This window comes from Amblyomma americanum, chromosome 1 (genome assembly GCF_052857255.1).
Source record: "Amblyomma americanum isolate KBUSLIRL-KWMA chromosome 1, ASM5285725v1, whole genome shotgun sequence".
NCBI classification, from domain to species: domain Eukaryota; kingdom Metazoa; phylum Arthropoda; class Arachnida; order Ixodida; family Ixodidae; genus Amblyomma; species Amblyomma americanum.
In genome coordinates, this window is record NC_135497.1 from 318220920 (window position 1) to 318292600 (window position 71681).

Below are 71681 nucleotides of genomic sequence, written 5' to 3' on the forward strand. Positions count from 1 at the left end.
TAATATGTTTATCAAATGAGCCCCTCATTTCATTTACCTTGTCTGCTAATAGCTTAACGGGGGTCTCGGTTCTGGCAGTCTTGTAGCCATAGGTAGCATAAGAGGGCTCTCGCACAGTTTCCGTCTTCGCCGCTAGATGGCGTTCTACGTCACACTCGCGGTATTACAGGACGTGCTACGTCCACCGCTATGGTCAAGGGTGGCGCTGGTGAACACTCCCAAGGATTGCTTACACGCAGTAAACATAAATACCCAAGAAAGCAGCAGATTGGACAGCCGTCGCCGTAGCTCAGTTGGTAAGAGCACCGGACGCGATATTCGGAGGTCGTGGATTCGGATCCCACCGGCGGCATGGATGTTTTTTCTGCTGCTTATAAGTTATTTTTTAAACCGATTAATTGGCACTACAAAAAAAAAGATTAAAAACATTCCCCTATGCCCTTGATTTTTGTGACTGTTTGCTTTCGTAATATGTTTATCAAATGAGCCCCTCATTTCCTGTACCTTGTCTGCTAATAGCTTAACGGGGGTCTCGGTTCTGGCAGTCTTGTTGCCATAGGTAGCATAAGAGGGCTCTCGCACAGTCTCCGTCCTCGCCGTTAGATCGCGTTCTACGTCACACTCGCGGCCTTACAGGACGTGCTACGTCCACCGCTATTGTTGAGGGTGGCGCTGGTGAACACTCTCAAGGTTCGCTTACACGCAGTAAACATAAATACCCACGAAAGCAGCAGATTGGGCAGCCGTCGCCGTAGCTCCGTTGGTAAGAGCACCGGACGCGATATTCGGAGGTCGTGGGTTCGGATCCCACCGGCGGCATGGATGTTTTTATGCTGCTTTATAAGTAATTTTATTTAAACCGATTGATGGGCACTACAAAAAAAAAAGATTGAAAACATTTCCCTATGCCCCTTGGTTTCGGTGACTGTTTGCTTCCTTAATATGTTTATCAAATGAGCCCCTCATTTCCTTTACCTTGTCTGCTAATAGCTTAACGGGGGTCTCGGTTCTGGCAGTCTTGTTGCCATAGGTAGCATAAGAGGGCTTTCGCACAGTTTCCGTCCTCGCCGTAAGATGACGTTCTACGTCACACTCGCGGTATTACAGGACGTGCTACGTCCACCGCTATGGTCGAGGGTGGCGCTGGTGAACACTCTCAAGGTTCGCTTACAAGCAGTAAACATAAATACCCACGAAAGCAGCAGACTGGACAGCCGTCGCCGTAGCTCAGTTGGTAAGAGCACCGGACGCGATATTCGGAGGCCGTGGGTTCCGATCCCACCGGCGGCATGGATGTTTTTTCTGCTGCTTATGAGTAATTTTCTTTAAACCGATTGATTGGCACTACAAAAAAAAGATTAAAAACATTCCCCCATGCCCCTTGGTTTCGGTGACTGTTTGCGTCCTTAATATATTTATCAAATGAGCCCCTCATTTCCTTTACCTTGTCTGCTAATAGCTTAACGGGGGTCTCGGTTCTGGCAGTCTTGTAGCCATAGGTAGCATAAGAGGGCTCTCGCACAGTTTCCGTCTTCGCCGTTAGATGGCGTTCTACGTCACACTCGCGGTATTACAGGACGTGGTACGTCCACCGCTATGGTCAAGGGTGGCGCTGGTGAACACTCCCAAGGTTTGCTTACACGCAGTAAACATAAATACCCACGAAAGCAGCAGATTGGACAGCCGTCGCCGTAGCTCAGTTGGTAAGAGCACCGGACGCGATATTCGGAGGTCGTGGGTTCGGACCCCACCGGCGGCATGGATGCTTTTTCTGCTGCTTTATAAGTAATTTTCTTTAAACCGATTGATTGGCACTACAAAAAAAAAAGATTGAAAACATTCCCCTATTCCCCTTGATTTCGGTGACTGTTTGCTTCCGTAAAATGTTTATCAAATGAGCCCCTCATTTCCTTTACCTTGTCTGCTAATAGCTTAACGGGGGCCTCGGTTCCAGCAGTCTTGTTGCCATAGGTAGCATTAGAGGGCTCTCGCACAGTTTCCGTCCCCGCCGTTAGATGACGTTCTACATCACACTCGCGCTAATACAGGACGTGCTACGTCCCCCGCTATGGTTGAGGGTGGCGCTGGTGAACACTCTCAAGGTTCGCTTACACGCAGTAAACATAAATAAACAAGAAAGCATCAGATTGGACATCCGTCGCCGTAGCTCAGTTGGTAAGAGCACCGGACGCGATATTCGGAGGTCATGGGTTCGGATCCCACCAGCGGCATGGATGTTTTTCTGCTGCTTTATAAGTAATTTTCTTCAAAAACCGATTGATTTTCACTACAAAAAAAGATTAAAAACATTCCTCTATGCCGCTTGGTTTTTGTGACTGTTTGCTTCCTTAATATGTTTATCAAATGAGCCCCTCATTTCCATTACCTTGCCTGCTAATAGCTTAAAGGAGGTCTCGGTTCTGGCAGTCTTGTTGCCATAGGTAGCATAAGAGGGCTCTCGCACAGTTTCCATTCTCGCCGTTAGATGACGTTCTACGTCACACTCGCGGTATTACAGGACGTGCTACGTCCACCGTTATGGTCGAGGGTGGCACTGGTGAACACTCTCAAGGTTCGCTTACACGCAGTAAACATAAATACCCACGAAAGCAGCAGATTGGACAGCCGTCGCCGTAGGTCCGTTGGAAAGAGCACCGGACGCGATATTCGGAGGCCGTGGGTTCGGATCCCACCGGCGGCATGGATGTTTTTTCTGCTGCTTATGAGTAATTTTCTTTAAACCGATTGATTGGCACTACAAAAAAAAGATTAAAAACATTTCCCCATGCCCCTTGGTTTCGGTGACTGTTTGCGTCCTTAATATGTTTATCAAATGAGCCCCTCATTTCCTTTACCTTGTCTGCTAATAGCTTAACGGGGGTCTCGGTTCTGGCAGTCTTGTTGCCATAGGTAGCATAAGAGGGCTCTCGCACAGTCTCCGTCCTCGCCGTTAGATCGCGTTCTACGTCACACTCGCGGTATTACAGGACGTGCTACGTCCACCGCTATGGTCAAGGGTGGCGCTGGTGAACACTCCCAAGGTTTGCTTACACGCAGTAAACATAAATACCCACGAAAGCAGCAGATTGGACAGCCGTCGCCGTAGCTCAGTTGGTAAGAGCACCGGACGCGATATTCGGAGGTCGTGGATTCGGATCCCACCGGCGGCATGGATGTTTTTTCTGCTGCTTATAAGTTATTTTTTAAACCGATTAATTGGCACTACAAAAAAAAAAGATTAAAAACATTCCCCTATGCCCTTGATTTCTGTGACTGTTTGCTTTCGTAATATGTTTATCAAATGAGCCCCTCATTTCCTGTACCTTGTCTGCTAATAGCTTAACGGGGGTCTCGGTTCTGGCAGTCTTGTAGCCATAGGTAGCATAAGAGGGCTCTCGCACAGTCTCCGTCTTCGCCGCTAGATGGCGTTCTACGTCACACTCGCGGTATTACAGGACGTGCTACGTCCACCGCTATTGTTGAGGGTGGCACTGGTGAACACTCTCAAGGTTCGCTTACACGCAGTAAACATAAATACCCACGAAAGCAGCAGATTGGACAGCCGTCGCCGTAGGTCCGTTGGTAAGAGCACCGGACGCGATATTCGGAGGCCGTGGGTTCGGATCCCACCGGCGGCATGGATGTTTTTTCTGCTGCTTATGAGTAATTTTCTTTAAACCGATTGATTGGCACTACAAAAAAAAAGATTAAAAACATTCCCCCATGCCCCTTGGTTTCGGTGACTGTTTGCGTCCTTAATATGTTTATCAAATGAGCCCCTCATTTCCTTTACCTTGTCTGCTAATAGCTTAACGGGGGTCTCGGTTCTGGCAGTCTTGTAGCCATAGGTAGCATAAGAGGGCTCTCGCACAGTTTCCGTCTTCGCCGCTAGATGGCGTTCTACGTCACACTCGCGGTATTACAGGACGTGCTACGTCCACCGCTATGGTCCAGGGTGGCGCTGGTGAACACTCCCAAGGTTTGCTTACACGCAGTAAACATAAATACCCACGAAAGCAGCAGATTGGACAGCCGTCGCCGTAGCTCAGTTGGTAAGAGCACCGGACGCGATATTCGGAGGTCGTGGATTCGGATCCCACCGGCGGCATGGATGTTTTTTCTGCTGCTTATAAGTTATTTTTTAAACCGATTAATTGGCACTACAAAAAAAAAAGATTAAAAACATTCCCCTATGCCCTTGATTTCTGTGACTGTTTGCTTTCGTAATATGTTTATCAAATGAGCCCCTCATTTCCTGTACCTTGTCTGCTAATAGCTTAACGGGGGTCTCGGTTCTGGCAGTCTTGTTGCCATAGGTGGCATAAGAGGGCTCTCGCACAGTCTCCGTCCTCGCCGTTAGATCGCGTTCTACGTCACACTCGCGGCCTTACAGGACGTGCTACGTCCACCGCTATTGTTGAGGGTGGCGCTGGTGAACACTCTCAAGGTTCGCTTACACGCAGTAAACATAAATACCCACGAAAGCAGCAGATTGGGCAGCCGTCGCCGTAGCTCCGTTGGTAAGAGCACCGGACGCGATATTCGGAGGTCGTGGGTTCGGATCCCACCGGCGGCATGGATGTTTTTTATGCTGCTTTATAAGTAATTTTATTTAAACCGATTGATGGGCACTACAAAAAAAAAAGATTGAAAACATTTCCCTATGCCCCTTGGTTTCGGTGACTGTTTGCTTCCTTAATATGTTTATCAAATGAGCCCCTCATTTCCTTTACCTTGTCTGCTAATAGCTTAACGGGGGTCTCGGTTCTGGCAGTCTTGTTGCCATAGGTAGCATAAGAGGGCTCTCGCACAGTTTCCGTCCTCGCCGTAAGATGACGTTCTACGTCACACTCGCGGTATTACAGGACGTGCTACGTCCACCGCTATGGTCGAGGGTGGCGCTGGTGAACACTCTCAAGGTTCGCTTACAAGCAGTAAACATAAATACCCACGAAAGCAGCAGACTGGACAGCCGTCGCCGTAGCTCAGTTGGTAAGAGCACCGGACGCGATATTCGGAGGCCGTGGGTTCCGATCCCACCGGCGGCATGGATGTTTTTTCTGCTGCTTATGAGTAATTTTCTTTAAACCGATTGATTGGCACTACAAAAAAAAAGATTAAAAACATTCCCCCATGCCCCTTGGTTTCGGTGACTGTTTGCGTCCTTAATATGTTTATCAAATGAGCCCCTCATTTCCTTTACCTTGTCTGCTAATAGCTTAACGGGGGTCTCGGTTCTGGCAGTCTTGTAGCCATAGGTAGCATAAGAGGGCTCTCGCACAGTTTCCGTCTTCGCCGTTAGATGGCGTTCTACGTCACACTCGCGGTATTACAGGACGTGGTACGTCCACCGGTATGGTCAAGGGTGGCGCTGGTGAACACTCCCAAGGTTTGCTTACACGCAGTAAACATAAATACCCACGAAAGCAGCAGATTGGACAGCCGTCGCCGTAGCTCAGTTGGTAAGAGCACCGGACGCGATATTCGGAGGTCGTGGGTTCGGACCCCACCGGCGGCATGGATGTTTTTTCTGCTGCTTTATAAGTAATTTTCTTTAAACCGATTGATTGGCACTACAAAAAAAAGATTGAAAACATTCCCCTATTCCCCTTGATTTCGGTGACTGTTTGCTTCCGTAAAATGTTTATCATATGAGCCCCTCATTTCCTTTACCTTGTCTGCTAATAGCTTAACGGGGGCCTCGGTTCCAGCAGTCTTGTTGCCATAGGTAGCATTAGAGGGCTCTCGCACAGTTTCCGTCCTCGCCGTTAGATGACGTTCTATATCACACTCGCGGTAATACAGGACGTGATACCTCCCCCGCTATGGTCGAGGGTGGCGCTGGTGAACACTCTCAAGGTTCGCTTACACGCAGTAAACATAAATACCCACGAAAGCAGCAGACTGGACAGCCGTCGCCGTAGCTCAGTTGGTAAGAGCACCGGAAGCGATATTCGGAGGCTGTGGGTTCGGATCCCACCGGCGGCATGGATGTTTTTTCTGCTGCTTATGAGTAATTTTCTTTAAACCGATTGATTGGCACTACAAAAAAAAAGATTAAAAACATTCCCCCATGCCCCTTGGTTTCGGTGACTGTTTGCGTCCTTAATATGTTTATCAAATGAGCCCCTCATTTCCTTTACCTTGTCTGCTAATAGCTTAACGGGGGTCTCGGTTCTGGCAGTCTTGTAGCCATAGGTAGCATAAGAGGGCTCTCGCACAGTTTCCGTCTTCGCCGTTAGATGGCGTTCTACGTCACACTCGCGGTATTACAGGACGTGCTACGTCCACCGCTATGGTCAAGGGTGGCGCTGGTGAACACTCCCAAGGTTTGCTTACACGCAGTAAACATAAATACCCACGAAAGCAGCAGATTGGACAGCCGTCGCCGTAGCTCAGTTGGTAAGAGCACCGGACGCGATATTCGGAGGTCATGGGTTCGGATCCCACCAGCGGCATGGATGTTTTTCTGCTGCTTTATAAGTAATTTTCTTCAAAAACCGATTGATTTTCACTACAAAAAAAGATTAAAAACATTCCTCTATGCCGCTTGGTTTTTGTGACTGTTTGCTTCCTTAATATGTTTATCAAATGAGCCCCTCCTCATTTCCTTTACCTTGTCTGCTAATAGCTTAACGGAGGTCTCGGTTCTGGCAGTCTTGTTGCCATAGGTAGCATAAGAGGGCTCTCGCACAGTTTCCATTCTCGCCGTTAGATGACGTTCTACGTCACACTCGCGGTATTACAGGACGTGCTACGTCCACCGTTATGGTCGAGGGTGGCGCTGGTGAACACTCTCAAGGTTCGCTTACACGCAGTATACTTAAATACCCACGAAAGCAGCAGATTGGACAGCCGTCGCTGTAGCTCAGTTGGTAAGATCACAGGACGCGTTATTCGAAGGTCGTGGGTTTGGATACCGCTGGCGGCATTGATGTTTTTTCTGCTGCTTATAAGTTATTTTTTTTAAACCGATTAATTGGCACTACAAAAAAAAAGATTAAAAACATTCCCCTATGCCCTTGATTTCTGTGACTGTTTGCTTCCTTAATATGTTTATCAAATGAGCCCCTCATTTCCTTTACCTTGTCTGCTAATAGCTTAACGGGGGTCTCGGTTCTGGCAGTCTTGTAGCCATAGGTAGCATAAGAGGGCTCTCGCACAGTTTCCGTCTTCGCCGCTAGATGGCGTTCTACGTCACACTCGCGGTATTACAGGACGTGCTACGTCCACCGCTATGGTCAAGGGTGGCGCTGGTGAACACTCCCAAGGTTCGCTTACAAGCAGTAAACATAAATACCCACGAAAGCAGCAGACTGGACCGCCGTCGCCGTAGCTCAGTTGGTAAGAGCACCGACGCGATATTCGGAGGCCGTGGGTTCGGATCCCACCGGCGGCATGGATGCTTTTTCTGCTGCTTATGAGTAATTTTCTTTAAACCGATTGATTGGCACTACAAAAAAAAAGATTAAAAGCATTCCCCCATGGCCCTTGGTTTCGGTGACTGTTTGCGTCCTTAATATGTTTATCAAATGAGCCCCTCATTTCCTTTAACTTGTCTGCTAATAGCTTAACGGGGGACTCGGTTCTGGCAGTCTTGTAGCCATAGGTAGCATAAGAGGGCTCTCGCACAGTTTCCGTCCTCGCCGTTAGATGGCGTTCTACGTCACACTCGCGGTATTACAGGACGTGCTACGTCCACCGCTATGGTCAAGGGTGGCGCTAGTGAACACTCCCAAGGTTCGCTTACAAGCAGTAAACATAAATACCCACGAGAGCAGCAGACTGGACAGCCGTCGCCGTAGCTCAGTTGGTAAGAGCACCGACGCGATATTCGGAGGCCGTGGGTTCGGATCCCACCGGCGGCATGGATGCTTTTTCTGCTGCTTATGAGTAATTTTCTTTAAACCGATTGATTGGCACTACAAAAAAAAAAGATTAAAAACATTCCCCCATGCCCCTTGGTTTCGGTGACTGTTTGCGTCCTTAATATGTTTATCAAATGAGCCCCTCATTTCCTTTACCTTGTCTGCTAATAGCTTAACGGGGGTCTCGGTTCTGGCAGTCTTGTAGCCATAGGTAGCATAAGAGGGCTCTCGCACAGTTTCCGTCCTCGCCGTTAGATGGCGTTCTACATCACACTAGCGGTATTACAGGACGTGCTACGTCCACCGCTATGGTCAAGGGTGGCGCTGGTGAACACTCCCAAGGTTTGCTTACACGCAGTAAACATAAATACCCACGAAAGCAGCAGATTGGACAGCCGTCGCCGTAGCTCAGTTGGTAAGAGCACCGGACGCCATATTCGGAGGTCGTGGGTTCGGATCCCACCGGCGGCATGGATGTTTTTTCTGCTGCTTATGAGTAATTTTCTTTAAACCGATTGATTGGCACTACAAAAAAAAAAGATTAAAAACATTCCCCCACGCCCCTTGGTTTCGGTGACTGTTTGCGTCCTTAATATGTTTATCAAATGAGCCCCTCATTTCCTTTACCTTGTCTGCTAATAGCTTAACGGGGGTCTCGGTTCTGGCAGTCTTGTTGCCATAGGTAGCATAAGAGGGCTCTCGCACAGTTTCCGTCCTCGCCGTTAGATCGCGTTCTACGTCACACTCGCGGCCTTACAGGACGTGCTACGTCCACCGCTATTGTTGAGGGTGGCGCTGGTGAACACTCTCAAGGTTCGCTTACACGCAGTAAACATAAATACCCACGAAAGCAGCAGATTGGGCAGCCGTCGCCGTAGCTCCGTTGGTAAGAGCACCGGACGCGATATTCGGAGGTCGTGGGTTCGGATCCCACCGGCGGCATGGATGTTTTTTATGCTGCTTTATAAGTAATTTTATTTAAACCGATTGATGGGCACTACAAAAAAAAAAGATTAAAAACATTCCCCCATGCCCCTTGGTTTCGGTGACTGTTTGCGTCCTTAATATGTTTATCAAATGAGCCCCTCATTTCCTTTACCTTGTCTGCTAATAGCTTAACGGGGGTCTCGGTTCGGGCAGTCTTGTAGCCATAGGTAGCATAAGAGGGCTCTCGCACAGTTTCCGTCTTCGCCGCTAGATGGCGTTCTACGTCACACTCGCGGTATTACAGGACGTGCTACGTCCACCGCTATGGTCAAGGGTGGCGCTGGTGAACACTCTCAAGGTTCGCTTACACGCAGTAAACATAAATACCCACGAAAGCAGCAGATTGGGCAGCCGTCGCCGTAGCTCCGTTGGTAAGAGCACCGGACGCGATATTCGAAGGTCGTGGGTTCGGATCCCACCGGCGGCATGGATGTTTTTTATGCTGCTTTATAAGTAATTTTATTTAAACCGATTGATGGGCACTACAAAAAAAAAGATTGAAAACATTTCCCTATGCCCCTTGGTTTCGGTGACTGTTTGCTTCCTTAATATGTTTATCAAATGAGCCCCTCATTTCCTTTACCTTGTCTGCTAATAGCTTAACGGGGGTCTCGGTTCTGGCAGTCTTGTTGCCATAGGTAGCATAAGAGGGCTCTCGCACAGTTTCCGTCCTCGCCGTAAGATGACGTTCTACGTCACACTCGCGGTATTACAGGACGTGCTACGTCCACCGCTATGGTCGAGGGTGGCGCTGGTGAACACTCTCAAGGTTCGCTTACAAGCAGTAAACATAAATACCCACGAAAGCAGCAGACTGGACAGCCGTCGCCGTAGCTCAGTTGGTAAGAGCACCGGACGCGATATTCGGAGGCCGTGGGTTCCGATCCCACCGGCGGCATGGATGTTTTTTCTGCTGCTTATGAGTAATTTTCTTTAAACCGATTGATTGGCACTACAAAAAAAAAGATTAAAAACATTCCCCCATGCCCCTTGGTTTCGGTGACTGTTTGCGTCCTTAATATGTTTATCAAATGAGCCCCTCATTTCCTTTACCTTGTCTGCTAATAGCTTAACGGGGGTCTCGGTTCTGGCAGTCTTGTAGCCATAGGTAGCATAAGAGGGCTCTCGCACAGTTTCCGTCTTCGCCGCTAGATGGCGTTCTACGTCACACTCGCGGTATTACAGGACGTGCTACGTCCACCGCTATGGTCAAGGGTGGCGCTGGTGAACACTCCCAAGGTTTGCTTACACGCAGTAAACATAAATGCCCACGAAAGCAGCAGATTGGACAGCCGTCGCCGTAGCTCAGTTGGTAAGAGCACCGGACGCGATATTCGGAGGTCGTGGATTCGGATCCCACCGGCGGCATGGATGTTTTTTCTGCTGCTTATAAGTTATTTTTTAAACCGATTAATTGGCACTACAAAAAAAAAGATTAAAAACATTCCCCTATGCCCTTGATTTCTGTGACTGTTTGCTTTCGTAATATGTTTATCAAGTGAGCCCCTCATTTCCTGTACCTTGTCTGCTAATAGTTTAACGGGGGTCTCGGTTCTGGCAGTCTTGTTGCCATAGGTAGCATAAGAGGGCTCTCGCACAGTCTCCGTCCTCGCCGTTAGATCGCGTTCTACGTCACACTCGCGGCCTTACAGGACGTGCTACGTCCACCGCTATTGTTGAGGGTGGCGCTGGTGAACACTCTCAAGGTTCGCTTACACGCAGTAAACATAAATACCCACGAAAGCAGCAGATTGGGCAGCCGTCGCCGTAGCTCCGTTGGTAAGAGCACCGGACGCGATATTCGGAGGTCGTGGGTTCGGATCCCACCGGCGGCATGGATGTTTTTTATGCTGCTTTATAAGTAATTTTATTTAAACCGATTGATGGGCACTACAAAAAAAAAGATTAAAAACATTCCCCCATGCCCCTTGGTTTCGGTGACTGTTTGCGTCCTTAATATGTTTATCAAATGAGCCCCTCATTTCCTTTACCTTGTCTGCTAATAGCTTAACGGGGGTCTCGGTTCGGGCAGTCTTGTAGCCATAGGTAGCATAAGAGGGCTCTCGCACAGTTTCCGTCTTCGCCGCTAGATGGCGTTCTACGTCACACTCGCGGTATTACAGGACGTGCTACGTCCACCGCTATGGTCAAGGGTGGCGCTGGTGAACACTCCCAAGGTTTGCTTACACGCAGTAAACATAAATACCCACGAAAAGCAGCAGATTGGACAGCCGTCGCCGTAGCTCAGTTGGTAAGAGCACCGGACGCGATATTCGGAGGTCGTGGGTTCGGATCCCACCGGCGGCATGGAAGTTTTTTATGCTGCTTTATAAGTAATTTTATTTAAACCGATTGATGGGCACTACAAAAAAAAAAAGATTGAAAAACATTTCCCTATGCCCTTGATTTCTGTGACTGTTTGCTTTCGTAATATGTTTATCAAATGAGCCCTCATTTCCTGTACCTTGTCTGCTAATAGCTTAACGGGGGTCTCGGTTCTGGCAGTCTTGTAGCCATAGGTAGCATAAGAGGGCTCTCGCACAGTTTCCGTCCTCGCCGTTAGATCGCGTTCTACGTCACACTCGCGGCCTTACAGGACGTGCTACGTCCACCGCTATTGTTGAGGGGTGGCGCTGGTGAACACTCTCAAGGTTCGCTTACACGCAGTAAACATAAATAACCCACGAAAGCAGCAGATTGGGCAGCCGTCGCCGTAGCTCCGTTGGTAAGAGCACCGGACGCGATATTCGAAGGTCGTGGGTTCGGATCCCACCGGCGGCATGGATGTTTTTTATGCTGCTTTATAAGTAATTTTATTTAAACCGATTGATGGGCACTACAAAAAAAAAAGATTGAAAACATTTCCCTATGCCCCTTGGTTTCGGTGACTGTTTGCTTCCTTAATATGTTTATCAAATGAGCCCCTCATTTCCTTTACCTTGTCTGCTAATAGCTTAACGGGGGTGTCGGTTCTGGCAGTCTTGTTGCCATAGGTAGCATAAGAGGGCTCTCGCACAGTTTCCGTCCTCGCCGTAAGATGACGTTCTACGTCACACTCGCGGTATTACAGGACGTGCTACGTCCACCGCTATGGTCGAGGGTGGCGCTGGTGAACACTCTCAAGGTTCGCTTACAAGCAGTAAACATAAATACCCACGAAAGCAGCAGACTGGACAGCCGTCGCCGTAGCTCAGTTGGTAAGAGCACCGGACGCGATATTCGGAGGCCGTGGGTTCCGATCCCCACCGGCGGCATGGATGTTTTTTCTGCTGCTTATGAGTAATTTTCTTTAAACCGATTGATTGGCACTACAAAAAAAAAGATTAAAAACATTCCCCCATGCCCCTTGGTTTCGGTGACTGTTTGCGTCCTTAATATGTTTATCAAATGAGCCCCTCATTTCCTTTACCTTGTCTGCTAATAGCTTAACGGGGGGTCTCGGTTCTGGCAGTCTTGTAGCATAGGTAGCATAAGAGGGCTCTCGCACAGTTTCCGTCTTCGCCGCTAGATGGCGTTCTACGTCACACTCGCGGTATTACAGGACGTGCTACGTCCACCGCTATGGTCAAGGGTGGCGCTGGTGAACACTCCCAAGGTTGCTTACACGCAGTAAACATAAATGCCCACGAAAGCAGCAGATTGGACAGCCGTCGCCGTAGCTCAGTTGGTAAGAGCACCGGACGCGATATTCGGAGGTCGTGGATTCGGATCCCACCGGCGGCATGGATGTTTTTTCTGCTGCTTATAAGTTATTTTTTAAACCGATTAATTGGCACTACAAAAAAAAAGATTAAAAACATTCCCTATGCCCTTGATTTCTGTGACTGTTTGCTTTCGTAATATGTTTATCAAGTGAGCCCCTCATTTCCTGTACCTTGTCTGCTAATAGTTTAACGGGGGTCTCGGTTCTGGCAGTCTTGTTGCCATAGGTAGCATAAGAGGGCTCTCGCACAGTCTCCGTCCTCGCCGTTAGATCGCGTTCTACGTCACACTCGCGGCCTTACAGGACGTGCTACGTCCACCGCTATTGTTGAGGGTGGCGCTGGTGAACACTCTCAAGGTTCGCTTACACGCAGTAAACATAAAATACCCACGAAAGCAGCAGATTGGGCAGCCGTCGCCGTAGCTCCGTTGGTAAGAGCACCGGACGCGATATTCGGAGGTCGTGGGTTCGGATCCCACCGGCGGCATGGATGTTTTTTATGCTGCTTTATAAGTAATTTTATTTAAACCGATTGATGGGCACTACAAAAAAAAAGATTGAAAACATTTCCCTATGCCCCTTGGTTTCGGTGACTGTTTGCTTCCTTAATATGTTTATCAAATGAGCCCCTCATTTCCTTTACCTTGTCTGCTAATAGCTTAACGGGGGTCTCGGTTCTGGCAGTCTTGTTGCCATAGGTAGGATAAGAGGGCTCTCGCACAGTTTCCGTCCTCGCCGTAAGATGACGTTCTACGTCACACTCGCGGTATTACAGGACGTGCTACGTCCACCGCTATGGTCGAGGGTGGCGCTGGTGAACACTCTCAAGGTTCGCTTACAAGCAGTAAACATAAATACCCACGAAAGCAGCAGACTGGACAGCCGTCGCCGTAGCTCAGTTGGTAAGAGCACCGGACGCGATATTTGGAGGCCGTGGGTTCCGATCCCACCGGCGGCATGGATGTTTTTTCTGCTGCTATGAGTAATTTTCTTAAACCGATTGATTGGCACTACAAAAAAAAAGATTAAAAACATTCCCCCATGCCCCTTGGTTTCGGTGACTGTTTGCGTCCTTAATATGTTTATCAAATGAGCCCCTCATTTCCTTTACCTTGTCTGCTAATAGCTTAACGGGGGTCTCGGTTCTGGCAGTCTTGTAGCCATAGGTAGCATAAGAGGGCTCTCGCACAGTTTCCGTCTTCGCCGTTAGATGGCGTTCTACGTCACACTCGCGTTATTACAGGACGTGGTACGTCCACCGCTATGGTCAAGGGTGGCGCTGGTGAACACTCCAAGGTTTGCTTACACGCAGTAAACATAAATACCCACGAAAGCAGTAGATTGGACAGCCGTCGCCGTAGCTCAGTTGGTAAGAGCACCGGACGCGATATTCGGAGGTCGTGGGTTCGGACCCACCGGCGGCATGGATGTTTTTTCTGCTGCTTTATAAGTAATTTTCTTTAAACCGATTGATTGGCACTACAAAAAAAAAAGATTGAAAACATTCCCCTATTCCCCTTGATTTCGGTGACTGTTTGCTTCCGTAAAATGTTTATCAAATGAGCCCCTCATTTCCTTTACCTTGTCTGCTAATAGCTTAACGGGGGCCTCGGTTCCAGCAGTCTTGTTGCCATAGGTAGCATTAGAGGGCTCTCGCACAGTTTCCGTCCTCGCCGTTAGATGACGTTCTACATCACACTCGCGGTAATACAGGACGTGCTACGTCCCCCGCTATGGTTGAGGGTGGCGCTGGTGAACACTCTCAAGGTTCGCTTACACGCAGTAAACATAAATAAACAAGAAAGCATCAGATTGGACATCCGTCGCCGTAGCTCAGTTGGTAAGAGCACCGGACGCGATATTCGGAGGTCATGGGTTCGGATCCCACCAGCGGCATGGATGTTTTTCTGCTGCTTTATCAGTAATTTTCTTCAAAAACCGATTGATTTTCACTACAAAAAAAGAATTAAAAACATTCCTCTATGCCGCTTGGTTTTTGTGACTGTTTGCTTCCTTAATATGTTTATCAAATGAGCCCCTCATTTCCATTACCTTGCCTGCTAATAGCTTAAAGGAGGTCTCAGTTCTGGCAGTCTTGTTGCCATAGGTAGCATAAGAGGGCTCTCGCACAGTTTCCATTCTCGCCGTTAGATGACGTTCTACGTCACACTCGCGGTATTACAGGACGTGCTACGTCCACCGTTATGGTCGAGGGTGGCGCTGGTGAACACTCTCAAGGTTCGCTTACACGCAGTAAACATAAATACCCACGAAAGCAGCAGATTGGACAGCCGTCGCCGTAGGTCCGTTGGTAAGAGCACCGACGCGATATTCGGAGGCCGTGGGTTCGGATCCCACCGGCGGCATGGATGTTTTTTCTGCTGCTTATGAGTAATTTTCTTTAAACCGATTGATTGGCACTACAAAAAAAAAGATTAAAAACATTTCCCCATGCCCCTTGGTTTCGGTGACTGCGTCCCTTAATATGTTTATCAAATGAGCCCCTCTTTCCTTTACCTTGTCTGCTAATAGCTTAACGGGGGTCTCGGTTCTGGCAGTCTTGTTGCATAGGTAGCATAAGAGGGCTCTCGCACAGTCTCCGTCCTCGCCGTTAGATCGCGTTCTACGTCACACTCGCGGCATTACAGGACGTGCTACGTCCACCGTTATGGTCGAGGGTGGCGCTGGTGAACACTCTCAAGGTTCGCTTACACGCAGTAAACATAAATACCCACGAAAGCAGCAGATTGGACAGCCCGGGTCGCCGTAGGTCCGTTGGTAAGAGCACCGGACGCGATATTCGGAGGCCGTGGGTTCGGATCCCACCGGCGGCATGGATGTTTTTTCTGCTGCTTATGAGTAATTTTCTTTTAAACCGATTGATTGGCACTACAAAAAAAAAAGATTAAAAACATTCCCCCATGCCCCTTGGTTTCGGTGACTGTTTGCGTCCTTAATATGTTTATCAAATGAGCCCCTCATTTCCTTTACCTTGTCTGCTAATAGCTTAACGGGGGTCTCGGTTCTGGCAGTCTTGTAGCCATAGGTAGCATAAGAGGGCTCTCGCACAGTTTCCGTCTTCGCCGCTAGATGGCGTTCTACGTCACACTCGCGGTATTACAGGACGTCCTACCTCCACCGCTATGGTCGAGGGTGGCGCTGGTGAACACTCCCAAGGTTCGCTTACACGCAGTAAACATAAATACCCACGGAAGCAACAGATTGGACAGACGTCGCCGTAGCTCAGTTGGTAAGAGCACCGGACGCGATATTCGGAGGTCGTGGATTCGGATCCCACCGGCGGGCATGGATGTTTTTTCTGCTGCTTATAAGTTATTTTTTAAACCGATTAATTGGCACTACAAAAAAAAAAGATTAAAAACATTCCCCTATGCCCTTGATTTCTGTGACTGTTTGCTTTCGTAATATGTTTATCAAATGAGCCCCTCATTTCCTGTACCTTGTCTGCTAATAGCTTAACGGGGGTCTCGGTTCTGGCAGTCTTGTTGCCATAGGTAGCATAAGAGGGCTCTCGCACAGTCTCCGTCCTCGCCGTTAGATCGCGTTCTACGTCACACTCGCGGCTTACAGGACGTTGCTACGTCCACCGCTATTGTTGAGGGTGGCGCTGGTGAACACTCTCAAGGTTCGCTTACACGCAGTAAACATAAATACCCACGAAAGCAGCAGATTGGGCAGCCGTCGCCGTAGCTCCGTGGTAAGAGCACCGGACGCGATATTCGGAGGTCGTGGGTTCGGATCCCACCGGCGGCATGGATGTTTTTTATGCTGCTTTATAAGTAATTTTATTTAAACCGATTGATGGGCACTACAAAAAAAAAGATTGAAAACTTTTCCCTATGCCCCTTGGTTTCGGTGACTGTTTGCTTCCTTAATATGTTTATCAAATGAGCCCCTCATTTCCTTTACCTTGTCTGCTAATAGCTTAACGGGGGTCTCGGTTCTGGCAGTCTTGTTGCCATAGGTAGCATAAGAGGGCTCTCGCACAGTTTCCGTCCTCGCCGTAAGATGACGTTCTACGTCACACTCGCGGTATTACAGGACGTGCTACGTCCACCGCTATGGTCGAGGGTGGCGCTGGTGAACACTCTCAAGGTTCGCTTACAAGCAGTAAACATAAATACCCACGAAAGCAGCAGACTGGACAGCCGTCGCCGTAGCTCAGTTGGTAAGAGCACCGGACGCGATATTCGGAGGCCGTGGGTTCCGATCCCACCGGCGTCATGGATGTTTTTTCTGCTGCTTATGAGTAATTTTCTTTAAACCGATTGATTGGCACTAAAAAAAAAGATTAAAAACATTCCCCCATGCCCCTTGGTTTCGGTGACTGTTTGCGTCCTTAATATGTTTATCAAATGAGCCCCTCATTTCCTTTACCTTGTCTGCTAATAGCTTAACGGGGGTCTCGGTTCTGGCAGTCTTGTAGCCATAGGTAGCATAAGAGGGCTCTCGCACAGTTTCCGTCTTCGCCGTTAGATGGCGTTCTACGTCACACTCGCGGTATTACAGGACGTGGTACGTCCCCTGCTATGGTCAAGGGTGGCGCTGGTGAACACTCCCAAGGTTTGCTTACACGCAGTAAACATAAATACCCACGAAAGCAGCAGATTGGACAGCCGTCGCCGTAGCTCAGTTGGTAAGAGCACCGGACGCGATATTCGGAGGTCGTGGTTTCAGACCCCACCGGCGGCATGCATGTTTTTTCTGCTGCTTTATAAGTAATTTTCTTTAAACCGATTGATTGGCACTACAAAAAAAAGATTGAAAACATTCCTTTATTCCCCTTGATTTCGGTGACTGTTTGCTTCCGTAAAATGTTTATCAAATGAGCCCCTCATTTCCTTTACCTTGTCTGCTAATAGCTTAACGGGGGCCTCGGTTCCAGCAGTCTTGTTGCCATAGGTAGCATTAGAGGGCTCTCGCACAGTTTCCGTCCTCGCCGTTAGATGACGTTCTATATCACACTCGCGGTAATACAGGACGTGCTACGTCCCCCGCTATGGTTGAGGGTGGCGCTGGTGAACACTCTCAAGGTTCGCTTACACGCAGTAAACATAAATAAACAAGAAAGCATCAGATTGGACATCCGTCGCCGTAGCTCAGTTGGTAAGAGCACCGGACGCGATATTCGGAGGTCATGGGTTCGGATCCCACCAGCGGCATGGATGTTTTTCTGCTGCTTTATAAGTAATTTTCTTCAAAAACCGATTGATTTTCACTACAAAAAAAGATTAAAAACATTCCTCTATGCCGCTTGGTTTTTGTGACTGTTTGCTTCCTTAATATGTTTATCAAATGAGCCCCTCATTTCCATTACCTTGCCTGCTAATAGCTTAACGGAGGTCTCGGTTCTGGCAGTCTTGTTGACATAGGTAGCATAGGAGGGCTCTCGCACAGTTTCCATTCCCGCCGTTAGATGACGTTCTACGTCACACTCGCGGTATTACAGGACGTGCTACGTCCACCGTTATGGTGGAGGGTGGCGCTGGTGAACACTCTCAAGGTTCGCTTACACGCAGTAAACATAAATACCCACGAAAGCAGCAGATTGGACCGCCGTCGCCGTAGGTCCGTTGGTAAGAGCACCGGACGCGATATTCGGAGGCCGTGGGTTCGGATCCCACCGGCGGCATGGATGTTTTTTCTGCTGCTTATGAGTAATTTTCTTTAAACCGATTGATTGGCACTACAAAAAAAAAGATTAAAAACATTTCCCCATGCCCCTTGGTTTCGGTGACTGTTTGCGTCCTTAATATGTTTATCAAATGAGCCCCTCATTTCCTTTACCTTGTCTGCTAATAGCTTAACGGAGGTCTCGGTTCTGGCAGTCTTGTTGCCATAGGTAGCATAAGAGGGCTCTCGCACAGTCTCCGTCCTCGCCGTTAGATCGCGTTCTACGTCACACTCGCGGCATTACAGGACGTGCTACGTCCACCGCTATTGTTGAGGGTGGCGCTGGTGAACACTCTCAAGGTTCGCTTACACGCAGTAAACATAAATACCCACGAAAGCAGCAGATTGGACAGCCGTCGCCGTAGCTCCGTTGGTAAGAGCACCGGACGCGATATTGGGAGGTCGTGGGTTCGGATCCCACCGGCGGCATGGATGTTTTTTATGCTGCTCTATAAGTTATTTTTTTTAAACCGATTAATTGGCACTACAAAAAAAGATTAAAAACATTCCCCTATACCCTTGATTTCTGTGACTGTTTGCTTCCGTAATATGTTTATCAAATGAGCCCCTCATTTCCTTTACCTTGTCTGCTAATAGCTTAACGGGGGTCTCGGTTCTGGCAGCCTTGTTGCCATAGGTAGCATAAGAGGGCTCTCGCACAGTTTCCGTCCTCGCCGTAAGATGACGTTCTACGTCACACTCGCGGTATTACAGGACGTGCTACGTCCACCGTTATGGTGGAGGGTGGCGCTGGTGAACACTCTCAAGGTTCGCTTACACGCAGTAAACATAAATACCCACGAAAGCAGAAGATTGGACAGCCGTCGCCGTAGGTCCGTTGGTAAGAGCACCGGACGCGATATTCGGAGGCCGTGGGTTCGGATCCCACCGGCGGCATGGATGTTTTTTCTGCTGCTTATGAGTAATTTTCTTTAAACCGATTGATTGGCACTACAAAAAAAAAGATTAAAAACATTTCCCCATGCCCCTTGGTTTCGGTGACTGTTTGCGTCCTTAATATGTTTATCAAATGAGCCCCTCATTTCCTTTACCTTGTCTGCTAATAGCTTAACGGAGGTCTCGGTTCTGGCAGTCTTGTTGCCATAGGTAGCATAAGAGGGCTCTCGCACAGTCTCCGTCCTCGCCGTTAGATCGCGTTCTACGTCACACTCGCGGCATTACAGGACGTGCTACGTCCACCGCTATTGTTGAGGGTGGCGCTGGTGAACACTCTCAAGGTTCGCTTACACGCAGTAAACATAAATACCCACGAAAGCAGCAGATTGGACAGCCGTCGCCGTAGCTCCGTTGGTAAGAGCACCGGACGCGATATTGGGAGGTCGTGGGTTCGGATCCCACCGGCGGCATGGATGTTTTTTATGCTGCTCTATAAGTTATTTTTTTTAAACCGATTAATTGGCACTACAAAAAAAGATTAAAAACATTCCCCTATACCCTTGATTTCTGTGACTGTTTGCTTCCGTAATATGTTTATCAAATGAGCCCCTCATTTCCTTTACCTTGTCTTCTAATAGCTTAACGGGGGTCTCGGTTCTGGCAGCCTTGTTGCCATAGGTAGCATAAGAGGGCTCTCGCACAGTTTCCGTCCTCGCCGTAAGATGACGTTCTACGTCACACTCGCGGTATTACAGGACGTGATACCTCCCCCGCTATGGTCGAGGGTGGCGCTGGTGAACACTCTCAAGGTTCGCTTACACGCAGTAAACATAAATACCCACGAAAGCAGCAGACTGGACAGCCGTCGCCGTAGCTCAGTTGGTAAGAGCACCGGAAGCGATATTCGGAGGCTGTGGGTTCGGATCCCACCGGCGGCATGGATGTTTTTTCTGCTGCTTATGAGTAATTTTCTTTAAACCCATTGATTGGCACTACAAAAAAAAAAGATTAAAAACATTCCCCCATGCCCCTTGGTTTTGGTGACTGTTTGCGTCCTTAATTTGTTTATCAAATGAGCCCCTCATTTCCTTTACCTTGTCTGCTAATAGCTTAACGGGGGTCTCGGTTCTGGCAGTCTTGTAGCCATAGGTAGCATAAGAGGGCTCTCGCACAGTTTCCGTCTTCGCCGCTAGATGGCGTTCTACGTCACACTCGCGGTATTACAGGACGTGCTACGTCCACCGCTATGGTCAAGGGTGGCGCTGGTGAACACTCCCAAGGTTTGCTTACACGCAGTAAACATAAATACCCACGAAAGCAGCAGATTGGACAGCCGTCGCCGTAGCTCAGTTGGTAAGAGCACCGGACGCGATATTCGGAGGTCGTGGATTCGGATCCCACCGGCGGCATGGATGTTTTTTCTGCTGCTTATAAGTTATTTTTTTAAACCGATTAATTGGCACTACAAAAAAAAAGATTAAAAACATTCCCCTATGCCCTTGATTTCTGTGATTGTTTGCTTTCGTAATATGTTTATCAAATGAGCCCCTCATTTCCTGTACCTTGTCTGCTAATAGCTTAACGGGGGTCTCGGTTCTGGCAGTCTTGTTGCCATAGGTAGCATAAGAGGGCTCTCGCACAGTCTCCGTCCTCGCCGTTAGATCGCGTTCTACGTCACACACGCGGCCTTACAGGACGTGCTACGTCCACCGCTATTGTTGAGGGTGGCGCTGGTGAACACTCTCAAGGTTCGCTTACACGCAGTAAACATAAATACCCACGAAAGCAGCAGATTGGACAGCCGTCGCCGTAGCTCCGTTGGTAAGAGCACCGGACGCGATATTCGGAGGTCGTGGGTTCGGATCCCACCGGCGGCATGGATGTTTTTTATGCTGCTTTATAAGTAATTTTATTTAAACCGATTGATGGGCACTACAAAGAAAAAAGATTGAAAACCTTTCCCTATGCTCCTTGGTTTCGGTGACTGTTTGCTTCCTTAATATGTTTATCAAATGAGCCCCTCATTTCCTTTACCTTGTCTGCTAATAGCTTAACGGGGGTCTCGGTTCTGGCAGTCTTGTAGCCATAGGTAGCATAAGAGGGCTCTCGCACAGTTTCCGTCTTCGCCGTTAGATGGCGTTCTACGTCACACTCGCGGTATTACAGGACGTGGTACGTCCACTGCTATGGTCAAGGGTGGCGCTGGTGAACACTCCCAAGGTTTGCTTACACGCAGTAAACATAAATACCCACGAAAGCAGCAGATTGGACAGCCGTCGCCGTAGCTCAGTTGGTAAGAGCACCGGACGCGATATTCGGAGGTCGTGGTTTCGGACCCCACCGGCGGCATGGATGTTTTTTCTGCTGCTTTATAAGTAATTTTCTTTAAACCGATTGATTGGCACTACAAAAAAAAGATTGAAAACATTCCTTTATTCCCCTTGATTTCGGTGACTGTTTGCTTCCGTAAAATGTTTATCAAATGAGCCCCTCATTTCCTTTACCTTGTCTGCTAATAGCTTAACGGGGGCCTCGGTTCCAGCAGTCTTGTTGCCATAGGTAGCATTAGAGGGCTCTCGCACAGTTTCCGTCCTCGCCGTTAGATGACGTTCTATATCACACTCGCGGTAATACAGGACGTGCTACGTCCCCCGCTATGGTTGAGGGTGGCGCTGGTGAACACTCTCAAGGTTCGCTTACACGCAGTAAACATAAATAAACAAGAAAGCATCAGATTGGACATCCGTCGCCGTAGCTCAGTTGGTAAGAGCACCGGACGCGATATTCGGAGGTCATGGGTTCGGATCCCACCAGCGGCATGGATGTTTTTCTGCTGCTTTATAAGTAATTTTCTTCAAAAACCGATTGATTTTCACTACAAAAAAAGATTAAAAACATTCCTCTATGCCGCTTGGTTTTTGTGACTGTTTGCTTCCTTAATATGTTTATCAAATGAGCCCCTCATTTCCATTACCTTGCCTGCTAATAGCTTAACGGAGGTCTCGGTTCTGGCAGTCTTGTTGACATAGGTAGCATAAGAGGGCTCTCGCACAGTTTCCATTCTCGCCGTTAGATGACGTTCTACGTCACACTCGCGGTATTACAGGACGTGCTACGTCCACCGTTATGGTGGAGGGTGGCGCTGGTGAACACTCTCAAGGTTCGCTTACACGCAGTAAACATAAATACCCACGAAAGCAGCAGATTGGACAGCCGTCGCCGTAGGTCCGTTGGTAAGAGCACCGGACGCGATATTCGGAGGCCGTGGGTTCGGATCCCACCGGCGGCATGGATGTTTTTTCTGCTGCTTATGAGTAATCTTCTTTAAACCGATTGATTGGCACTACAAAAAAAAAGATTAAAAACATTTCCCCATGCCCCTTGGTTTCGGTGACTGTTTGCGTCCTTAATATGTTTATCAAATGAGCCCCTCATTTCCTTTACCTTGTCTGCTAATAGCTTAACGGGGGTCTCGGTTCTGGCAGTCTTGTTGCCATAGGTAGCATAAGAGGGCTCTCGCACAGTCTCCGTCCTCGCCGTTAGATCGCGTTCTACGTCACACTCGCGGCATTACAGGACGTGCTACGTCCACCGCTATTGTTGAGGGGGGCGCTGGTGAACACTCTCAAGGTTCGCTTACACGCAGTAAACATAAATACCCACGAAAGCAGCAGATTGGACAGCCGTCGCCGTAGCTCCGTTGGTAAGAGCACCGGACGCGATATTGGGAGGTCGTGGGTTCGGATCCCACCGGCGGCATGGATGTTTTTTATGCTGCTCTATAAGTTATTTTTTTTAAACCGATTAATTGGCACTACAAAAAAAAGATTAAAAACATTCCCCTATGCCCTTGATTTCTGTGACTGTTTGCTTCCGTAATATGTTTATCAAATGAGCCCCTCATTTCCTTTACCTTGTCTGCTAATAGCTTAACGGGGGTCTCGGTTCTGGCAGCCTTGTTGCCATAGGTAGCATAAGAGGGCTCTCGCACAGTTTCCGTCCTCGCCGTAAGATGACGTTCTACGTCACACTCGCGGTATTACAGGACGTGATACCTCCCCCGCTATGGTCGAGGGTGGCGCTGGTGAACACTCTCAAGGTTCGCTTACACGCAGTAAACATAAATACCCACGAAAGCAGCAGACTGGACAGCCGTCGCCGTAGCTCAGTTGGTAAGAGCACCGGAAGCGATATTCGGAGGCTGTGGGTTCGGATCCCACCGGCGGCATGGATGTTTTTTCTGCTGCTTATGAGTAATTTTCTTTAAACCCATTGATTGGCACTACAAAAAAAAAGATTAAAAACATTCCCCCATGCCCCTTGGTTTTGGTGACTGTTTGCGTCCTTAATTTGTTTATCAAATGAGCCCCTCATTTCCTTTACCTTGTCTGCTAATAGCTTAACGGGGGTCTCGGTTCTGGCAGTCTTGTAGCCATAGGTAGCATAAGAGGGCTCTCGCACAGTTTCCGTCTTCGCCGCTAGATGGCGTTCTACGTCACACTCGCGGTATTACAGGACGTGCTACGTCCACCGCTATGGTCAAGGGTGGCGCTGGTGAACACTCCCAAGGTTTGCTTACACGCAGTAAACATAAATACCCACGAAAGCAGCAGATTGGACAGCCGTCGCCGTAGCTCAGTTGGTAAGAGCACCGGACGCGATATTCGGAGGTCGTGGATTCGGATCCCACCGGCGGCATGGATGTTTTTTCTGCTGCTTATAAGTTATTTTTTTAAACCGATTAATTGGCACTACAAAAAAAAAAGATTAAAAACATTCCCCTATGCCCTTGATTTCTGTGATTGTTTGCTTTCGTAATATGTTTATCAAATGAGCCCCTCATTTCCTGTACCTTGTCTGCTAATAGCTTAACGGGGGTCTCGGTTCTGGCAGTCTTGTTGCCATAGGTAGCATAAGAGGGCTCTCGCACAGCCTCCGTCCTCGCCGTTAGATCGCGTTCTACGTCACACACGCGGCCTTACAGGACGTGCTACGTCCACCGCTATTGTTGAGGGTGGCGCTGGTGAACACTCTCAAGGTTCGCTTACACGCAGTAAACATAAATACCCACGAAAGCAGCAGATTGGACAGCCGTCGCCGTAGCTCCGTTGGTAAGAGCACCGGACGCGATATTCGGAGGTCGTGGGTTCGGATCCCACCGGCGGCATGGATGTTTTTTATGCTGCTTTATAAGTAATTTTATTTAAACCGATTGATGGGCACTACAAAGAAAAAAGATTGAAAACATTTCCCTATGCCCCTTGGTTTCGGTGACTGTTTGCTTCCTTAATATGTTTATCAAATGAGCCCCTCATTTCCTTTACCTTGTCTGCTAATAGCTTAACGGGGGTCTCGGTTCTGGCAGTCTTGTAGCCATAGGTAGCATAAGAGGGCTCTCGCACAGTTTCCGTCTTCGCCGTTAGATGGCGTTCTACGTCACACTCGCGGTATTACAGGACGTGGTACGTCCACTGCTACGGTCAAGGGTGGCGCTGGTGAACACTCCCAAGGTTTGCTTACACGCAGTAAACATAAATACCCACGAAAGCAGCAGATTGGACAGCCGTCGCCGTAGCTCAGTTGGTAAGAGCACCGGACGCGATATTCGGAGGTCGTGGTTTCGGACCCCACCGGCGGCATGGATGTTTTTTCTGCTGCTTTATAAGTAATTTTCTTTAAACCGATTGATTGGCACTACAAAAAAAAGATTGAAAACATTCCTTTATTCCCCTTGATTTCGGTGACTGTTTGCTTCCGTAAAATGTTTATCAAATGAGCCCCTCATTTCCTTTACCTTGTCTGCTAATAGCTTAACGGGGGCCTCGGTTCCAGCAGTCTTGTTGCCATAGGTAGCATTAGAGGGCTCTCGCACAGTTTCCGTCCTCGCCGTTAGATGACGTTCTATATCACACTCGCGGTAATACAGGACGTGCTACGTCCCCCGCTATGGTTGAGGGTGGCGCTGGTGAACACTCTCAAGGTTCGCTTACACGCAGTAAACATAAATAAACAAGAAAGCATCAGATTGGACATCCGTCGCCGTAGCTCAGTTGGTAAGAGCACCGGACGCGATATTCGGAGGTCATGGGTTCGGATCCCACCAGCGGCATGGATGTTTTTCTGCTGCTTTATAAGTAATTTTCTTCAAAAACCGATTGATTTTCACTACAAAAAAAGATTAAAAACATTCCTCTATGCCGCTTGGTTTTTGTGACTGTTTGCTTCCTTAATATGTTTATCAAATGAGCCCCTCATTTCCATTACCTTGCCTGCTAATAGCTTAACGGAGGTCTCGGTTCTGGCAGTCTTGTTGACATAGGTAGCATAAGAGGGCTCTCGCACAGTTTCCATTGTCGCCGTTAGATGACGTTCTACGTCACACTCGCGGTATTACAGGACGTGCTACGTCCACCGTTATGGTGGAGGGTGGCGCTGGTGAACACTCTCAAGGTTCGCTTACACGCAGTAAACATAAATACCCACGAAAGCAGCAGATTGGACAGCCGTCGCCGTAGGTCCGTTGGTAAGAGCACCGGACGCGATATTCGGAGGCCGTGGGTTCGGATCCCACCGGCGGCATGGATGTTTTTTCTGCTGCTTATGAGTAATCTTCTTTAAACCGATTGATTGGCACTACAAAAAAAAAGATTAAAAACATTTCCCCATGCCCCTTGGTTTCGGTGACTGTTTGCGTCCTTAATATGTTTATCAAATGAGCCCCTCATTTCCTTTACCTTGTCTGCTAATAGCTTAACGGGGGTCTCGGTTCTGGCAGTCTTGTTGCCATAGGTAGCATAAGAGGGCTCTCGCACAGTCTCCGTCCTCGCCGTTAGATCGCGTTCTACGTCACACTCATGGCATTACAGGACGTGCTACGTCCACCGCTATTGTTGAGGGTGGCGCTGGTGAACACTCTCAAGGTTCGCTTACACGCAGTAAACATAAATACCCACGAAAGCAGCAGATTGGACAGCCGTCGCCGTAGCTCCGTTGGTAAGAGCACCGGACGCGATATTGGGAGGTCGTGGGTTCGGATCCCACCGGCGGCATGGATGTTTTTTATGCTGCTCTATAAGTTATTTTTTTTAAACCGATTAATTGGCACTACAAAAAAAAGATTAAAAACATTCCCCTATGCCCTTGATTTCTGTGACTGTTTGCTTCCGTAATATGTTTATCAAATGAGCCCCTCATTTCCTTTACCTTGTCTGCTAATAGCTTAACGGGGGTCTCGGTTCTGGCAGCCTTGTTGCCATAGGTAGCATAAGAGGGCTCTCGCACAGTTTCCGTCCTCGCCGTAAGATGACGTTCTACGTCACACTCGCGGTATTACAGGACGTGATACCTCCCCCGCTATGGTCGAGGGTGGCGCTGGTGAACACTCTCAAGGTTCGCTTACACGCAGTAAACATAAATACCCACGAAAGCAGCAGACTGGACAGCCGTCGCCGTAGCTCAGTTGGTAAGAGCACCGGAAGCGATATTCGGAGGCTGTGGGTTCGGATCCCACCGGCGGCATGGATGTTTTTTCTGCTGCTTATGAGTAATTTTCTTTAAACCCATTGATTGGCACTACAAAAAAAAAGATTAAAAACATTCCCCCATGCCCCTTGGTTTTGGTGACTGTTTGCGTCCTTAATTTGTTTATCAAATGAGCCCCTCATTTCCTTTACCTTGTCTGCTAATAGCTTAACGGGGGTCTCGGTTCTGGCAGTCTTGTAGCCATAGGTAGCATAAGAGGGCTCTCGCACAGTTTCCGTCTTCGCCGCTAGATGGCGTTCTACGTCACACTCGCGGTATTACAGGACGTGCTACGTCCACCGCTATGGTCAAGGGTGGCGCTGGTGAACACTCCCAAGGTTTGCTTACACGCAGTAAACATAAATACCCACGAAAGCAGCAGATTGGACAGCCGTCGCCGTAGCTCAGTTGGTAAGAGCACCGGACGCGATATTCGGAGGTCGTGGATTCGGATCCCACCGGCGGCATGGATGTTTTTTCTGCTGCTTATAAGTTATTTTTTAAACCGATTAATTGGCACTACAAAAAAAAAAGATTAAAAACATTCCCCTATGCCCTTGATTTCTGTGATTGTTTGCTTTCGTAATATGTTTATCAAATGAGCCCCTCATTTCCTGTACCTTGTCTGCTAATAGCTTAACGGGGGTCTCGGTTCTGGCAGTCTTGTTGCCATAGGTAGCATAAGAGGGCTCTCGCACAGCCTCCGTCCTCGCCGTTAGATCGCGTTCTACGTCACACACGCGGCCTTACAGGACGTGCTACGTCCACCGCTATTGTTGAGGTTGGCGCTGGTGAACACTCTCAAGGTTCGCTTACACGCAGTAAACATAAATACCCACGAAAGCAGCAGATTGGACAGCCGTCGCCGTAGCTCCGTTGGTAAGAGCACCGGACGCGATATTCGGAGGTCGTGGGTTCGGATCCCACCGGCGGCATGGATGTTTTTTATGCTGCTTTATAAGTAATTTTATTTAAACCGATTGATGGGCACTACAAAGAAAAAAGATTGAAAACATTTCCCTATGCCCCTTGGTTTCGGTGACTGTTTGCTTCCTTAATATGTTTATCAAATGAGCCCCTCATTTCCTTTACCTTGTCTGCTAATAGCTTAACGGGGGTCTCGGTTCTGGCAGTCTTGTAGCCATAGGTAGCATAAGAGGGCTCTCGCACAGTTTCCGTCTTCGCCGTTAGATGGCGTTCTACGTCACACTCGCGGTATTACAGGACGTGGTACGTCCACTGCTATGGTCAAGGGTGGCGCTGGTGAACACTCCCAAGGTTTGCTTACACGCAGTAAACATAAATACCCACGAAAGCAGCAGATTGGACAGCCGTCGCCGTAGCTCAGTTGGTAAGAGCACCGGACGCGATATTCGGAGGTCGTGGTTTCGGACCCCACCGGCGGCATGGATGTTTTTTCTGCTGCTTTATAAGTAATTTTCTTTAAACCGATTGATTGGCACTACAAAAAAAAGATTGAAAACATTCCTTTATTCCCCTTGATTTCGGTGTCTGTTTGCTTCCGTAAAATGTTTATCAAATGAGCCCCTCATTTCCTTTACCTTGTCTGCTAATAGCTTAACGGGGGCCTCGGTTCCAGCAGTCTTGTTGCCATAGGTAGCATTAAAGGGCTCTCGCACAGTTTCCGTCCTCGCCGTTAGATGACGTTCTATATCACACTCGCGGTAATACAGGACGTGCTACGTCCCCCGCTATGGTTGAGGGTGGCGCTGGTGAACACTCTCAAGGTTCGCTTACACGCAGTAAACATAAATAAACAAGAAAGCATCAGATTGGACAGCCGTCGCCGTAGCTCAGTTGGTAAGAGCACCGGACGCGATATTCGGAGGTCATGGGTTCGGATCCCACCAGCGGCATGGATGTTTTTCTGCTGCTTTATGAGTTATTTTTTTTAAACCGATTAATTGGCACTACAAAAAAAAGATTAAAAACATTCCCCTATGCCCTTGATTTCTGTGACTGTTTGCTTCCGTAATATGTTTATCAAATGAGCCCCTCATTTCCTTTACCTTGTCTGCTAATAGCTTAACGGGGGTCTCGGTTCTGGCAGTCTTGTTGCCATAGGTAGCATAAGAGGGCTCTCGCACAGTTTCCGTCCTCGCCGTAAGATGACGTTCTACGTCACACTCGCGGTATTACAGGACGTGATACCTCCCCCGCTATGGTCGAGGGTGGCGCTGGTGAACACTCTCAAGGTTCGCTTACACGCAGTAAACATAAATACCCACGAAAGCAGCAGACTGGACAGCCGTCGCCGTAGCTCAGTTGGTAAGAGCACCGGAAGCGATATTCGGAGGCTGTGGGTTCGGATCCCACCGGCGGCATGGATGTTTTTTCTGCTGCTTATGAGTAATTTTCTTTAAACCGATTGATTGGCACTACAAAAAAAAGGTTAAAAACATTCCCCCATGCCCCTTGGTTTCGGTGACTGTTTGCGTCCTTAATATGTTTATCAAATGAGCCCCTCATTTCCTTTACCTTGTCTGCTAATAGCTTAACGGGGGTCTCGGTTCTGGCAGTCTTGTAGCCATAGGTAGCATAAGAGGGCTCTCGCACAGTTTCCGTCTTCGCCGTTAGATGGCGTTCTACGTCACACTCGCGGTATTACAGGACGTGCTACGTCCACCGCTATGGTCAAGGGTGGCGCTGGTGAACACTCCCAAGGTTTGCTTACACGCAGTAAACATAAATACCCACGAAAGCAGCAGATTGGACAGCCGTCGCCGTAGCTCAGTTGGTAAGAGCACCGGACGCGATATTCGGAGGTCGTGGGTTCGGACCCCACCGGCGGCATGGATGTTTTTTCTGCTGCTTTATAAGTAATTTTCTTTAAACCGATTGATTGGCACTACAAAAAAAAGATTGAAAGCATTCCCCTATTCCCCTTGATTTCGGTGACTGTTTGCTTCCGTAAAATGTTTATCAAATGAGCCCCTCATTTCCTTTACCTTGTCTGCTAATAGCTTAACGGGGGCCTCGGTTCCAGCAGTTTTGTTGCCATAGGTAGCATTAGAGGGCTCTCGCACAGTTTCCGTCCTCGCCGTTAGATGACGTTCTACATCACACTCGCGGTAATACAGGACGTGCTACGTCCCCCGCTATGGTTGAGGGTGGCGCTGGTGAACACTCTCAAGGTTCGCTTACACGCAGTAAACATAAATAAAGAAGAAAGCATCAGATTGGACATCCGTCGCCGTAGCTCAGTTGGTAAGAGCACCGGACGCGATATTCGGAGGTCATGGGTTCGGATCCCACCAGCGGCATGGATGTTTTTCTGCTGCTTTATAAGTAATTTTCTTCAAAAACCGATTGATTTTCACTACAAAAAAAGATTAAAAACATTCCTCTATGCCGCTTGGTTTTTGTGACTGTTTGCTTCCTTAATATGTTTATCAAATGAGCCCCTCATTTCCATTACCTTGCCTGCTAATAGCTTAACGGAGGTCTCGGTTCTGGCAGTCTTGTTGCCATAGGTAGCATAAGAGGGCTCTCGCACAGTTTCCATTCTCGCCGTTAGATGACGTTCTACGTCACACTCGCGGTATTACAGGACGTGCTACGTCCACCGTTATGGTCGAGGGTGGCGCTGGTGAACACTCTCAAGGTTCGCTTACACGCAGTATACTTAAATACCCACGAAAGCAGCAGATTGGACAGCCGTCGCTGTAGCTCAGTTGGTAAGATCACAGGACGCGTTATTCGAAGGTCGTGGGTTTGGATACCGCTGGCGGCATTGATGTTTTTTCTGCTGCTTATAAGTTATTTTTTTTTAAACCGATTAATTGGCACTACAAAAAAAAAAGATTAAAAACATTCCCCTATGCCCTTGATTTCTGTGACTGTTTGCTTCCTTAATATGTTTATCAAATGAGCCCCTCATTTCCTTTACCTTGTCTGCTAATAGCTTAACGGGGGTCTCGGTTCTGGCAGTCTTGTAGCCATAGGTAGCATAAGAGGGCTCTCGCACAGTTTCCGTCTTCGCCGCTAGATGGCGTTCTACGTCACACTCGCGGTATTACAGGACGTGCTACGTCCACCGCTATGGTCAAGGGTGGCGCTGGTGAACACTCCCAAGGTTCGCTTACAAGCAGTAAACATAAATACCCACGAAAGCAGCAGACTAGACAGCCGTCGCCGTAGCTCAGTTGGTAAGAGCACCGACGCGATATTCGGAGGCCGTGGGTTCGGATCCCACCGGCGGCATGGATGCTTTTTCTGCTGCTTATGAGTAATTTTCTTTAAACCGATTGATTGGCACTACAAAAAAAAAATTAAAAACATTCCCCCATGGCCCTTGGTTTCGGTGACTGTTTGCGTCCTTAATATGTTTATCAAATGAGCCCCTCATTTCCTTTAACTTGTCTGCTAATAGCTTAACGGGGGTCTCGGTTCTGGCAGTCTTGTAGCCATAGGTAGCATAAGAGGGCTCTCGCACAGTTTCCGTCTTCGCCGCTAGATGGCGTTCTACGTCACACTCGCGGTATTACAGGACGTGCTACGTCCACCGTTATGGTCGAGGGTGGCGCTGGTGAACATTCTCAAGGTTCGCTTACACGCAGTAAACATAAATACCCACGAAAGCAGCAGATTGGACAGCCGTGGGCGCAGCTCCGTTGGTAAGAGCACCGGACGCGATATTCGGAGGTCGTGGGTTCGGATCCCACCGGCGGCATGGATGTTTTTTATGCTGCTTTATAAGTAATTTTATTTAAACCGATTGATGGGCACTACAAAAAAAAAGATTGAAAACATTTCCCTATGCCCCTTGGTTTCGGTGACTGTTTGCTTCCTTAATATGTTTATCAAATGAGCCCCTCATTTCCTTTACCTTGTCTGCTAATAGCTTAACGGGGGTCTCGGTTCTGGCAGTCTTGTTGCCATAGGTAGCATAAGAGGGCTCTCGCACAGTTTCCGTCCTCGCCGTAAGATGACGTTCTACGTCACACTCGCGGTATTACAGGACGTGCTACGTCCACCGCTATGGTCAAGGGTGGCGCTGGTGAACACTCTCAAGGTTCGCTTACAAGCAGTAAACATAAATACCCACGAAAGCAGCAGACTGGACAGCCGTCGCCGTAGCTCAGTTGGTAAGAGCACCGGACGCGATATTCGGAGGCCGTGGGTTCGGATCCCACCGGCGGCATGGATGCTTTTTCTGCTGCTTATGAGTAATTTTCTTTAAACCGAGTGATTGGCACTACAAAAAAAAAGTTTAAAACATTCCCCCATGGCCCTTGGTTTCGGTGACTGTTTGCGTCCTTAATATGTTTATCAAATGAGCCCCTCATTTCCTTTACCTTGTCTGCTAATAGCTTAACGGGGGTCTCGGTTCTGGCAGTCTTGTAGCCATAGGTAGCATAAGAGGGCTCTCGCACAGTTTCCGTCCTCGCCGTTAGATGGCGTTCTACGTCACACTCGCGGTATTACAGGACGTGCTACGTCCACCGCTATGGTCAAGGGTGGCGCTGGTGAACACTACCAAGGTTTGCTTACACGCAGTAAACATAAATACCCACGAAAGCAGCAGATTGGACAGCCATCGCCGTAGCTCAGTTGGTAAGAGCACCGGACGCCATATTCGGAGGTCGTGGGTTCGGATCCCACCGGCGGCATGGTTGTTTTTTCTGCTGCTTATGAGTAATTTTCTTTAAACCGATTGATTGGCACTACAAAAAAAAAAGATTAAAAACATTCCCCCATGCCCCTTGGTTTCGGTGACTGTTTGCGTCCTTAATATGTTTATCAAATGAGCCCCTCATTTCCTTTACCTTGTCTGCTAATAGCTTAACGGGGGTCTCGGTTCTGGCAGTCTTGTAGCCATAGGTAGCATAAGAGGGCTCTCGCACAGTTTCCGTCCTCGCCGTTAGATGGCGTTCTACGTCACACTCGCGCTATTACAGGACGTGCTACGTCCACCGCTATGGTCAAGGGTGGCGCTGGTGAACACTCCCAAGGTTTGCTTACACGCAGTAAACATAAATACCCACGAAAGCAGCAGATTGGACAGCCGTCGCCGTAGCTCAGTTGGTAAGAGCACCGGACGCCATATTCGGAGGTCGTGGGTTCGGATCCCACCGGCGGCATGGTTGTTTTTTCTGCTGCTTATGAGTAATTTTCTTTAAACCGATTGATTGGCACTACAAAAAAAAAGATTAAAAACATTCCCCCATGCCCCTTGGTTTCGGTGACTGTTTGCGTCCTTAATATGTTTATCAAATGAGCCCCTCATTTCCTTTACCTTGTCTGCTAATAGCTTAACGGGGGTCTCGGTTCTGGCAGTCTTGTAGCCATAGGTAGCATAAGAGGGCTCTCGCACAGTTTCCGTCTTCGCCGCTAGATGGCGTTCGACGTCACACTCGCGGTATTACAGGACGTGCTACGTCCACCGCTATGGTCAAGGGTGGCGCTGGTGAACACTCCCAAGGTTTGCTTACACGCAGTAAACATAAATACCCACGAAAGCAGCAGATTGGACAGCCGTCGCCGTAGCTCAGTTGGTAAGAGCACCGGACGCGATATTCGGAGGTCGTGGGTTCGGATCCCACCGGCGGCATGGATGCTTTTTCTGCTGCTTATGAGTAATTTTCTTTAAACCGAGTGATTGGCACTACAAAAAAAAAGTTTAAAAACATTCCTCCATGGCCCTTGGTTTCGGTGACTGTTTGCGTCCTTAATATGTTTATCAAATGAGCCCCTCATTTCCTTTACCTTGTCTGCTAATAGCTTAACGGGGGTCTCGGTTCTGGCAGTCTTGTAGCCATAGGTAGCATAAGAGGGCTCTCGCACAGTCTCCGTCCTCGCCGTTAGATCGCGTTCTACGTCACACTCGCGGCCTTACAGGACGTGCTACGTCCACCGCTATTGATGAGGGTGGCGCTGGTGAACACTCTCAAGGTTCGCTTACACGCAGTAAACATAAATACCCACGAAAGCAGCAGATTGGACAGCCGTCGCCGTAACTCCGTTGGTAAGAGCACCGGACGCGATATTCGGAGGTCGTGGGTTCGGATCCCACCGGCGGCATGGATGTTTTTTATGCTGCTTTATAAGTAATTTTATTTAAACCGATTGATGGGCACTACAAAAAAAAAGATTGAAAACATTTCCCTATGCCCCTTGGTTTCGGTGACTGTTTGCTTCCTTAATATGTTTATCAAATGAACCCCTCATTTCCTTTACCTTGTCTGCTAATAGCTTAACGGGGGTCTCGGTTCTGGCAGTCTTGTTGCCATAGGTAGCTTAAGAGGGCTCTCGCACAGTTTCCGTCCTCGCCGTAAGATGACGTTCTACGTCACACTCGCGGTATTACAGGACGTGCTACGTCCACCGCTATGGTCGAGGGTGGCGCTGGTGAACACTCTCAAGGTTCGCTTACAAGCAGTAAACATAAATACCCACGAAAGCAGCAGACTGGACAGCCGTCGCCGTAGCTCAGTTGGTAAGAGCACCGGACGCGATATTCGGAGGCCGTGGGTTCCGATCCCACCGGCGGCATGGATGTTTTTTCTGCTGCTTATGAGTAATTTTCTGTAAACCGATTGATTGGCAGTACAAAAAAAAGATTAAAAACATTCCCCCATGCCCCTTGGTTTCGGTGACTGTTTGCGTCCTTAATATGTTTATCAAATGAGCCCCTCATTTCCTTTACCTAGTCTGCTAATAGCTTAACGGGGGTCTCGGTTCTGGCAGTCTTGTAGCCATAGGTAGCATAAGAGGGCTCTCGCACAGTTTCCGTATTCGCCGTTAGATGGCGTTCTACGTCACACTCGCGGTATTACAGGACGTGCTACGTCCACCGCTATGGTCAAGGGTGGCGCTGGTGAACACTCCCAAGGTTTGCTTACACGCAGTAAACATAAATACCCACGAAAGCAGCAGATTGGACAGCCGTCGCCGTAGCTCAGTTGGTAAGAGCACCGGACGCGATATTCGGAGGGCGTGGGTTCGGACCCCACCGGCGGCATGGATGTTTTTTCTGCTGCTTTATAAGTAATTTTCTTTAAACCGATTGATTGGCACTACAAAAAAAAGATTGAAAACATTCCCCTATTCCCCTTGATTTCGGTGACTGTTTGCTTCCGTAAAATGTTTATCAAATGAGCCCCTCATTTCCTTTACCTTGTCTGCTAATAGCTTAACGGGGGCCTCGGTTCCAGCAGTCTTGTTGCCATAGGTAGCATTAGAGGGCTCTCGCACAGTTTCCGTCCTCGCCGTTAGATGACGTTCTACATCACACTCGCGGTAATAGAGGACGTGCTACGTCCCCCGCTATGGTTGAGGGTGGCGCGGGTGAACACTCTCAAGGTTCGCTTACACGTAGTAAACATAAATAAACAAGAAAGCATCAGATTGGACATCCGTCGCCGTAGCTCAGTTGGTAAGAGCACCGGACGCGATATTCGGAGGTCATGGGTTCGGATCCCACCAGCGGCATGGATGTTTTCTGCTGCTTTATAAGTAATTTTCTTCAAAAACCGATTGATTTTCACTACAAAAAAAGATTAAAAACATTCCTCTATGCCGCTTGGTTTTTGTGACTGTTTGCTTCCTTAATATGTTTATCAAACGAGCCCCTCATTTCCATTACCTTGCCTGCTAATAGCTTAACGGAGGTCTCGGTTCTGGCAGTCTTGTTGCCATAGGTAGCATAAGAGGGCTCTCGCACAGTTTTCATTCTCGCCGTTAGATGACGTTCTACGTCACACTCGCGGTATTACAGGACGTGCACGTCCACCGTTATGGTCGAGGGTGGCGCTGGTGAACACTCTCAAGGTTCGCTTACACGCAGTATACTTAAATACCCACGAAAGCAGCAGATTGGACAGCCGTCGCTGTAGCTCAGTTGGTAAGATCACAGGACGCGTTATTCGAAGGTCGTGGGTTTGGATACCGCTGGCGGCATGGATGTTTTTCTGCTGCTTATAAGTCGTTTTTTTTAAACCGATTAATTGGCACCACAAAAAAAAGATTAAAAACATTCCCCTATGCCCTTGATTTCTGTGACTGTTTGCTTCCGTAATATGTTTATCAAATGAGCCCCTCATTTCCTTTACCTTGTCTGCTAATAGCTTAACGGGGGTCTCCGTTCTGGCAGTCTTGTTGCCATAGATAGCATAAGAGGGCTCTCGCACAGTCTCCGTCCTCGCCGTTTGATAGCGTTCTACGTCACTCTCGCGGCATTACAGGACGTGCTACGTCCACCGCTATTGTTGAGGGTGGCGCTGGTGAACACTCTCAAGGTTCGCTTACACGCAGTAAACATAAATACCCACGAAAGCAGCAGATTGGACAGCCGTCGCCGTAGCTCCGTTGGTAAGAGCACCGGACGCGATATTCGGAGGTCGTGGGTTCGGATCCCACCGGCGGCATGGATGTTTTTTATGCTGCTTTAAAGTAATTTTATTTAAACCGATTGATGGGCACTACAAAAAAAAAGATTGAAAACATTTCCCTATGCCCCTTGGTTTCGGTGACTGTTTGCTTCCTTAATATGTTTATCAAATGAGCCCCTCATTTCCTTTACCTTGTCTGCTAATAGCTTAACGGGGGTCTCGGTTCTGGCAGTCTTGTTGCCATAGGTAGCATAAGATGGCTCTCGCACAGTTTCCGTCCTCGCCGTAAGATGACGTTCTACGTCACACTCGCGGTATTACAGGACGTGCTACGTCCACCGCTATGGTCGAGGGTGGCGCTGGTGAACACTCTCAAGGTTCGCTTACAAGCAGTAAACATAAATACCCACGAAAGCAGCAGATTGGACAGCCGTCGCCGTAGCTCAGTTGGTAAGAGCACCGGACGCGATATTCGGAGGTCGTGGATTCGGATCCCACCGGCGGCATGGATGTTTTTTCTGCTGCTTATAAGTTATTTTTTAAACCGATTATTTGGCACTACAAAAAAAAGATTAAAAACATTCCCCTATGCCCTTGATTTCTGTGACTGTTTGCTTTCGTAATATGTTTATCAAATGAGCCCCTCATTTCCTTTACCTTGTCTGCTAATAGCTTAACGGGGGTCTCGGTTCTGGCAGTCTTGTAGCCATAGGTAGCATAAGAGGGCTCTCGCACAGTTTCCGTCTTCGCCGTTAGATGGCGTTCTACGTCACACTCGCGGTATTACAGGACCTGCTACGTCCACCGCTATGGTCAAGGGTGGCGCTGGTGAACACTCCCAAGGTTTGCTTACACGCAGTAAACATAAATACCCACGAAAGCAGCAGATTGGACAGCCGTCGCCGTAGCTCAGTTGGTAAGAGCACCGGACGCGATATTCGGAGGCCGTGGGTTCGGATCCCACCGGCGGCATGGATGCTTTTTCTGCTGCTTATGAGTAATTTTCTTTAAACCGAGTGATTGGCACTACAAAAAAAAAGTTTAAAAACATTCCCCCATGGCCCTTGGTTTCGGTGACTGTTTGCGTCCTTAATATGTTTATCAAATGAGCCCCTCATTTCCTTTACCTTGTCTGCCAATAGCTTAACGGGGGTCTCGGTTCTGGCAGTCTTGTAGCCATAGGTAGCATAAGAGGGCTCTCGCACAGTTTCCGTCCTCGCCGTTAGATGGCGTTCTACGTCACACTCGCGGTATTACAGGACGTGCTACGTCCACCGCTATGGTCAAGGGTGGCGCTGGTGAACACTCCCAAGGTTTGCTTACACGCAGTAAACATAAATACCCACGAAAGCAGCAGATTGGACAGCCGTCGCCGTAGCTCAGTTGGTAAGAGCACCGGACGCCATATTCGGAGGTCGTGGGTTCGGATCCCACCGACGGCATGGATGTTTTTTATGCTGCTTTATTATTTAAACCGATTGATGGGCACTACAAAAAAAAAGATTGAAAACATTTCCCTATGCCCCTTGGTTTCGGTGACTGTTTGCTTCCTTAATATGTTTATCAAATGAGCCCCTCATTTCCTTTACCTTGTCTGCTAATAGCTTAACGGGGGTCTCGGTTCTGGCAGTCTTGTTGCCATAGGTAGCATAAGAGGGCTCTCGCACAGTTTCCGTCCTCGCCGTAAGATGACGTTCTACGTCACACTCGCGGTATTACAGGACGTGCTACGTCCACCGCTATGGTCGAGGGTGGCGCTGGTGAACACTCTCAAGGTTCGCTTACAAGCAGTAAACATAAATACCCACGAAAGCAGCAGATTGGACAGCCGTCGCCGTAGCTCAGTTGGTAAGAGCACCGGACGCGATATTCGGAGGTCGTGGATTCGGATCCCACCGGCGGCATGGATGTTTTTTCTGCTGCTTATAAGTTATTTTTTTAAACCGATTATTGGCACTACAAAAAAAGATTAAAAACATTCCCCTATGCCCTTGATTTCTGTGACTGTTTGCTTTCGTAATATGTTTATCAAATGAGCCCCTCATTTCCTGTACCTTGTCTGCTAATAGCTTAACGGGGGTCTCGGTTCTGGCAGTCTTGTTGCCATAGATAGCATAAGAGGGCTCTCGCACAGTCTCCGTCCTCGCCGTTTGATAGCGTTCTACGTCACTAACGCGGCATTACAGGACGTGCTACGTCCACCGCTATTGTTGAGGGTGGCGCTGGTGAACACTCTCAAGGTTCGCTTAGACGCAGTAAACATAAATACCCACCAAAGCAGCAGATTGGACAGCCGTCGCCGTAGCTCAGTTGGTAAGAGCACCGGACGCGATATTCGGAGGTCGTGGATTCGGATCCCACCGGCGGCATGGATGTTTTTTCTGCTGCTTATAAGTTATTTTTTTAAACCGATTATTGGCACTACAAAAAAAGATTAAAAACATTCCCCTATGCCCTTGATTTCTGTGACTGTTTGCTTTCGTAATATGTTTATCAAATGAGCCCCTCATTTCCTGTACCTTGTCTGCTAATAGCTTAACGGGGGTCTCGGTTCTGGCAGTCTTGTTGCCATAGATAGCATAAGAGGGCTCTCGCACAGTCTCCGTCCTCGCCGTTTGATAGCGTTCTACGTCACTAACGCGGCATTACAGGACGTGCTACGTCCACCGCTATTGTTGAGGGTGGCGCTGGTGAACACTCTCAAGGTTCGCTTAGACGCAGTAAACATAAATACCCACCAAAGCAGCAGATTGGACAGCCGTCGCCGTAGCTCCGTTGGTAAGAGCACCGGACGCGATATTGGGAGGTCGTGGGTTCGGATCCCACCGGCGGCATGGATGTTTTTTATGCTGCTTTATAAGTTATTTTTTTAAACCGATTATATGGCACTACAAAAAAAAGATTAAAAACATTTCCCTATGCCCCTTGGTTTCGGTGACTGTTTGCTTCCTTAATATGTTTATCAAATGAGCCCCTCATTTCCTTTACCTTGTCTGCTAATAGCTTAACGGGGGTCTCGGTTCTGGCAGTCTTGTTGCCATAGGTAGCATAAGAGGGCTCTCGCACAGTTTCCGTCCTCGCCGTAAGATGACGTTCTACGTCACACTCGCGGTATTACAGGACGTGCTACGTCCACCGCTATGGTCGAGGGTGGCGCTGGTGAACACTCTCAAGGTTCGCTTACAAGCAGTAAACATAAATACCCACGAAAGCAGCAGATTGGACAGCCGTCGCCGTAGCTCAGTTGGTAAGAGCACCGGACGCGATATACGGAGGTCGTGGATTCGGATCCCACCGGCGGCATGGATGTTTTTTCTGCTGCTTATAAGTTATTTTTTTAAACCGATTAATTGCACTACAAAAAAAGATTAAAAACATTCCCCTATGCCCTTGATTTCTGTGACTGTTTGCTTTCGTAATATGTTTATCAAATGAGCCCCTCATTTCCTGTACCTTGTCTGCTAATAGCTTAACGGGGGTCTCGGTTCTGGCAGTCTTGTTGCCATAGATAGCATAAGAGGGCTCTCGCACAGTCTCCGTCCTCGCCGTTAGATCGCGTTCTACGTCACACTCGCGGCCTTACAGGACGTGCTACGTCCACCGCTATTGTTGAGGGTGGCGCTGGTGAACACTCTCAAGGTTCGCTTAGACGCAGTAAACATAAATACCCACCAAAGCAGCAGATTGGACAGCCGTCGCCGTAGCTCCGTTGGTAAGAGCACCGGACGCGATATTGGGAGGTCGTGGGTTCGGATCCCACCGGCGGCATGGATGTTTTTTATGCTGCTTTATAAGTTATTTTTTTAAACCGATTATATGGCACTACAAAAAAAAGATTAAAAACATTCCCCTATGCCCCTTGGTTTCGGTGACTGTTTGCTTCCTTAATATGTTTATCAAATGAGCCCCTCATTTCCTTTACCTTGTCTGCTAATAGCTTAACGGGGGTCTCGGTTCTGGCAGTCTTGTTGCCATAGGTAGCATAAGAGGGCTCTCGCACAGTTTCCGTCCTCGCCGTAAGATGACGTTCTACGTCACACTCGCGGTATTACAGGACGTGCTACGTCCACCGCTATGGTCGAGGGTGGCGCTGGTGAACACTCTCAAGGTTCGCTTACAAGCAGTAAACATAAATACCCACGAAAGCAGCAGACTGGACAGCCGTCGCCGTAGCTCAGTTGGTAAGAGCACCGGACGCGATATTCGGAGGCCGTGGGTTCCGATCCCACCGGCGGCATGGATGTTTTTTCTGCTGCTTATGAGTAATTTTCTGTAAACCGATTGATTGGCAGTACAAAAAAAAAGATTAAAAACATTCCCCCATGCCCCTTGGTTTCGGTGACTGTTTGCGTCCTTAATATGTTTATCAAATGAGCCCCTCATTTCCTTTACCTAGTCTGCTAATAGCTTAATGGGGGTCTCGGTTCTGGCAGTCTTGTAGCCATAGGTAGCATAAGAGGGCTCTCGCACAGTTTCCGTCTTCGCCGTTAGATGGCGTTCTACGTCACACTCGCGGTATTACATGACGTGCTACGTCCACCGCTATGGTCAAGGGTGGCGCTGGTGAACACTCCCAAGGTTTGCTTACACGCAGTAAACATAAATACCCACGAAAGCAGCAGATTGGACAGCCGTCGCCGTAGCTCAGTTGGTAAGAGCACCGGACGCGATATTCGGAGGGCGTGGGTTCGGACCCCACCGGCGGCATGGATGTTTTTTCTGCTGCTTTATAAGTAATTTTCTTTAAACCGATTGATTGGCACTACAAAAAAAGATTGAAAACGTTCCCCTATTCCCCTTGATTTCGGTGACTGTTTGCTTCCGTAAAATGTTTATCAAATGAGCCCCTCATTTCCTTTACCTTGTCTGCTAATAGCTTAACGGGGGCCTCGGTTCCAGCAGTCTTGTTGCCATAGGTAGCATTAGAGGGCTCTCGCACAGTTTCCGTCCTCGCCGTTAGATGACGTTCTACATCACACTCGCGGTAATAGAGGACGTGCTACGTCCCCCGCTATGGTTGAGGGTGGCGCGGGTGAACACTCTCAAGGTTCGCTTACACGCAGTAAACATAAATAAACAAGAAAGCATCAGATTGGACATCCGTCGCCGTAGCTCAGTTGGTAAGAGCACCGGACGCGATATTCGGAGGTCATGGGTTCGGATCCCACCGGCGGCATGGATGTTTTTTCTGCTGCTTAAAGTTATTTTTTAAACCGATTAATTGGCACTACAAAAAAAAGATTAAAAACATTCCCCTATGCCCTTGATTTCTGTGACTGTTTGCTTTCGTAATATGTTTATCAAATGAGCCCCTCATTTCCTGTACCTTGTCTGCTAATAGCTTAACGGGGGTCTCGGTTCTGGCAGTCTTGTTGCCATAGGTAGCATAAGAGGGCTCTCGCAGTTTCCGTCCTCGCCGTAAGATGACGTTCTACGTCACACTCGCGGTATTACAGGACGTGCTACCTCCACCGCTATGGTCGAGGGTGGCGCTGGTGAACACTCTCAAGGTTCGCTTACACGCAGTAAACATAAATACCCACGAAAGCAGCAGACTGGACAGCCGTCGCCGTAGCTCAGTTGGTAAGAGCACCGGACGCGATATTCGGAGGCCGTGGGTTCCGATCCCACCGGCGGCATGGATGTTTTTTCTGCTGCTTATGAGTAATTTTCTTTAAACCGATTGATTGGCACTACAAAAAAAAAGATTAAAAACATTCCCCCATGCCCCTTGGTTTCGGTGACTGTTTGCGTCCTTAATATGTTTATCAAATGAGCCCCTCATTTCCTCTGCCTTGTCTGCTAATAGCTTAACGGGGGTCTCGGTTCTGGCAGTGTTGTAGCATTAGGTAGCATAAGAGGGCTCTCGCACAGTTTCCGTCTTCGCCGTTAGATGGCGTTCTACGTCACACTCGCGGTATTACAGGACGTGCTACGTCCACCGCTATGGTTGAGGGTGGCGCTGGTGAACACTCTCAAGGTTCGCTTACACGCAGTAAACATAAATACCCACCAAAGCAGCAGATTGGACAGCCGTCGCCGTAGCTCCGTTGGTAAGAGCACCGGACGCGATATTGGGAGGTCGTGGGTTCGGATCCCACCGGCGGGATGGATGTTTTTTATGCTGCTTTATAAGTTATTTTTTTAAACCGATTATATGGCACTACAAAAAAAAGATTAAAAACATTCCCCTATGCCCTTGATTTCTGTGACTGTTTGCTTCCGTAATATGTTTATCAAATGAGCCCCTCATTTCCTTTACCTTGTATGCTAATAGCTTAACGGGGGTCTCGGTTCTGGCAGTCTTGTTGCCATAGGTAGCATAAGAGGGCTCTCGCACAGTCTCCGTCCTCGCCGTTAGATCGCGTTCTACGTCACACTCGCGGCCTTACAGGACGTGCTACGTCCACCGCTATTGTTGAGGGTGGCGCTGGTGAACACTCTCAAGGTTCGCTTACACGCAGTAAACATAAATACCCACCAAAGCAGCAGATTGGACAGCCGTCGCCGTAGCTCCGTTGGTAAGAGCACCGGACGCGATATTGGGAGGTCGTGGGTTCGGATCCCACCGGCGGGATGGATGTTTTTTATGCTGCTTTATAAGTTATTTTTTTAAACCGATTATATGGCACTACAAAAAAAAGATTAAAAACATTCCCCTATGCCCTTGATTTCTGTGACTGTTTGCTTCCGTAATATGTTTATCAAATGAGCCCCTCATTTCCTTTACCTTGTCTGCTAATAGCTTAACGGGGGCCTCGTTTCCGGCAGTCTTGTTGCCATAGGTAGCATTAGAGGGCTCTCGCACAGTCTCCGTCCTCGCCGTTAGATCGCGTTCTACGTCACACTCGCGGCCTTACAGGACGTGCTACGTCCACCGCTATTGTTGAGGGTGGCGCTGGTGAACACTCTCAAGGTTCGCTTACACGCAGTAAACATAAATACCCACCAAAGCAGCAGATTGGACAGCCGTCGCCGTAGCTCCGTTGGTAAGAGCACCGGACGCGATATTGGGAGGTCGTGGGTTCTGATCCCACCGGCGGGATGGATGTTTTTTATGCTGCTTTATAAGTTATTTTTTTAAACCGATTATATGGCACTACAAAAAAAAGATTAAAAACATTCCCCTATGCCCTTGATTTCTGTGACTGTTTGCTTCCGTAATATGTTTATCAAATGAGCCCCTCATTTCCTTTACCTTGTATGCTAATAGCTTAACGGGGGTCTCGGTTCTGGCAGTCTTGTTGCCATAGGTAGCATAAGAGGGCTCTCGCAGTTTCCGTCCTCGCCGTAAGATGACGTTCTACGTCACACTCGCGGTATTACAGGACGTGCTACCTCCACCGCTATGGTCGAGGGTGGCGCTGGTGAACACTCTCAAGGTTCGCTTACACGCAGTAAACATAAATACCCACGAAAGCAGCAGACTGGACAGCCGTCGCCGTAGCTCAGTTGGTAAGAGCACCGGACGCGATATTCGGAGGCCGTGGGTTCCGATCCCACCGGCGGCATGGATGTTTTTTCTGCTGCTTATGAGTAATTTTCTTTAAACCGATTGATTGGCACTACAAAAAAAAAAAGATTAAAAACATTCCCCCATGCCCCTTGGTTTCGGTGACTGTTTGCGTCCTTAATATGTTTATCAAATGAGCCCCTCATTTCCTCTGCCTTGTCTGCTAATAGCTTAACGGGGGTCTCGGTTCTGGCAGTCTTGTAGCCTTAGGTAGCATAAGAGGGCTCTCGCACAGTTTCCGTCTTCGCCGTTAGATGGCGTTCTACGTCACACTCGCGGTATTACAGGACGTGCTACGTCCACCGCTATGGTCAAGGGTGGCGCTGGTGAACACTCCCAAGGTTTGCTTACACGCAGTAAACATAAATACCCACGAAAGCAGCAGATTGGACAGCCGTCGCCGTAGCTCGGTTGGTAAGAGCACCGGACGCGATATTCGGAGGTCGTGGGTTCGGACCCCACCGGCGGCATGGATGTTTTTTCTGCTGCTTTATAAGTAATTTTCTTTAAACCGATTGATTGGAACTACAAAAAAAAGATTGAAAACATTCCCCTATTCCCCTTGATTTCGGTGACTGTTTGCTTCCGTAAAATGTTTATCAAATGAGCCCCTCATTTCCTTTACCTTGTCTGCTAATAGCTTAACGGGGGCCTCGGTTCCAGCAGTCTTGTTGCCATAGGTAGCATTAGAGGGCTCTCGCACAGTTTCCGTCCTCGCCGTTAGATGACGTTCTACATCACACTCGCGGTAATACAGGACGTGCTACGTCCCCCGCTATGGTTGAGGGTGGCGCTGGTGAACACTCTCAAGGTTCGCTTACACGCAGTAAACATAAATAAACAAGAAAGCATCAGATTGGACATCCGTCGCCGTAGCTCAGTTGGTAAGAGCACCGGACGCGATATTCGGAGGTCATGGGTTCGGATCCCACCAGCGGCATGGATGTTTTTCTGCTGCTTTATAAGTAATTTTCTTCAAAAACCGATTGATTTTCACTGCAAAAAAAGATTAAAAACATTCCTCTATGCCGCTTGGTTTTTGTGACTGTTTGCTTCCTTAATATGTTTATCAAATGAGCCCCTCATTTCCATTACCTTGCCTGCTAATAGCTTAACGGAGGTCTCGGTTCTAGCAGTCTTGTTGCCATAGGTAGCATAAGAGGGCTCTCGCACAGTTTCCATTCTCGCCGTTAGATGACGTTCTACGTCACACTCGCGGTATTACAGGACGTGCTACGTCCACCGTTATGGTCGAGGGTGGCGCTGGTGAACACTCTCAAGGTTCGCTTACACGCAGTATACTTAAATACCCACGAAAGCAGCAGATTGGACAGCCGTCGCTGTAGCTCAGTTGGTAAGATCACAGGACGCGTTATTCGGAGGTCGTGGGTTTGGATACCGCTGGCGGCATGGATGTTTTTTCTGCTGCTTATAAGTTATTTTTTTTTAAACCGATTAATTGGCACTACAAAAAAAAGATTAAAAACATTCCCCTATGCCCTTGATTTCTGTGACTGTTTGCTTCCATAATATGTTTATCAAATGAGCCCCTCATTTCCTTTACCTTGTCTGCTAATAGCTTAACGGGGGTCTCCGTTCTGGCAGTCTTGTTGCCATAGGTAGCATAAGAGGGCTCTCGCACAGTTTCCGTCCTCGCCGTAAGATGACGTTCTACGTCACACTCGCGGTATTACAGGACGTGCTACGTCCACCGCTATGGTCGAGGGTGGCGCTGGTGAACACTCTCAAGGTTCGCTTACAAGCAGTAAACATAAATACCCACGAAAGCAGCAGACTGGACAGCCGTCGCCGTAGCTCAGTTGGTAAGAGCACCGGACGCGATATTCGGAGGCCGTGGGTTCCGATCCCACCGGCGGCATGGATGTTTTTTCTGCTGCATTATAAGTAATTTTCTTTAAACCGATTGATTGGCACTACAAAAAAAGATTGAAAACATTCCCCTATTCCCCTTGATTTCGGTGACTGTTTGCTTCCGTAAAATGTTTATCAATTGAGCCCCTCATTTCCTTTACCTTGTCTGCTAATAGCTTAACGGGGGCCTCGGTTCCAGCAGTCTTGTTGCCATAGGTAGCATTAGAGGGCTCTCGCACAGTTTCCGTCCTCGCAGTTAGATGACGTTCTACATCACACTCGCGGTAATACAGGACGTGCTACGTCCCCCGCTATGGTTGAGGGTGGCGCTGGTGAACACTCTCAAGGTTCGCTTACACGCAGTAAACATAAATAAACAAGAAAGCATCAGATTGGACATCCGTCGCCGTAGCTCAGTTGGTAAGAACACCGGACGCGATATTCGGAGGCCGTGGGTTCGGATCCCACCGGCGGCATGGATGCTTTTTCTGCTGCTTATGAGTAATTTTCTTTAAACCGATTGATTGGCACTACAAAAAAAAAAGATTAAAAACATTCCCCCATGGCCCTTGGTTTCGGTGACTGTTTGCGTCCTTAATATGTTTATCAAATGAGCCCCTCATTTCCTTTACCTTGTCTGCTAATAGCTTAACGGGGGTCTCGGTTCTGGCAGTCTTGTAGCCATAGGTAGCATAAGAGGGCTCTCGCACAGTTTCCGTCCTCGCCGTTAGATGGCGTTCTACGTCACACTCGCGGTATTACAGGACGTGCTACGTCCACCGCTATGGTCAAGGGTGGCGCTGGTGAACACTCCCAAGGTTTGCTTACACGCAGTAAACATAAATACCCACGAAAGCAGCAGATTGGACAGCCGTCGCCGTAGCTCAGTTGGTAAGAGCACCGGACGCCATATTCGGAGGTCGTGGGTTCGGATCCCACCGGCGGCATGGATGTTTTTTCTGGTGCTTATGAGTAATTTTCTTTAAACCGATTGATTGGCACTACAAAAAAAAAGATTAAAAACATTCTCCCATGCCCCTTGGTTTCGGTGACTGTTTGCGTCCTTAATATGTTTATCAAATGAGCCCCTCATTTCCTTTACCTTGTCTGCTAATAGCTTAACGGGGGTCTCGGTTCTGGCAGTCTTGTAGCCATAGGTAGCATAAGAGGGCTCTCGCACAGTTTCCGTCTTCGCCGCTAGATGGCGTTCTACGTCACACTCGCGGTATTACAGGACGTGCTACGTCCACCGCTATGGTCAAGGGTGGCGCTGGTGAACACTCCCAAGGTTTGCTTACACGCAGTAAACATAAATACCCACGTAAGCAGCAGATTGGACAGCCGTCGCCGTAGCTCAGTTGGTAAGAGCACCGGACGCGATATTCGAAGGTCGTGGGTTCGGATACCGCTGGCGGCATGGATGTTTTTCTGCTGCTTAAAGTCGTTTTTTTTAAACCGATTAATTGGCACTACAAAAAAAAAGATTAAAAACATTCCCCTATGCCCTTGATTTCTGTGACTGTTTGCTTCCGTAATATGTTTATCAAATGAGCCCCTCATTTCCTTTACCTTGTCTGCTAATAGCTTAACGGGGGTCTCCGTTCTGGCAGTCTTGTTGCCATAGATAGCATAAGAGGGCTCTCGCACAGTCTCCGTCCTCGCCGTTTGATAGCGTTCTACGTCACTCTCGCGGCATTACAGGACGTGCTACGTCCACCGCTATTGTTGAGGGTGGCGCTGGTGAACACCCTCAAGGTTCGCTTACACGCAGTAAACATAAATACCCACGAAAGCAGCAGATTGGACAGCCGTCGCCGTAGCTCCGTTGGTAAGAGCACCGGACGCGATATTCGGAGGTCGTGGGTTCGGATCCCACCGGCGGCATGGATGTTTTTTATGCTGCTTTATAAGTAATTTTATTTAAACCGATTGATGGGCACTACAAAAAAAAAAGATTGAAAACATTTCCCTATCCCCCTTGGTTTCGGTGACTGTTTGCTTCCTTAATATGTTTATCAAATGAGCCCCTCATTTCCTTTACCTTGTCTGCTAATAGCTTAACGGGGGTCTCGGTTCTGGCAGTCTTGTTGCCATAGGTAGCATAAGAGGGCTCTCGCACAGTTTCCGTCCTCGCCGTAAGATGACGTTCTACGTCACACTCGCGGTATTACAGGACGTGCTACGTCCACCGCTATGGTCGAGGGTGGCGCTGGTGAACACTCTCAAGGTTCGCTTACAAGCAGTGAACATAAATACCCACGAAAGCAGAAGACTGGACAGCCGTCGCCGTAGCTCAGTTGGTAAGAGCACCGGACGCGATATTCGGAGGCCGTGGGTTCGGATCCCACCGGCGGCATGGATGCTTTTTCTGCTGCTTATGAGTAATTTTCTTTAAACCGATTGATTGGCACTACAAAAAAAAAGATTAAAAACATTCCCCCATGCCCCTTGGTTTCGGTGACTGTTTGCGTCCTTAATATGTTTATCAAATGAGCCCCTCATTTCCTTTACCTTGTCTGCTAATAGCTTAACGGGGGTCTCGGTTCTGGCAGTCTTGTAGCCATAGGTAGCATAAGAGGGCTCTCGCACAGTTTCCGTCCTCGCCGTAAGATGACGTTCTACGTCACACTCGCGGTATTACAGGACGTGCTACGTCCACCGCTATGGTCGAGGGTGGCGCTGGTGAACACTCCCAAGGTTTGCTTACACGCAGTAAACATAAATACCCACGAAAGCAGCAGATTGGACAGCCGTCGCCGTAGCTCAGTTGGTAAGAGCACCGGACGCCATATTCGGAGGTCGTGGGTTCGGATCCCACCGGCGGCATGGATGTTTTTTCTGCTGCTTATAAGTTATTTTTTTAAACCGATTAATTGGCACTACAAAAAAAAGATGAAAAACATTCCCCTATGCCCTTGATTTCTGTGACAGTTTGCTTCCGTAATATGTTTATCAAATGAGCCCCTCATTTCCTTTACCTTGTCTGCTAATAGCTTAACGGGGGTCTCCGTTCTGGCAGTCTTGTTGCCATAGATAGCATAAGAGGGCTCTCGCACAGTCTCCGTCCTCGCCGTTTGATAGCGTTCTACGTCACTCTCGCGGCATTACAGGACGTGCTACGTCCACCGCTATTGTTGAGGGTGGCGCTGGTGAACACCCTTAAGGTTCGCTTACACGCAGTAAACATAAATACCCACGAAAGCAGCAGATTGGACAGCCGTCGCCGTAGCTCCGTTGGTAAGAGCACCGGACGCGATATTCGGAGGTCGTGGGTTCGGATCCCACCGGCGGCATGGATGTTTTTTATGCTGCTTTATAAGTAATTTTATTTAAACCGATTGATGGGCACTACAAAAAAAAAGATTGAAAACATTTCCCTATGCCCCTTGGTTTCGGTGACTGTTTGCTTCCTTAATATGTTTATCAAATGAGCCCCTCATTTCCTTTACCTTGTCTGCTAATAGCTTAACGGGGGTCTCGGTTCTGGCAGTCTTGTTGCCATAGGTAGCATAAGAGGGCTCTCGCACAGTTTCCGTCCTCGCCGTAAGATGACGTTCTACGTCACACTCGCGGTATTACAGGACGTGCTACGTCCACCGCTATGGTCGAGGGTGGCGCTGGTGAACACTCTCAAGGTTCGCTTACAAGCAGTAAACATAAATACCCACGAAAGCAGAAGACTGGACAGCCGTCGCCGTAGCTCAGTTGGTAAGAGCACCGGACGCGATATTCGGAGGCCGTGGGTTCGGATCCCACCGGCGGCATGGATGCTTTTTCTGCTGCTTATGAGTAATTTTCTTTAAACCGATTGATTGGCACTGCAAAAAAAAAGATTAAAAACATTCCCCCATGCCCCTTGGTTTCGGTGACTGTTTGCGTCCTTAATATGTTTATCAAATGAGCCCCTCATTTCCTTTACCTTGTCTGCTAATAGCTTAACGGGGGTCTCGGTTCTGGCAGTCTTGTAGCCATAGGTAGCATAAGAGGGCTCTCGCACAGTTTCCGTCCTCGCCGTTAGATGGCGTTCTACGTCACACTCGCGGTATTACAGGACGTGCTACGTCCACCGCTATGGTCAAGGGTGGCGCTGGTGAACACTCCCAAGGTTTGCTTACACGCAGTAGACATAAATACCCACGAAAGCAGCCGATTGGACAGCCGTCGCCGTAGCTCAGTTGGTAAGAGCACCGGACGCCATATTCGGAGGTCGTGGGTTCGGATCCCACCGGCGGCATGGATGTTTTTTCTGCTGCTTAAAGTTATTTTTTTAAACCGATTAATTGGCACTACAAAAAAAAAGATGAAAAACATTCCCCTATGCCCTTGATTTCTGTGACTGTTTGCTTCCGTAATATGTTTATCAAATGAGCCCCTCATTTCCTTTACCTTGTCTGCTAATAGCTTAACGGGGGTCTCGGTTCTGGCAGTCTTGTTGCCATAGGTACGTTAAGAGGGCTCTCGCACAGTCTCCGTCCTCGCCGTTAGATCGCGTTCTACGTCACACTCGCGGCATTACAGGACGTGCTACGTCCACCGCTATTGTTGAGGGTGGCGCTGGTGAACACTCTCAAGGTTCGCTTACACGCAGTAAACATAAATACCCACGAAAGCAGCAGATTGGACAGCCGTCGCCGTAGGTCCGTTGGTAAGAGCACCGGACGCGATATTCGGAGGCCGTGGGTTCGGATCCCACCGGCGGCATGGATGTTTTTTCTGCTGCTTATGAGTAATTTTCTTTAAACCGATTGATTGGCACTACAAAAAAAAGATTAAAAACATTCCCCCATGCCCCTTGGTTTCGGTGACTGTTTGCGTCCTTAATATGTTTATCAAGTGAGCCCCTCATTTCCTTTACCTTGTCTGCTAATAGCTTAACGGGGGTCTCGGTTCTGGCAGTCTTGTAGCCATAGGTAGCATAAGAGGGCTCTCGCACAGTTTCCGTCTTCGCCGCTAGATGGCGTTCTACGTCACACTCGCGGTATTACAGGACGTGCTACGTCCACCGCTATGGTCAAGGGTGGCGCTGGTGAACACTCCCAAGGTTTGCTTACACGCAGTAAACATAAATACCCACGAAAGCAGCAGATTGGACAGCCGTCGCCGTAGCTCGGTTGGTAAGAGCACCGGACGCGATATTCGGAGGTCGTGGGTTCGGACCCCACCGGCGGCATGGATGTTTTTTCTGCTGCTTTATAAGTAATTTTCTTCAAAAACCGATTGATTTTCACTACAAAAAAAAGATTAAAAACATTCCTCTATGCCGCTTGGTTTTTGTGACTGTTTGCTTCCATAATATGTTTATCAAATGAGCCCCTCATTTCCATTACCTTGCCTGCTAATAGCTTAACGGAGGTCTCGGTTCTGGCAGTCTTGTTGCCATAGGTAGCCTAAGAGGGCTCTCGCACAGTTTTCATTCTCGCCGTTAGATGACGTTCTACGTCACACTCGCGGTATTACAGGACGTGCTACGTCCACCGTTATGGTCGAGGGTGGCGCTGGTGAACACTCTCAAGGTTCGCTTACACGCAGTATACTTAAATACCCACGAAAGCAGCAGATTGGACAGCCGTCGCTGTAGCTCAGTTGGTAAGATCACAGGACGCGTTATTCGGAGGTCGTGGGTTTGGATACCGCTGGCGGCATGGATGTTTTTTCTGCTGCTTATAAGTTATTTTTTTAAACCGATTAATTGGCACTACAAAAAAAAAGATTAAAAACATTCCCCTATGCCCTTGATTTCTGTGACTGTTTGCTTCCGTAATATGTTTATCAAATGAGCCCCTCATTTCCTTTACCTTGTCTGCTAATAGCTTAACGGGGGTCTCGGTTCTGGCAGTCTTGTTGCCATAGGTAGCATAAGAGGGCTCTCGCACAGTATCCGTCCTCGCCGTTTGATAGCGTTCTACGTCACACTCGCGGCATTACAGGACGTGCTACGTCCACCGCTATTGTTGAGGGTGGCGCTGGTGAACACTCTCAACGTTCGCTTTCACGCAGTAAACATAAATACCCACGAAAGCAGCAGATTGGACAGCCGTCGCCGTAGCTCCGTTGGTAAGAGCACCGGACGCAATATTCGGAGGTCGTGGGTTCGGATCCCACCGGCGGCATGGATGTTTTTTATGCAGCTTTATAAGTAATTTTATTTAAACCGATTGATGGGCACTACAAAAAAAAGATTGAAAACATTTCCCTATGCCCCTTGGTTTCGGTGACTGTTTGCTTCCTTAATATGTTTATCAAATGAGCCCCTCATTTCCTTTACCTTGTCTGCTAATAGCTTAACGGGGGTCTCGGTTCTGGCAGTCTTGTTGCCATAGGTAGCATAAGAGGGCTCTCGCACAGTTTCCGTCCTCGCCGTAAGATGACGTTCTACATCACACTCGCGGTATTACAGGACGTGCTACGTCCACCGCTATGGTCGAGCGTGGCGCTGGTGAACACTCTCAAGGTTCGCTTACACGCAGTAAACATAAATACCCACGAAAGCAGCAGACTGGACAGCCGTCGCCATAGCTCAGTTGGTAAGAGCACCGGACGCGATATTCGGAGGTCGTGGGTTCGGATCCCACCGGCGGCATGGATGTTTTTTCTGCTGCTTGTAAGTTATTTTTTTTAAACCGATTAATTGGCACTACAAAAAAAGATTAAAAACATTCCCCTATGCCCTTGATTTCTGTGACTGTTTGCTTCCGTAATATGTTTATCAAATGAGCCCCTCATTTCCTTTACCTTGTCTGCTAATAGCTTAACGGGGGTCTCGGTTCTGGCAGTCTTGTTGCCATAGGTAGCATAAGAGGGCTCTCGCACAGTTTCCGTCCTCGCCGTAAGATGACGTTCTACGTCACACTCGCGGTATTACAGGACGTGCTACGTCCACCGCTATGGTCGAGGGTGGCGCTGGTGAACACTCTCAAGGTTCGCTTACACGCAGTAAACATAAATGCCCACGAAAGCAGCAGACTGGACAGCCGTCGCCGTAGCTCAGTTGGTAAGAGCACCGGGCGCGATATTTGGAGGCCATGGTTTCGGATCCCACCGGCGGCATGGATGTTTTTTCTGCTGCTTATGAGTAATTTTCTTTAAACCGATTGATTGGCACTACAAAAAAAAAGATTAAAAACATTCCCCCATGCCCCTTGGTTTCGGTGACTGTTTGCGTCCTTAATATGTTTATCAAATGAGCCCCTCATTTCCTTTACCTTGTCTGCTAATATCTTAACGGGGGTCTCGGTTCAGGCAGTCTTGTAGCCATAGGTAGCATAAGAGGGCTCTCGCACAGTTTCCGTCCTCGCCGTTAGATGGCGTTCTACGTCACACTCGCGGTAATACAGGACGTGCTACGTCCACCGCTATGGTCAAGGGTGGCGCTGGTGAACACTCTCAAGGTTCGCTTACACGCAGTAAACATAAATACCCACGAAAGCAGCAGATTGGACAGCCGTCGCCGTAGGTCCGTTGGTAAGAGCACCGGACGCGATATTCGGAGGCCGTGGGTTCGGATCCCACAGGCGGCATGGATGTTTTTTCTGCTGCTTATGAGTAATTTTCTTTAAACCGATTGATTGGCACTACAAAAAAAAAGATTAAAAACATTCCCCCATGCCCCTTGGTTTCGGTGACTGTTTGCGTCCTTAATATGTTTATCAAATGAGCCCCTCATTTCCTTTACCTTGTCTGCTAATAGCTTAACGGGGGTCTCGGTTCTGGCAGTCTTGTAGCCATAGGTAGCATAAGAGGGCTCTCGCACAGTTTCCGTCTTCGCCGCTAGATGGCGTTCTACGTCACACTCGCGGTATTACAGGACGTGCTAGATTCACCGCTATGGTCAAGGGCGGCGCTGGTGAACACTCCCAAGGTTTGCTTACACGCAGTAAACATAAATACCCACGAAAGCAGCAGATTGGACGGCCGTCGCCGTAGCTCAGTTGGTAAGAGCACCGGACGCGATATTCGGAGGTCGTGGATTCGGATCCCACCGGCGGCATGGATGTTTTTTCTGCTGCTTAAAGTTATTTTTTTAAACCGATTAATTGCCACTACAAAAAAAAGATTAAAAACATTCCCCTATGCCCTTGATTTCTGTGACTGTTTGCTTTCGTAATATGTTTATCAAATGAGCCCCTCATTTCCTTTACCTTGTCTGCTAATAGCTTAACGGGGGTCTCGGTTCTGGCAGTCTTGTTGCCATAGGTAGCATAAGAGGGCTCTCGCACAGTCTCCGTCCTCGCCGTTAGATCGCGTTCTACATCACACTCGCGGCATTACAGGACGTGCTACGTCCACCGCTATTGTTGAGGGTGGCGCTGGTGAACACTCTCAAGGTTCGCTTACGCGCAGTAAACATAAATACCCACGAAAGCAGCAGACTGGACAGCCGTCGCCGTAGCTCAGTTGGTAAGAGCACCGGACGCGATATTCGGAGGCCGTGGGTTCCGATCCCACCGGCGGCATGGATGTTTTTTCTGCTGCTTATGAGTAATTTTCTTTAAACCGATTGATTGGCACTACAAAAAAAAAAGATTAAAAACATTCCCCCATGCCCCTTGGTTTCGGTGACTGTTTGCGTCCTTAATATGTTTATCAAATGAGCCCCTCATTTCCTTTACCTTGTCTGCTAATAGCTTAACGGGGGTCTCGGTTCTGGCAGTCTTGTAGCCATAGGTAGCATAAGAGGGCTCTCGCACAGTTTCCGTCTTCGCCGTTAGATGGCGTTCTACGTCACACTCGCGGTATTACAGGACGTGCTACGTCCACCGCTATGGTCAAGGGTGGCGCTGGTGAACACTCCCAAGGTTTGCTTACACGCAGTAAACATAAATACCCACGAAAGCAGCAGATTGGACAGCCGTCGCCGTAGCTCGGTTGGTAAGAGCACCGGACGCGATATTCGGAGGTCGTGGGTTCGGACCCCACCGGCGGCATGGATGTTTTTTCTGCTGCTTTATAAGTAATTTTCTTAATACCGATTGATTGGCACTACAAAAAAAAGATTGAAAACATTCCCCTATTCCCCTTGATTTCGGTGACTGTTTGCTTCCGTAAAATGTTTATCAAATGAGCCCCTCATTTCCTTTACCTTGTCTGCTAATAGCTTAACGGGGGCCTCGGTTCCAGCAGTCTTGTTGCCATAGGTAGCATTAGAGGGCTCTCGCACAGTTTCCGTCCTCGCCGTTAGATGACGTTCTATATCACACTCGCGGTAATACAGGACGTGCTACGTCCCCCGCTATGGTTGAGGGTGGCGCTGGTGAACACTCTCAAGGTTCGCTTACACGCAGCAAACATAAATAAACAAGAAAGCATCAGATTGGACATCCGTCGCCGTAGCTCAGTTGGTAAGAGCACCGGACGCGATATTCGGAGGTCATGGGTTCGGATCCCACCAGCGGCATGGATGTTTTTCTGCTGCTTTATAAGTAATTTTCTTCAAAAACCGATTGATTTTCACTACAAAAAAAGATTAAAAACATTCCTCTATGCCACTTGGTTTTTGTGACTGTTTGCTTCCTTAATATGTTTATCAAATGAGCCCCTCATTTCCTTTACCTATTCTGCTAATAGCTTAACGGGGGTCTCGGTTCTGGCAGTCTTGTTGCCATAGGTAGCATAAGAGGGCTCTCGCACAGTCTCCGTCCTCGCCGTTTGATAGCGTTCTACGTCACACTCGCGGCATTACAGGACGTGCTACGTCCACCGCTATTGTTGAGGGTGGCGCTGGTGAACACTCTCAACGTTCGCTTACACGCAGTAAACATAAATACCCACGAAAGCAGCAGATTGGACAGCCGTCGCCGTAGCTCCGTTGGTAAGAGCACCGGACGCAATATTCGGAGGTCGTGGGTTCGGATCCCACCGGCGGCATGGATGTTTTTTATGCTGCTTTATAAGTAATTTTATTTAAACCGATTGATGGGCACTACAAAAAAAAGATTGAAAACATTTCCCTATGCCCCTTGGTTTCGGTGACTGTTTGCTTCCTTAATATGTTTATCAAATGAGCCCCTCATTTCCTTTACCTTGTCTGCTAATAGCTTAACGGGGGTCTCGGTTCTGGCAGTCTTGTTGCCATAGGTAGCATAAGAGGGCTCTCTCACAGTTTCCGTCCTCGCCGTAAGATGACGTTCTACGTCACACTCGCGGTATTACAGGACGTGCTACGTCCACCGCTATGGTCGAGGGTGGCGCTGGTGAACACTCTCAAGGTTCGCTTGCACGCAGTAAACATAAATACCCACGAAAGCAGCAGACTGGACAGCCGTCGCCGTAGCTCAGTTGGTAAGAGCACCGGACGCGATATTCGGAGGTCGTGGGTTCGGATCCCACCGGCGGCATGGATGTTTTTTCTGCTGCTTATAAGTTATTTTTTTTAAACCGAATAATTGGCACTACAAAAAAAAGATTAAAAACATTCCCCTATGCCCTTGATTTCTGTGACTGTTTGCTTCCGTAATATGTTTATCAAATGAGCCCCTCATTTCCTTTACCTTGTCTGCTAATAGCTTAACGGGGGTCTCGGTTCTGGCAGTCTTGTTGCCATAGGTAGCATAAGAGGGCTCTCGCACAGTTTCCATTCTCGCCGTTAGATGACGTTCTACGTCACACTCGCGGTGTTACAGGACGTGCTACGTCCACCGTTATGGTCGAGGGTGGCGCTGGTGAACACTCTCAAGGTTCGCTTACACGCAGTATACTTAAATACCCACGAAAGCAGCAGATTGGACAGCCGTCGCTGTAGCTCAGTTGGTAAGATCACAGGACGCGTTATTCGGAGGTCGTGGGTTTGGATACCGCTGGCGGCATGGATGTTTTTTCTGCTGCTTTATGGTATTTTTTTAAACCGATTAATTTGGCACTACAAAAAAAAGATTAAAAACATTCCCCTATGCCCTTGATTTCTGTGACTGTTTGCTTCCGTAATATGTTTATCAAATGAGCCCCTCATTTCCTTTACCTTGTCTGCTAATAGCTTAACGGGGGTCTCGGTTCTGGCAGTCTTGTTGCCATAGGTAGCATAAGAGGGCTCTCGCACAGTCTCCGTCCTCGCCGTTAGATAGCGTTATACGTCACACTCGCGGCATTACAGGACGTGCTACGTCCACCGCTATTGTTGAGGGTGGCGCTGGTGAACACTCTCAAGGTTCGCTTACACGCAGTAAACATAAATACCCACGAAAGCAGCAGATTGGACAGCCGTCGCCGTAGGTCCGTTGGTAAGAGCACCGGACGCGATATTCGGAGGCCGTGGGTTCGGATCCCACAGGCGGCATGGATGTTTTTTCTGCTGCTTATGAGTAATTTTCTTTAAACCGATTGATTGGCACTACAAAAAAAAAGATTAAAAACATTCCCCCATGCCCCTTGGTTTCGGTGACTGTTTGCGTCCTTAATATGTTTATCAAATGAGCCCCTCATTTCCTTTACCTTGTCTGCTAATAGCTTAACGGGGGTCTCGGTTCTGGCAGTCTTGTAGCCATAGGTAGCATAAGAGGGCTCTCGCACAGTTTCCGTCTTCGCCGCTAGATGGCGTTCTACGTCACACTCGCGGTATTACAGGACGTGCTAGATTCACCGCTATGGTCAAGGGCGGCGCTGGTGAACACTCCCAAGGTTTGCTTACACGCAGTAAACATAAATACCCACGAAAGCAGCAGATTGGACGGCCGTCGCCGTAGCTCAGTTGGTAAGAGCACCGGACGCGATATTCGGAGGTCGTGGATTCGGATCCCACCGGCGGCATGGATGTTTTTTCTGCTGCTTATGAGTAATTTTCTTTAAACCGATTGATTGGCACTACAAAAAAAAAGATTAAAAACATTCCCCCATGCCCCTTGGTTTCGGTGACTGTTTGCGTCCTTAATATGTTTATCAAATGAGCCCCTCATTTCCTTTACCTTGTCTGCTAATAGCTTAACGGGGGTCTCGGTTCTGGCAGTCTTGTAGCCATAGGTAGCATAAGAGGGCTCTCGCACAGTTTCCGTCTTCGCCGTTAGATGGCGTTCTACGTCACACTCGCGGTATTACAGGACGTGCTACGTCCACCGCTATGGTCAAGGGTGGCGCTGGTGAACACTCCCAAGGTTTGCTTACACGCAGTAAACATAAATACCCACGAAAGCAGCAGATTGGACAGCCATCGCCGTAGCTCGGTTGGTAAGAGCACCGGACGCGATATTCGGAGGTCGTGGGTTCGGACCCCACCGGCGGCATGGATGTTTTTTCTGCTGCTTTATAAGTAATTTTCTTAATACCGATTGATTGGCACTACAAAAAAAAGATTGAAAACATTCCCCTATTCCCCTTGATTTCGGTGACTGTTTGCTTCCGTAAAATGTTTATCAAATGAGCCCCTCATTTCCTTTACCTTGTCTGCTAATAGCTTAACGGGGGCCTCGGTTCCAGCAGTCTTGTTGCCATAGGTAGCATTAGAGGGCTCTCGCACAGTTTCCGTCCTCGCCGTTAGATGACGTTCTATATCACACTCGCGGTAATACAGGACGTGCTACGTCCCCCGCTATGGTTGAGGGTGGCGCTGGTGAACACTCTCAAGGTTCGCTTACACGCAGCAAACATAAATAAACAAGAAAGCATCAGATTGGACATCCGTCGCCGTAGCTCAGTTGGTAAGAGCACCGGACGCGATATTCGGAGGTCATGGGTTCGGATCCCACCAGCGGCATGGATGTTTTTCTGCTGCTTTATAAGTAATTTTCTTCAAAAACCGATTGATTTTCACTACAAAAAAAGATTAAAAACATTCCTCTATGCCACTTGGTTTTTGTGACTGTTTGCTTCCTTAATATGTTTATCAAATGAGCCCCTCATTTCCTTTACCTATTCTGCTAATAGCTTAACGGGGGTCTCGGTTCTGGCAGTCTTGTTGCCATAGGTAGCATAAGAGGGCTCTCGCACAGTCTCCGTCCTCGCCGTTTGATAGCGTTCTACGTCACACTCGCGGCATTACAGGACGTGCTACGTCCACCGCTATTGTTGAGGGTGGCGCTGGTGAACACTCTCAACGTTCGCTTACACGCAGTAAACATAAATACCCACGAAAGCAGCAGATTGGACAGCCGTCGCCGTAGCTCCGTTGGTAAGAGCACCGGACGCAATATTCGGAGGTCGTGGGTTCGGATCCCACCGGCGGCATGGATGTTTTTTATGCTGCTTTATAAGTAATTTTATTTAAACCGATTGATGGGCACTACAAAAAAAAGATTGAAAACATTTCCCTATGCCCCTTGGTTTCGGTGACTGTTTGCTTCCTTAATATGTTTATCAAATGAGCCCCTCATTTCCTTTACCTTGTCTGCTAATAGCTTAACGGGGGTCTCGGTTCTGGCAGTCTTGTTGCCATAGGTAGCATAAGAGGGCTCTCTCACAGTTTCCGTCCTCGCCGTAAGATGACGTTCTACGTCACACTCGCGGTATTACAGGACGTGCTACGTCCACCGCTATGGTCGAGGGTGGCGCTGGTGAACACTCTCAAGGTTCGCTTGCACGCAGTAAACATAAATACCCACGAAAGCAGCAGACTGGACAGCCGTCGCCGTAGCTCAGTTGGTAAGAGCACCGGACGCGATATTTGGAGGCCATGGGTTCGGATCCCGCCGGCGGCATGGATGTTTTTTCTGCTGCTTATAAGTAATTTTCTTTAAACCGATTGATTGGCACTACAAAAAAAAAGATTAAAAACATTCCCCCATGCCCCTTGGTTTCGGTGACTGTTTGCGTCCTTAATATGTTTATCAAATGAGCCCCTCATTTCCTTTACCTTGTCTGCTAATAGCTTAACGGGGGTCTCGGTTCTGGCAGTCTTGTAGCCACAGGTAGCATAAGAGGGCTCTCGCACAGTTTCCGTCCTCGCCGTTAAATGGCGTTCTACGTCACACTCGCGGTATTACAGGACGTGCTACGTCCACCGCTATGGTCAAGGGTGGCGCTGGTGAACACTCCAAACGTTTGCTTACACGCAGTATACTTAAATACCCACGAAAGCAGCAGATTGGACAGCCGTCGCTGTAGCTCAGTTGGTAAGATCACAGGACGCGTTATTCGGAGGTCGTGGGTTTGGATACCGCTGGCGGCATGGATGTTTTTTCTGCTGCTTATAAGTTATTTTTTTTAAACCGATTAATTGGCACAACAAGAAAAAGATTAAAAACATTCCCCTATGCCCTTGATTTCTGTGACTGTTTGCTTCCGTAATATGTTTATCAAATGAGCCCCTCATTTCCTTTACCTTGTCTGCTAATAGCTTAAAGGAGGTCTCGGTTCTGGCAGTCTTGTTGCCATAGTTAGCATAAGAGGGCTCTCGCACAGTCTCCGTCCTCGCCGTTAGATAGCGTTCTACGTCACACTCGCGGCATTACAGGACGTACTACGTCCACCGCTATTGTTGAGGGTGGCGCTGGTGAACACTCTCAAGGTTCGCTTACACGCAGTAAACATAAATACCCACGAAAGCAGCAGATTGGACAGCCGTCGCCGTAGGTCCGTTGGTAAGAGCACCGGACGCGATATTCGGAGGCCGTGGGTTCGGATCCCACCGGCGGCATGGATGTTTTTTCTGCTGCTTATGTGTAATTTTCTTTAAACCGATTGATTGGCACTACAAAAAAAAAGATTAAAAACATTCCCCATGCCCCTTGGTTTCGGTGACTGTTTGCGTCCTTAATATGTTTATCAAATGAGCCCCTCATTTCCTTTACATTGTCTGCTAATATCTTAAGGGGGGTCTCGGTTCTGGCAGTCTTGTAGCCATAGGTAGCATAAGAGGGCTCTCGCACAGTTTCCGTCTTCGCCGTTAGATGGCGTTCTACGTCACACTCGCGGTAATACAGGACGTGCTACGTCCCCCGCTATGGTTGAGGGTGGCGCTGGTGAACACTCTCAAGGTTCACTTACACGCAGTAAACATAAATAAACAAGAAAGCATCAGATTGGACATCCGTCGCCGTAGCTCAGTTGGTAAGAGCACCGGACGCGATATTCGGAGGTCATGGGTTCGGATCCCACCAGCGGCATGGATGTTTTTTCTGCTGCTTATAAGTTATTTTTTTTAAACCGATTAATTGGCACCACAAAAAAAAGATTAAAAACATTCCCCTATGCCCTTGATTTCTGTGACTGTTTGCTTCCGTAATATGTTTATCAAATGAGCCCCTCATTTCCTTTACCTTGTCTGCTAATAGCTTAAAGGAGGTCTCGGTTCTGGCAGTCTTGTTGCCATAGTTAGCATAAGAGGGCTCTCGCACAGTCTCCGTCCTCGCCGTTAGATAGCGTTCTACGTCACACTCGCGGTATTACAGGACGTGCTACGTCCACCGCTATGGTCAAGGGTGGCGCTGGTGAACACTCCCAAGGTTTGCTTACACGCAGTAAACATAAATACCCACGAAAGCAGCAGATTGGACAGCCGTCGCCGTAGCTCAGTTGGTAAGAGCACCGGACGCGATATTCGGAGGTCGTGGGTTCGGATCCCACCGGCGGCATGGATGTTTTTTCTGCTGCTTATGAGTAATTTTATTTAAACCGATTGATTGGCACTACAAAAAAAAAGATTGAAAACATTCCCCCATTCCCCTTGATTTCGGTGACTGTTTGCTTCCGTAAAATGTTTATCAAATGAGCCCCTCATTTCCTTTACCTTGTCTGCTAATAGCTTAACGGGGGTCTCGGTTCTGGCAGTCTTGTTGCCATAGGTAGCATAAGTGGGCTCTCGCACAGTTTCCATTCTCGCCGTTAGATGACGTTCTACGTCACACTCGCGGTAATACAGGACGTGCTACGTCCCCCGCTATGGTTGAGGGTGGCGCTGGTGAACACTCTCAAGGTTCGCTTACACGCAGTAAACATAAATAAACACGAAAGCATCAGATTGGACATCCGTCGCCGTAGCTCAGTTGGTAAGAGCACCGGACGCGATATTCGGAGGTCATGGGTTCGGATCCCACCAGCGGCATGGATGTTTTTCTGCTGCTTTATAAGTAATTTTCTTCAAAAACCGATTGATTTTCACTACAAAAAAGATTAAAAACATTCCTCTATGCCGCTTGGTTTTTGTGACTGTTTGCTTCCTTAATATGTTTATCAAATGAGCCCCTCATTTCCATTACCTTGCCTGCTAATAGCTTAACGGGGGTCTCGGTTCTGGCAGTCTTGTTGCCATAGGTAGCATAAGAGGGCTCTCGCACAGTTTCCGTCCTCGCCGTAAGATGACGTTCTACGTCACACTCGCGGTATTACAGGACGTGCTACGTCCACCGCTATGGTCGAGGGTGGCGCTGGTGAACACTCTCAAGGTTCGCTTACACGCAGTAAACATAAATACCCACGAAAGCAGCAGACTGGACAGCCGTCGCCGTAGCTCAGTTGGTAAGAGCAACGGACGCGATATTTGGAGGCCATGGGTTCGGATCCCACCGGCGGCATGGATGTTTTTTCTGCTGCTTATGAGTAATTTTATTTAAACCGATTGATGGGCACTACAAAAAAAAAGATTGAAAACATTTCCCTATGCCCCTTGGTTTCGGTGACTGTTTGCTTCCTTAATATGTTTATCAAATGAGCCCCTCATTTCCATTACCTTGCCTGCTAATAGCTTAACGGAGGTCTCGGTTCTGGCAGTCTTGTTGCCATAGGTAGCATAAGAGGGCTCTCGCACAGTTTCCATTCTCGCCGTTAGATGACGTTCTACGTCACACTCGCGGTGTTACAGGACGTGCTACGTCCACCGTTATGGTCGAGGGTGGCGCTGGTGAACACTCTCAAGGTTCGCTTGCACGCAGTATACTTAAATACCCACGAAAGCAGCAGATTGGACAGCCGTAGCTGTAGCTCAGTTGGTAAGATCACAGGACGCGTTATTCGGAGGTCGTGGGTTTGGATACCGCTGGCGGCATGGATGTTTTTTCTGCTGCTTATAAGTTATTTTTTTAAACCGATTAATTGGCACTACAAAAAAAGATTAAAAACATTCCCCTATGCCCTTGATTTCTGTGACTGTTAGCTTCCGTAATATGTTTATAAAATGAGCCCCTCATTTCCTTTACCTTGTCTGCTAATAGCTTAACGGGGGTCTCGGTTCTGGCAGTCTTGTTGCCATAGGTAGCATAAGAGGGCTCTCGCACAGTTTCCGTCCTCGCCGTAAGATGACGTTCTACGTCACACTCGCGGTATTACAGGACGTGCTACGTCCACCGCTATGGTCGAGGGTGGCGCTGGTGAACACTCTCAATGTTCGCTTACGCGCAGTAAACATAAATACCCACGAAAGCAGCAGACTGGACAGCCGTCGCCGTAGCTCAGTTGGTAAGAGCACCGGACGCGATATTTGGAGGCCATGGGTTCGGATCCCACCGGCGGCATGGATGTTTTTTCTGCTGCTTATGAGTAATTTTCTTTAAACCGATTGATTGGCAGTACAAAAAAAAAGATTAAAAACATTCCCCCATGCCCCTTGGTTTCGGTGACTGTTTGCGTCCTTAATATGTTTATCAAATGAGCCCCTCATTTCCTTTACCTTGTCTGCTAATAGCTTAACGGGGGTCTCGGTTCTGGCAGTCTTGTAGCCATAGGTAGCATAAGAGGGCTCTCGCACAGTTTCTGTCCTCGCCGTTAGATGGCGTTCTACGTCACACTCGCGGTATTACAGGACGTGCTACGTCCACCGCTATGGTCAAGGGTGGCGCTGGTGAACACTCCCAAGGTTTGCTTACACGCAGTATACTTAAATACCCACGAAAGCAGCAGATTGGACAGCCGTCGCTGTAACTCAGTTGGTAAGATCACAGGACGCGTTATTCGGAGGCCGTGGGTTCGGATCCCACCGGCGGCATGGATGTTTTTTCTGCTGCTTATGAGTAATTTTCTTTAAACCGATTGATTGGCACTACAAAAAAAAGATTAAAAACATTCCCCCATGCCCCTTGGTTTCGGTGACTGTATGCGTCCTTAATATGTTTATCAAATGAGCCCCTCATTTCCTTTACATTGTCTGCTAATATCTTAACGGGGGTCTCGGTTCTGGCAGTCTTGTAGCCATAGGTAGCATAAGAGGGCTCTCGCACAGTTTCCGTCTTCGCCGTTAGATGGCGTTCTACGTCACACTCGCGGTATTACAGGACGTGCTACGTCCACCGCTATGGTCAAGGGTGGCGCTGGTGAACACTGCCAAGGTTTGCTTACACGCAGTAAACATAAATACCCACGAAAGCAGCAGATTGGACAGCCGTCGCCGTAGCTCAGTTGGTAAGAGCACCGGACGCGATATTCGGAGGTCGTGGGTTCAGATCCCACCGGCGGCATGGATGTTTTTTCTGCTGCTTTATGAGTAATTTTCTTTAAACCGATTGATTGGCACTACAACAAAAAAGATTGAAAACATTCCCCTATTCCCCTTGATTTCGGTGACTGTTTGCTTCCGTAAAATGTTTATCAAATGAGCCCCTCATTTCCTTTACCTTGTCTGCTAATAGCATAACGGGGGCCTCGGTTCCAGCAGTCTTGTTGCCATAGGTAGCATTAGAGGGCTCTAGCTCAGTTTCCGTCATCGCCGTTAGATAGCGTTCTACGTCACACTCGCGGCTTTACAGGACGTGCTACGTCCCCCGCTATGGTTGAGGGTGGCGCTGGTGAACACTCTCAAGGTTCGCTTACACGCAGTAAACATAAATAAACACGAAAGCATCAGATTGGACATCCGTCGCCGTAGCTCAGTTGGTAAGAGCACCGGACGCGATATTCGGAGGTCATGGGTTCGGATCCCACCAGCGGCATGGATGTTTTTCTGCTGCTTTATAAGTAATTTTCTTCAAAAACCGATTGATTTTCACTACAAAAAAAGATTAAAAACATTCCTCTATGCCGCTTGGTTTTTGTGACTGTTTGCTTCCTTAATATGTTTATCAAATGAGCCCCTCATTTCCATTACCTTGCCTGCTAATAGCTTAACGGAGGTCTCGGTTCTGGCAGTCTTGTTGCCGTAGGTAGCATAAGAGGGCTCTCGCACAGTTTCCATTCTCGCCGTTAGATGACGTTCTACGTCACATTCGCGGTATTACAGGACGTGCTACGTCCACCGTTATGGTCGAGGGTGGCGCTGGTGAACACTCTCAAGTTTCGCTTACACGCAGTATACTTAAATACCCACGAAAGCAGCAGATTGAACAGCCGTCGCTGTAGCTCAGTTGGTAAGATCACAGGACGCGTTATTCGGAGGTCGTGGGTTTGGATACCGCTGGCGGCATGGATGTTTTTTCTGCTGCTTATAAGTTATTTTTTTAAACCGATTAATTGGCACTACAAAAAAAAAGATTAAAAACATTCCCCTATGCCCTTGATTTCTGTGACTGTTTGCTTCCGTAATATGTTTATCAAATGAGCCCCTCATTTCCTTTACCTTGTCTGCTAATAGCTTAACGGGGGTCTCGGTTCTGGCAGTCTTGTTGCCATAGGTAGCATAAGAGGGCTCTCGCACAGTCTCCGTCCTCGCCGTTTGATAGCGTTCTACGTCACACTCGCGGCATTACAGGACGTGCTACGTCCACCGCTATCGTTGAGGGTGGCGCTGGTGAACACTCTCAAGGTTCGCTTACACGCAGTAAACATAAATACCCACGAAAGCAGCAGACTGGACAGCCGTCGCCGTAGCTCAGTTGGCAAGAGCACCGGACGCGATATTTGGAGGCCGTGGGTTCGGATCCCACCGGCGGCATGGATGTTTTTTCTGCTGCTTATGTGTAATTTTCTTTAAACCGATTGATTGGCACTACAAAAAAAAAGATTAAAAACATTCCCCATGCCCCTTGGTTTCGGTGACTGTTTGCGTCCTTAATATGTTTATCAAATGAGCCCCTCATTTCCTTTACATTGTCTGCTAATATCTTAAGGGGGGTCTCGGTTCTGGCAGTCTTGTAGCCATAGGTAGCATAAGAGGGCTCTCGCACAGTTTCCGTCTTCGCCGTTAGATGGCGTTCTACGTCACACTCGCGGTAATACAGGACGTGCTACGTCCCCCGCTATGGTTGAGGGTGGCGCTGGTGAACACTCTCAAGGTTCACTTACACGCAGTAAACATAAATAAACAAGAAAGCATCAGATTGGACATCCGTCGCCGTAGCTCAGTTGGTAAGAGCACCGGACGCGATATTCGGAGGTCATGGGTTCGGATCTCACCAGCGGCATGGATGTTTTTTCTGCTGCTTATAAGTTATTTTTTTTAAACCGATTAATTGGCACCACAAAAAAAAGATTAAAAACATTCCCCTATGCCCTTGATTTCTGTGACTGTTTGCTTCCGTAATATGTTTATCAAATGAGCCCCTCATTTCCTTTACCTTGTCTGCTAATAGCTTAAAGGAGGTCTCGGTTCTGGCAGTCTTGTTGCCATAGTTAGCATAAGAGGGCTCTCGCACAGTCTCCGTCCTCGCCGTTAGATAGCGTTCTACGTCACACTCGCGGTATTACAGGACGTGCTACGTCCACCGCTATGGTCAAGGGTGGCGCTGGTGAACACTCCCAAGGTTTGCTTACACGCAGTAAACATAAATACCCACGAAAGCAGCAGATTGGACAGCCGTCGCCGTAGCTCAGTTGGTAAGAGCACCGGACGCGATATTCGGAGGTCGTGGGTTCGGATCCCACCGGCGGCATGGATGTTTTTTCTGCTGCTTATGAGTAATTTTATTTAAACCGATTGATTGGCACTACAAAAAAAAAGATTGAAAACATTCCCCCATTCCCCTTGATTTCGGTGACTGTTTGCTTCCGTAAAATGTTTATCAAATGAGCCCCTCATTTCCTTTACCTTGTCTGCTAATAGCTTAACGGGGGTCTCGGTTCTGGCAGTCTTGTTGCCATAGGTAGCATAAGTGGGCTCTCGCACAGTTTCCATTCTCGCCGTTAGATGACGTTCTACGTCACACTCGCGGTAATACAGGACGTGCTACGTCCCCCGCTATGGTTGAGGGTGGCGCTGGTGAACACTCTCAAGGTTCGCTTACACGCAGTAAACATAAATAAACACGAAAGCATCAGATTGGACATCCGTCGCCGTAGCTCAGTTGGTAAGAGCACCGGACGCGATATTCGGAGGTCATGGGTTCGGATCCCACCAGCGGCATGGATGTTTTTCTGCTGCTTTATAAGTAATTTTCTTCAAAAACCGATTGATTTTCACTACAAAAAAGATTAAAAACATTCCTCTATGCCGCTTGGTTTTTGTGACTGTTTGCTTCCTTAATATGTTTATCAAATGAGCCCCTCATTTCCATTACCTTGCCTGCTAATAGCTTAACGGGGGTCTCGGTTCTGGCAGTCTTGTTGCCATAGGTAGCATAAGAGGGCTCTCGCACAGTTTCCGTCCTCGCCGTAAGATGACGTTCTACGTCACACTCGCGGTATTACAGGACGTGCTACGTCCACCGCTATGGTCGAGGGTGGCGCTGGTGAACACTCTCAAGGTTCGCTTACACGCAGTAAACATAAATACCCACGAAAGCAGCAGACTGGACAGCCGTCGCCGTAGCTCAGTTGGTAAGAGCAACGGACGCGATATTTGGAGGCCATGGGTTCGGATCCCACCGGCGGCATGGATGTTTTTTCTGCTGCTTATGAGTAATTTTATTTAAACCGATTGATGGGCACTACAAAAAAAAAGATTGAAAACATTTCCCTATGCCCCTTGGTTTCGGTGACTGTTTGCTTCCTTAATATGTTTATCAAATGAGCCCCTCATTTCCATTACCTTGCCTGCTAATAGCTTAACGGAGGTCTCGGTTCTGGCAGTCTTGTTGCCATAGGTAGCATAAGAGGGCTCTCGCACAGTTTCCATTCTCGCCGTTAGATGACGTTCTACGTCACACTCGCGGTGTTACAGGACGTGCTACGTCCACCGTTATGGTCGAGGGTGGCGCTGGTGAACACTCTCAAGGTTCGCTTGCACGCAGTATACTTAAATACCCACGAAAGCAGCAGATTGGACAGCCGTAGCTGTAGCTCAGTTGGTAAGATCACAGGACGCGTTATTCGGAGGTCGTGGGTTTGGATACCGCTGGCGGCATGGATGTTTTTTCTGCTGCTTATAAGTTATTTTTTTAAACCGATTAATTGGCACTACAAAAAAAGATTAAAAACATTCCCCTATGCCCTTGATTTCTGTGACTGTTAGCTTCCGTAATATGTTTATAAAATGAGCCCCTCATTTCCTTTACCTTGTCTGCTAATAGCTTAACGGGGGTCTCGGTTCTGGCAGTCTTGTTGCCATAGGTAGCATAAGAGGGCTCTCGCACAGTTTCCGTCCTCGCCGTAAGATGACGTTCTACGTCACACTCGCGGTATTACAGGACGTGCTACGTCCACCGCTATGGTCGAGGGTGGCGCTGGTGAACACTCTCAATGTTCGCTTACGCGCAGTAAACATAAATACCCACGAAAGCAGCAGACTGGACAGCCGTCGCCGTAGCTCAGTTGGTAAGAGCACCGGACGCGATATTTGGAGGCCATGGGTTCGGATCCCACCGGCGGCATGGATGTTTTTTCTGCTGCTTATGAGTAATTTTCTTTAAACCGATTGATTGGCAGTACAAAAAAAAGATTAAAAACATTCCCCCATGCCCCTTGGTTTCGGTGACTGTTTGCGTCCTTAATATGTTTATCAAATGAGCCCCTCATTTCCTTTACCTTGTCTGCTAATAGCTTAACGGGGGTCTCGGTTCTGGCAGTCTTGTAGCCATAGGTAGCATAAGAGGGCTCTCGCACAGTTTCTGTCCTCGCCGTTAGATGGCGTTCTACGTCACACTCGCGGTATTACAGGACGTGCTACGTCCACCGCTATGGTCAAGGGTGGCGCTGGTGAACACTCCCAAGGTTTGCTTACACGCAGTATACTTAAATACCCACGAAAGCAGCAGATTGGACAGCCGTCGCTGTAACTCAGTTGGTAAGATCACAGGACGCGTTATTCGGAGGCCGTGGGTTCGGATCCCACCGGCGGCATGGATGTTTTTTCTGCTGCTTATGAGTAATTTTCTTTAAACCGATTGATTGGCACTACAAAAAAAAGATTAAAAACATTCCCCCATGCCCCTTGGTTTCGGTGACTGTATGCGTCCTTAATATGTTTATCAAATGAGCCCCTCATTTCCTTTACATTGTCTGCTAATATCTTAACGGGGGTCTCGGTTCTGGCAGTCTTGTAGCCATAGGTAGCATAAGAGGGCTCTCGCACAGTTTCCGTCTTCGCCGTTAGATGGCGTTCTACGTCACACTCGCGGTATTACAGGACGTGCTACGTCCACCGCTATGGTCAAGGGTGGCGCTGGTGAACACTGCCAAGGTTTGCTTACACGCAGTAAACATAAATACCCACGAAAGCAGCAGATTGGACAGCCGTCGCCGTAGCTCAGTTGGTAAGAGCACCGGACGCGATATTCGGAGGTCGTGGGTTCAGATCCCACCGGCGGCATGGATGTTTTTTCTGCTGCTTTATGAGTAATTTTCTTTAAACCGATTGATTGGCACTACAACAAAAAAGATTGAAAACATTCCCCTATTCCCCTTGATTTCGGTGACTGTTTGCTTCCGTAAAATGTTTATCAAATGAGCCCCTCATTTCCTTTACCTTGTCTGCTAATAGCATAACGGGGGCCTCGGTTCCAGCAGTCTTGTTGCCATAGGTAGCATTAGAGGGCTCTCGCTCAGTTTCCGTCATCGCCGTTAGATAGCGTTCTACGTCACACTCGCGGCTTTACAGGACGTGCTACGTCCCCCGCTATGGTTGAGGGTGGCGCTGGTGAACACTCTCAAGGTTCGCTTACACGCAGTAAACATAAATAAACACGAAAGCATCAGATTGGACATCCGTCGCCGTAGCTCAGTTGGTAAGAGCACCGGACGCGATATTCGGAGGTCATGGGTTCGGATCCCACCAGCGGCATGGATGTTTTTCTGCTGCTTTATAAGTAATTTTCTTCAAAAACCGATTGATTTTCACTACAAAAAAAGATTAAAAACATTCCTCTATGCCGCTTGGTTTTTGTGACTGTTTGCTTCCTTAATATGTTTATCAAATGAGCCCCTCATTTCCATTACCTTGCCTGCTAATAGCTTAACGGAGGTCTCGGTTCTGGCAGTCTTGTTGCCGTAGGTAGCATAAGAGGGCTCTCGCACAGTTTCCATTCTCGCCGTTAGATGACGTTCTACGTCACATTCGCGGTATTACAGGACGTGCTACGTCCACCGTTATGGTCGAGGGTGGCGCTGGTGAACACTCTCAAGTTTCGCTTACACGCAGTATACTTAAATACCCACGAAAGCAGCAGATTGAACAGCCGTCGCTGTAGCTCAGTTGGTAAGATCACAGGACGCGTTATTCGGAGGTCGTGGGTTTGGATACCGCTGGCGGCATGGATGTTTTTTCTGCTGCTTATAAGTTATTTTTTTAAACCGATTAATTGGCACTACAAAAAAAAAGATTAAAAACATTCCCCTATGCCCTTGATTTCTGTGACTGTTTGCTTCCGTAATATGTTTATCAAATGAGCCCCTCATTTCCTTTACCTTGTCTGCTAATAGCTTAACGGGGGTCTCGGTTCTGGCAGTCTTGTTGCCATAGGTAGCATAAGAGGGCTCTCGCACAGTCTCCGTCCTCGCCGTTTGATAGCGTTCTACGTCACACTCGCGGCATTACAGGACGTGCTACGTCCACCGCTATCGTTGAGGGTGGCGCTGGTGAACACTCTCAAGGTTCGCTTACACGCAGTAAACATAAATACCCACGAAAGCAGCAGATTGGACAACCGTCGCCGTAGCTCCGTTGGTAAGAGCACCGGACGCGATATTCGGAGGTCGTGGGTTCGGATCCCACCGGCGGCATGGATGTTTTTTATGCTGCTTTATAAGTAATTTTATTTAAACCGATTGATGGGCACTACAAAAAAAAAGATTGAAAACATTTCCCTATGCCCCTTGGTTTCGGTGACTGTTTGCTTCCTTAATATGTTTATCAAATGAGCCCCTCATTTCCTTTACCTTGTCTGCTAATAGCTTAACGCGGGTCTCGGTTCTGGCAGTCTTGTTGCCATAGGTAGCATAAGAGGGCTCTCGCACAGTTTCCGTCCTCGCCGTAAGATGACGTTCTACGTCACACTCGCGGTATTACAGGACGTGCTACGTCCACCGCTATGGTCGAGGGTGGCGCTGGTGAACACTCTCAAGGTTCGCTTACACGCAGTAAACATAAATACCCACGAAAGCAGCAGATTGGACAGCCGTCGCCGTAGCTCCGTTGGTAAGAGCACCGGACGCGATATTCGGAGGTCGTGGGTTCGGATCCCACCGGTGGCATGGATGTTTTTTATGCTGCTTTATGTTATTTTTTTTAAACCGAATATTTGGCACTACAAAAAAAAAGATTAAAAACATTCCTCTATGCCGCTCGGTTTTGGTGACTGTTTGCTTCCTTAATATGTTTATCAAATGAGCCCCTCATTTCCATTACCTTGCCTGCTAATAGCTTAACGGAGGTCTCGGTTCTGGCAGTCTTGTTGCCATAGGTAGCATAAGTGGGCTCTCGCACAGTTTCCATTCTCGCCGTTAGATGACGTTCTACGTCACACTCGCGGTGTTACAGGACGTGCTACGTCCACCGTTATGGTCGAAGGTGGCGCTGGTGAACACTCCCAAGGTTCGCTTACACGCAGTATACTTGAATACCCACGAAAGCAGCAGATTGGACAGCCGTCGCTGTAGCTCAGTTGGTAAGATCACAGGACGCGTTATTCGGAGGTCGTGGGTTTGGATACCGCTGGCGGCATGGATGTTTTTTCTGCTGCTTATAAGTTATTTTTTTAAACCGATTAATTGGCACTACAAAAAAAGATTAAAAACATTAACCTATGCCCTTGATTTCTGTGACTGTTAGCTTCCGTAATATGTTTATCAAATGAGCCCCTCATTTCCTTTACCTTGTCTGCTAATAGCTTAACGGGGGTCTCGGTTCTGGCAGTCTTGTTGCCATAGGTAGCATAAGAGGGCTCTCGCACAGACTCCGTCCTCGCCGTTAGATAGCGTTCTACGTCACACTCGCGGCATTACAGGACGTGCTACGTCCACCGCTATTGTTGAGGGTGGCGCTGGTGAACACTCTCAAGGTTCGCTTACACGCAGTAAACATAAATACCCACGAAAGCAGCAGACTGGACAGCCGTCGCTGTAGCTCAGTTGGTAAGATCACAGGACGCGTTATTCGGAGGTCGTGGGTTTGGATACCG

General features: G+C 48.3%; 7 non-coding genes across 7 annotated transcripts; all 7 read left to right on the forward strand.

Moving 5' to 3' along the window:
• Nucleotides 1-8265: 8265 nt before the first annotated feature.
• TRNAW-CCA (transfer RNA tryptophan (anticodon CCA)) lies at nt 8266-8339 on the forward strand. The gene has a single exon. It is a non-coding gene; the product is annotated as a tRNA-Trp (tRNA).
• Nucleotides 8340-32226: 23887 nt separating this feature from the next.
• TRNAW-CCA (transfer RNA tryptophan (anticodon CCA)) lies at nt 32227-32303 on the forward strand. The gene has a single exon. It is a non-coding gene; the product is annotated as a tRNA-Trp (tRNA).
• Nucleotides 32304-32700: 397 nt separating this feature from the next.
• TRNAW-CCA (transfer RNA tryptophan (anticodon CCA)) lies at nt 32701-32774 on the forward strand. The gene has a single exon. It is a non-coding gene; the product is annotated as a tRNA-Trp (tRNA).
• Nucleotides 32775-37388: 4614 nt separating this feature from the next.
• On the forward strand, nt 37389-37465 carry TRNAW-CCA (transfer RNA tryptophan (anticodon CCA)). Its single transcript has one exon. It is a non-coding gene; the product is annotated as a tRNA-Trp (tRNA).
• Nucleotides 37466-46281: 8816 nt separating this feature from the next.
• TRNAW-CCA (transfer RNA tryptophan (anticodon CCA)) lies at nt 46282-46355 on the forward strand. The gene has a single exon. It is a non-coding gene; the product is annotated as a tRNA-Trp (tRNA).
• Nucleotides 46356-48160: 1805 nt separating this feature from the next.
• TRNAW-CCA (transfer RNA tryptophan (anticodon CCA)) lies at nt 48161-48234 on the forward strand. Its single transcript has one exon. It is a non-coding gene; the product is annotated as a tRNA-Trp (tRNA).
• A 1334-nt stretch (nt 48235-49568) lies between these two features.
• On the forward strand, nt 49569-49642 carry TRNAW-CCA (transfer RNA tryptophan (anticodon CCA)). The gene has a single exon. It is a non-coding gene; the product is annotated as a tRNA-Trp (tRNA).
• Nucleotides 49643-71681: the final 22039 nt, after the last annotated feature.